Source organism: Crinia signifera, chromosome 6 (assembly GCF_055691185.1).
Source record: "Crinia signifera chromosome 6, ASM5569118v1, whole genome shotgun sequence".
Lineage (NCBI taxonomy): Eukaryota > Metazoa > Chordata > Amphibia > Anura > Myobatrachidae > Crinia > Crinia signifera.
The window spans coordinates 133,750,846-133,822,934 of NC_139222.1; the positions used below are offsets into that span (position 1 = coordinate 133,750,846).

Sequence of the window (72,089 nt, forward strand, 5' to 3'; positions counted from 1 at the left end):
TAGCAGTGTGTTGAAATACAATTTTGGCATGTGAACATCGGAGTTACTGCAAAGAGCTGAGGGGAGTAACATTTGCTCACTGCCACATTATTCGATATCTCAGACACAATTGGGAACATCCAGACAAATAAACCAGAGATATTGGGGGAAATTTACTTAGATTGGAGTTCCATTTCACATGGGATATTGCTATGGGCAACCAATCAGATACTATCTATCTTCGAGAAGGTGCAAAATAAATAAGAAGTAGATTCTGATTGGTTGCCCATAGCAACATCTCATGTGAAATAGAACTCCCATCTTAGTAAATTTCCCTCATTGTGTTTAGCATCTGAACAGCCACAGCTAACAAGAGGTTTAGCTAATTAGCAACAGACTTCTATATAGGAGGACAAATACATAATGGCCCATTATGAATATTAAAAAAAAATGTTTTCTTACTTTTGCACTTTCTTTCGGGTTAGAGATGGTCGCTGATGAAAAGGAGACTCTGCCAGGGGAGCCACAGAGGGAAACAGCTCTCCTGACAGAGGCCCTTATTCTGATTGATGCGGACTTTACCGCGTTCTTACGGATCGCGTCTTTACGGCGTCTGCGCATGCGTGGAGAACGCTACGCGCATGTGCCACGCCTTGACTCGGTACCAGTTCGGACAAAGCCCGTCCAAAACTGGTCACCGCAATCAGTCGGGAAATAGGGGCGTATTATGGGCGTCATGCGGAATGACACATGGGCGTAGTTTCAAAGTGGGCAAAACGGGGCGGAAACATGGGCGGACACGGGGGAGTACACTTATGTTGGGGGGCGTACATTCGGAAACCACTCCGAATGCACGCGAGCAAAAAGGGCTGAAATGTGCGGTGTCCACAAGTGTACTATTGCTTTGCGGACACCACTCGTTCATGCGGTAGGCGAACGTACGCCTAATGACTACAACCATTAACACCTGAACCCAATACAATCTACTCCTTTACTCATTACTCACTAATAGGACGCTTGTCAGTGCTTTAATTGAAACCATTGCACTTCAATTGCTGTAAGGGTTAATGTGTGCAATGCATGTGTTAGGCATGCTTGTAAGGATATATTGGCATCTAATTGATTCCAATTCCAAATAAGCAGTTTTTTATGAGGATAGGTAATTGAATAAGTGGGTCATGTGATGTCTTGCAGAAGATACTTCATAGTGGGTTGTTTGGCGTAAATCCTCCGCTTACGTGCGGTAGCACCGCTTGGCTCCCGTTCGGATGCGGTATTCCCGAGCATACTCTGTAATACTCTGTAATACCGTGCCGAATCGGAGTGTTTCTCCCGCACACGCATGGTTTGTATGTCGTCCGTAAACACGCCCTGTTCTTAAAGAGTGAGTCCGTCCGAATGCGGAGGACACGTGGGCGTTTCTACGGACGATGGCCGCATGCGGCAAAACACCGTGGCGTGCGGACCGCTCCGTAAGAATGCGGGAATATCCGCACAGATCAGAATAAGGGCCAGAGTCTCCTTTTCATCAGCGACCACAAGGGGGCTGAACATGGGAGCCTGCAGTCGGTGATTTATCACCGTATCACAAACAAATCGCTAGCAATACGGTCCCTCAGTGACCATATTGCCAGTGATATTGCTCCGTGTGTACACGAGACCAGAGTGAGAAATGTATACCAGTGCGGGATATCCTTTGCTATAGCCATGATTGAATAAAGTACTGGGAAATCTGATGCATGAACCAGAATATGGAAGGATTGCCCGAAGGCATAACCAGAATGTAGGAGTTGATGTTTGAAAAGTAAAGGGCCCCTTGAGATTTTGATTCAGATTTGATCCAATTCAGGTGGATTGGGTCAATTTATCTGACAAAATCTGATGTGTAGGACCCAATGCACAATCCCGTGCCATTGGATATAACCAAGAGATTGCAAGAGATTGATCCTCCTGCACATAGGATAAATCTCGAGTCAATCAGGTCCAACTTGTTGGACAATAAGTTGGACAAGTGTAGGGCCTTAAGTCTTTAGTTCGGTTGTAATTTACCTGGAGTGGAACCAGGAACAGCAGAAGCTGGAGACCAGAATGGATAACAACAATGATGAATGACGCCGGAAGACTGGACTGAAGAATATAATGCTGGAGCTGAAGAATACAATGCTAAAGATAGAACTCGATCCTGACAAATGTTGACCAAATCAAACTGGTTTTGCAGTGTAAATGATTGCCGCTTTAAAAAAACTGGAGATTTCTTACCAAATCTCTCACTTTCTGATTTTCTCATCAGAGACGGAACTAGCGAGTTGTGGGCACAGGAGCAAAAATATGCTTCAGACCCCCCCATACTTGAAATAGGAACAGTGTGCACCGAAGGCGGGCGCAAAAAATGGCGTGTATAGCTTTGTGGGAAACTTGCATGGACACATAATAGTGTCACAGTAGTGTCCGTTATTCACACCACATAGTAGTGCCACTTGTGCACATTGCACCAGGTAGAGCCCCTTATATCTCTTTCAGGTCCCATTTATAACCCGGGTTATTGCTGGGTTGAGGTGCTATGTGAATGCAACAAACTGAAGGTTTGGGGTTGGGGTTTGCGCATGCGCATTTCTGCGCATGTGCAAACCCCAGCACTGAATGGCATTGGCGAGTTACACACTAACCGGGCTTTGCGGGGAGGGAGGGCCGGGGTGGAAACAGGGGAACGGCCAGCGTTTTATGGGTGTTCCCATGAAATGGTGGGCATTCCCCTGGGAACGCAGGTGGGCCGATCCCTGCTTGGGGCGGATGGCTGATATAAAATGACGTCATAGCCTGCCCCGTATTCGACCATCTCTGGATGAAATAAGTCAGTTCAGACTGACTTTTATATCCGAAGGTAGGAGAAATTATTCTATGGTCGGCGACCATCAAATGATTTCTCTTGCTAGCGGCCACATACGAGGGGATGTGTTAGAGAACACATCCCTTCTCATGGTACCGAGGGGATTCGGTGGTGGGAGTCATTCGGCCGGGCTGCGTATGAGTGCTCGGTAAGCAGCGAAGCCCTTAGTACAAACCTCCACATTTCTTTATAACATAAACATTACATTTAATAATAATAATAATAATAATAATAATAATAATAATAATAATAATAAAAACACAACATTGAGGAGATTTTATTTAAATATACAGCTCCACTACAACCTATATAACATTTACACCTACCCTAGGAATAACAAATAACAACCCAACCTCACCAATACTACATACCCACACATATTATTCTGTAAATAATGCCCCAACATTACCTATATTGTCCACCCTGCATATTATATTGTAACGATCACACACTCTGTTTATTATAAAACACACACTGCCAGGTAGTTACCCTATTAGTAGCTCTGATGTGCTCTCAGCCATGAGGACTGGAGGAGGGACAGAGCCTCAAGGAAAAGCAAGGAGAAGGGGGTAAACAGCAGGAAAGCAGGGGGACTGGAGGATGGAGAAGACACCTGAGAAGATGGGGAAGGGCAGTGTACAGAAGGTTAAAGGATGGTGACTAGAGGACAGACAGTACAGAGACTGCGGAGGAGACTGGACCACAGGAGGATAAGGGGCTGGACAGGAATAGAAGGCAGCTCAATGGTGACCGGTCCTAGGGGAGTTACCAGCTTCCAGGAAGAGTAGACAATGGGCCAGATGTATCAAGCTTCGAAAGTGATAAAATAGAGAGTGATAAACAGTCAGCCAATCAGCTCCTACCTACCATGTCACAGGCTGGGTTTGAAAAATAAAAGGTAGGAGCTGATTGGCTGCTTGTATATCACTCTCCACTTTATCACTTTTTGAAGCTTGATACATCTGGCCCAATGATCCTTCCTAATGGAGAGTCATAACACTGGGCACAGTGAGTGATACACTCCCTCTACACCCCCCCCCCCCCGCCCCAGGCCACTGCTGAGCAATAACACCCCAGGCCACTGCGAAACAATCACACAACCATCACAGCCCGCACTGAATCTGCACTAGCGCCGGCGGTTGTGACGGCCGTTACTAGAGGGAGCCGTGCCGTGGACTGGATCCATAACAGAGATCAGATCTGTCAACCCCCCCATGCACAATATCCTTCCCATTCACGATTCCTAACATACCCCCTCCGCGCGCAGGCCCCCCGCACCCATGGCACCGAACGTTAAGTTAAAAACAAAAACATAAAGGGTGGCATGTGGTGCAGACGGCAGCAGGCCCCATGAACCGGCTTGGGCCCCGGTGCACTGCACCGTCTGAACCACCAGTAGTTCCGCCCCTGTCTCTCATCCTATTAAATTTCCCCCAAAATCTTCAAAGAAACAGTGCAAGTTATTGGAACGCTGGAAATGTATCTGAGTCAGAAACTATCAGCTTGAAAATTCAAACACAGAAAAGGTATTTTTCAAAAATCAAATATCAACAATCCAACTAATAAGTATGATGAGGAATTTGCTCAGTCAGCCATAAGATATCCAAAAAAACAAAATGAAAGTCTGAGTGGCGTAAAAAAAAAATCCAATATATTTATTTAAAAACCAAAAAGGCTTTTTATACTGCACAGACCACAGTCTTCCGGGTTTGTTTACCAAGATGGAAGTTTGATTGAAGATGGGATGTTGCCATAGGCAACCAGATTCTATATATTATCTTCTAGAAGGCGCTAAATAAATATGAAGTAGATTCTGATTGGTTGCTATGGGCAACATCCCATCCTCAATAGAACTCTAATCGTAAATAAACCCCTATGGTCACTGAAGCTTCAAGTCCTATGCCATGATCAGGGCCTGATTATGGGTTCCAACTGTCCCAAGCTAAAACAGAAGTGGCCGGACCCCTCCCCACCAATACATTAATTTAAAAAAATTCCCCTACATGCTCATTGCCAGGGGTTACTTGCTCATTGCCAGGGGTTCCATGCTTGTTGCCAGGGATTAAATGCTTGTTCACCAGATCAAGTGGCTACCACCGCATCTCCTGCTTGTTTATATTTAGTGAAACTCTGTACCCGTCAAGTTTTCTGACGCCAATTGGACAGTTTTTTGTTCCCAAACTATGCATGTGAATACACACCATACAATTTATTGGATGTGACCGGACATTATTATAAATTTATCCATTTCGCTGCCAGTGCAGAATATTAACAAATAAGTGTATCAGACTAACCTATCGTGGATTTATACCACACAAATTTATATTGTAGTCTATTGTTGAAAATTACAGAAATTTACACTTATATTTCACATTAGCGATCTATCGCTGGACTCTATTGAGCCCAATTAAGTGGTTCTAACCACTTTTCTATGTTTTGTGTAGTCTGTCTGTGTTTTTGTCCATTAACAGCCTTTTAGACTAAAAATATTAAAAAATTTTCTTTATAAGCGTGCCCCCAAACAAAGGAGAGTACTCTTTTCTTTTTTCTTGAATTTACCCACTTGCAGTATAAGATCACTGGCTGGTGAGCTGTATAAAACTCCACTCCTATTCCACAGCATTTAAATGCTGTCAATGGCAGCGCAGGACCCTCTCACCTAATAGTTCCAGGAGTATCCTCCCTGCACCCGGAAGGAAAAGTCCCATTGTTAGGTAGAAGGAGGTCACTGGATCTGAGCAGCACACCAGAAGGCTGCTCGGACAGCAGGTAAGGGGGGGGGGGGGGGGGGGGGGCGTGGGCGGTGCGGGGTGAAAATGGTTGACAGGGTCACTAATTGAATAACCATCAATTGTCTCATGTTGCATTGAAATTGTGTTTTTAGGGCAGAGTAAAGGGTCTGTGGTGTCCCAGTGTTTCTCAAGCATGAGAAATATTTGCTCCTGAGGAAGCCAGAGTGTAGCATCTGGGGAAATGCATTGAGCACCTATACAGACATCCAACTGAATTTAAATCCATCCATTGGCTGATTTTTCCTGAGAATCCACCTTGCTACAGAGAACAGGACATTGCATTTTGGACATCATCTATTGTTTCTTATTAACCGGAGGAAGTTTCTCAGGAGTCCTGAGCTCTTGAAATCATAGAGCAAACTGAGGGATCTGTGGGAGATACGTCTGTGAACGTTAGACGTTAACAATTACTCCTAGACCCCACCAGCCAGCATATCAGTGTGGAATGGTAATAGGAAATTCAACCTATATACAGTTGGGAAAGTGTAACCTCATCCAACTGTTTTAGGTAAATGAATTGCTATATATATATATATATATATGTTACACCATTAACTTGTCCTGACGAAGGGGGAGACCCCGAAACGTAGGCGACTATTGACTGAATAAAACAGTCCACTCTTCACTGTTAACTAGACCCTGAGTGCCCTTTCTTCGCATTGCTATCTACAAAGGGCTGAAAAGCCATTATCGCTGGCACCTGGGCACCATACCCTCTTTTGGCTACACTGAAGACCTGCTGTGCCGGTTCTCTCGTTTGGCTATATATATATATATATATATATATATATATATATATATAAAATTTATTATTATTGTGAATATAAATAACATGTATAGTTATTAATTACTTTTATTAAAATATACTTTTTAATTTTGAACCGTCTTGTATTATTTCAGCCAGCGCTGGCACATTCTTTTTCTCTTTAGCACAATATTTAGAGCAGTGACTTCCCCCGTCCCAGCTGCTGAAAATTGCGCAACACACAAACATCCTTTCATTTCTCAAGCATGATAATGGCCCATGGGATTGTGTCATGACCTCATTGTGGTGTGTCCAATACCCCTTATCAAGTGTACTAATATCATTCATGCATTCATTCAACATTTAGTTAGGTATGCATACGTGTGGTGGTGACAGCCCAGCTCTAATATTGCACACATGCCTCCTAATTTCTGTAAAATCCCTTGATCCTGTCCCTCTTCTTTCTCCTCCCCCTCTCTCCTTTTTTTTGTCACATTTACTACACTTTTTCATCCAACTTCTTTCCTTCTTTCCCTTTCTCTCTATTTACATGGCTGGTGATCACTTTCATCAGATATAAACAGGCAAAGACTATATGACGAATGCTTTCACACAAGATAAGTACAGTTACTGTTCTCCCATTGCCAATACTGTGGACCCTTGCTGGGGGGCACATGTCCAAGTCGAGACCTCTAGTCACTACACATGTGTGAACTGGTAAAGTTGCCAGCCAGTATCATCAGGGTGCAGAGTGCCAATAAGCTGCCAGTCACAATACTGTGTCAAGCGACATCTTCAGCTTTACCTGCAGCATTCATACGGGCTAACATAGGATTGCTTATTAAGCAAATGCTCTGCTCTATTAAGCCTATGTTTATATGGCTATATATGAGACAAGAGTGTATCGGATTCCTAGGAATCTGAACCACGCAGAACTTTGGGGATCTGTATTTAGCCAAGACCACAACTCAGACTATAAGGGCCAGATGTATCAAGCTTCAAAAAGTGATAACATGGAGAGTGATAAGCAACCAGCCAATCAGCTGCTAACTGCCATGTCACAAGCTGGGTTTGAAAAATGACAGGCAAGAGCCGATTAGCTGGTTGTTTATCACTCTCCATTTTATCACTTTTAGAAGCTTGATACATCTGGCCCATTATTACTTTTCTCCAACCCAGTTGGACGCAGGGTGCAAAACACAGGTCAGAGCCAGGGTTATCCCTTTCAACTTTCACATATGGGTGACGACCAGGATTATTCCCAGCTCATCATTCTTCACAACGGACCCAGGTCTTAAAGTGACCCATTTCTTCCTGCATTCAGTGGGCACCTGTATGTAATCTCAGCCTTACCGTCTCTGTCCAATCAATTTCTTGTAAGTGTTACCAGGGTCATCAATACAGGTCATCTGTCTTTGTTACAAGGAGTATGTGTTGATAAGGTATTAGAAGTAGGGACACTGTACATGGCTTGTTAGTACATACATACATGGAAGTTTGGAATAGGGGTTGTTTATCAGTGACTGCATATGCGAGCTCTACAGTAAGTCATGCTGAAATTTAATTGAAATTGTGTTTGTTGGCTGCTCAACAGTTCAAGAAAGACATTCAGTTTCTGGTATAACAACACTATAACATGCATCAGTATATACAGTTACGTGAACCACACATCTTGCTAGCAAAAGTTTATTGAACAGAATATGCAGAGTAAACAAAAAGCATTTGTGAAATGGATAAAAGCTGGTCTTTGAGGGCGAAAGGTTCTCAATATTCCAGCTACTTATGATGAGCTTTACTTCACATTTTCTGTACAACTTCACTAACTTGCGAACCAACGACTTTTCCATCCACCACATCTTCATAGATGGTCTTAACTCTTCTGACTTTGGTTGGGTCTAAGAACAATAACAATAAGTGTATACATTTAAAAATTGTTTTAGCAGTATTTTTGTTTTGGCAAGTACAGTGTAGAGTACCTTTCTTCTAGGCAATTGGATATTGTAGCACTTCACCATGCCTCCTAACTGTCCTGATTTTTGCGGGACCATCCCGTTTTTTACCATACAGAGCCGGCAGTGTCCTACAGTGTGGGGGGCAGTTGAGACTCCACCCTGCCTACCGCTGCTCTCAGTGAGGACTAGACGTGTTTAGTATGTTGGGAGGTATGCTTAACACACTAAAGTATCTTGCATGTATTCACTGTTATTTATCGTTTTCATTGTTTACAGTTATTTTTACATATTCTTTTTCACCCAGTACTTATATCAACATATTTCAGATAGTATATGGTGGCTGTCAGTAGAACATATAGTACATGTATTTATATTCAATAAATATAGCAATACACAAATGCAAATGTGATAAATAGAGATAAACGTCCAGCCAATCACCTGCTAACTGCCATGTTACAGGCTGTGTTTGAAAAAAGTCAGTAAGGAGCTGATTGGCTGGACGTTTATCTCTCTTTATCACCTTTGCATTTATCTCTTGTTAAGGTTTAATACATCTTCCCCACAATGACAATTTTCTAGTTGCAATGGGTCAGATGTATCAATCTCCCCTTAACGTTTGTAATCTAAGGTTTCCCACTTCTCCTGGCATAACACTCAGGAGCAGGGACAGTTTTCACCCTAATGTATTATCTTAAAGTTAGTGAGTAACCTACTATTTTCTGTAGGTTTTTTTGTTGTTTTTTTGCGTGTCCAAGATTACGCCTCTCTGCATTTGACAATGGACATGTGCCCTCTGGCAGCATCTCCCCCTGCCCGCAGCAGCTGCCCCTGTCCCCCTGGTAGGCTGCATTTTAATCTTTAATTAAAAAGGGAAAAAACTTAAAGTTAAAAATCACCCCACCAGCTATTGGAGCTGGCAGGGAATCCGTGCGGCAATGTGTGAAAGCCGACAGAGGGGGTCCCTGCGGTGATGTGTATTAATTCGGCGGGGTCCCTGCACTGCATTGGAAACAACTAATGCTATCCCCCGGGCGGCGGCGCGGGAAGCGCAGCTGGTTTTGAAACCACTTGCCGCAAGATGATTGGCTGAATCTCAAGCCAATCATCTTGCGGCAAGTGGTTTCAAAACCAGCTGCGCTTCCCGCGCCTCCGCCGCCCGGGGGATAGCATTAGTTATTTCCAATGCAGTGCAGGGACCCCGCCGAGTTAATACACATCACTGCAGGGACGTCTCTCGGCTATCAGCTTCCGGAGCTCCCTGTCCACCGCCGCTGCTGCATCTCCTCCCATGCCGCCAGCATGCCGACACCAGTAGACAGCATGTTGCTGCTGCTGGCTTCCCTGCACCTCTCCCCTTCCATTTGTTTAGTTTTCCCAGTTTTTTTTTGGTTGCTCCTCTCTCCCCCTTCGATCCGCCAGCATGCCGACAATTGTCTCTCCTGTCAGCATGCTGGCACCGGCAGCTGTCCCGAGGCTGGCGAAGAGAAATATCGGGCTTAACGTCGGGGAAGGCAATAATACATTGCCTGCGACGTTAAAGCGTATAAGTTCAATCAAGAGGACAGCGACTGAACGTTAAGTTCAGGGCTGCCTCAGGGGGATGTTAAAAGCCCCTTTCATACATTACTGCAAAACGTAAAAAAGTCCATGCTACTTAAGCACTTAATGCTGGTTAGTACATCTGCCCCAATAATCTAAAATAGTGCTATTTATACTGTTAGTAGACTTAATAATGTTTAAGTATTTCAAAATGTGGGGCAGATATATTAAGCCTGATAAAGTAATAATGGAGTAGATGTATTAAGCCTGGTAAAGTAATAATGGAGTAGATGTATTAAGTCTGGTAAAGTAATAATGGAGGAGACGTATTAAGCCTGATAAAGTAATAATGGAGTAGATGTATTAAGCCTGGTGAAGTAATAATGGACTAGATGTATTAAGCCTGATAAAGTAATAATGGAGTAGATATATTAAGCCTGGTAAAGTAATAATGGAGTAGATGTATTAAGCCTGATAAAGTAATAATGGAGTAGATGTATTAAGCGTGATAAAGTAATAATGGAGTAGATGTATTAAGCCTGGTGAAGTAATAATGGACTAGATGTATTAAGCCTGATAAAGTAATAATGGAGTAGATATATTAAGCATGGTAAAATAATAATGGAGTAGATGTATTAAGCCTGATAAAGTAATAATGGAGTAGATGTATTAAGCGTGATAAAGTAATAATGGAGGAGATGTATTAAGTCTTAGTGTTCATTCTAGCACTCGCCAACTTTGAAAACCCATGCAGTTTCTCTTCCCTGCCTGGGGTGTCACTGTCTGCTGTAGTGCTTCTAGCACAGTGTGGTCTGAATATCAGCACTGATATGCAAACCAGACCTGTGCTAGAAACACCACAGCAGACAGTGACACCCCAGGCAGGGAACAGGAACTGCATGGTTTTCAAAGATGGCGGGTGCTAGAAGGAACACTAAAGTCTGGTAAAGTAATAATGGAGGAGACGTATTAAGCCTGGTAAAGCAATAATGGAGTAGATGTATTAAGCCTGATAAAGTAATAATGGAGTAGATGTATTAAGCCTGATAAAGTAATAATGGAGGAGATGTATTAAGCCTGCTAAAGTAATAATGGAGGAGATGCATTAAGTCTGGTAAAGTAATAATGGAGGAGACGTATTAAGCCTGGTAAAGTAATAATGGAGTAGATGTATTAAGCCTGATAAAGTAATAATGGAGTAGATGTATTAAGCCTGATAAAGTAATAATGGAGTAGATGTATTAAGCCTGGTAAAGTAATAATGGAGTAGATGTATTAAGCCTGGTAAAGTAATAATGGAGTAGATGTATTAAGTCTGGTAAAGTAATAATGGAGGAGACGTATTAAGCCTGGTAAAGTAATAATGGAGTAGATGTATTAAGCCTGATAAAGTAATAATGGAGTAGATGTATTAAGCCTGATAAAGTAATAATGGAGTAGATGTATTAAGCCTGGTAAAGTAATAATGGAGTAGATGTATTAAGCCTGGTTAAGTAATAATGGAGGAGATGTATTAAGCCTGCTAAAGTAATAATGGAGGAGATGTATTAAGCCTGGTAAAGTGGAAGGTGATAATGCACCAGCCAATCAACTCCTAACTGTAATTTTTCAAACACAGCTGATTGACTGGTGCGTTACCACTTTCCATGTCATCACTACTTCACTTCACCAGACTTAATACTTCTGCCCCTGTTTATTCTAGGTGCTTCTTGTGGCATAATGTACCTTTAGACGAATCCACTGAAGAAGCTCCACGTGATGATGATGATGATGACCTTCAATACAGAGATAACATGTTAGCCCTTAAGTCACTGTGAGAATAACCCTTTATTCTGGGATGCTTGGTGTTTTTACCCTAATTCTCCGTCCAGCAACTGACGATATTTTTCAATCTCTTGCTCCAGTCGGGTTTTGATATCCAGCAGCTGCTTGTAATCATCATTCTGACGTTCCAGATCAAACCTCAGCTGGGTCAGTTGTTCCTCAACGCTACTGATAATGTTCTGTATTTGCGCAATCTGAGCACAGTATCGACCTTCTGTTTCTGCCAATGTTGATTCAAGGGATTTTTTCTATGGAAAATGAAGGCATTTATTTCTATGTCACCTCATCAATGACTTTGACAATGTTTGAGTTTTATACAGGAAATAGCAATATTGAAAGGAAGAAAAAGTTAGTACAGTAATATTGAAAAATGGAGGTGGTTGCCTATTTATCCCCACTGAATAAAACATTGCTTTTTGACCTCTCAACTGGTAATTAGATTAATTCCCTCTCCATAATATAGCACTGAATTTTACAAATGTACTTGGGTGTTGGAGCAGATATTAACCAGTTCAAATGGTTTGGGATTATTTTAGTAGGTAAACTAAAATGCCAGAATAACAAGATCAAATGTCAACATTGCTAATGGTATGTTTATGCAATAGTGTATTGTGATGGTAACGATAACTATAGCTCTCTAGCTAAATGTATTATGGGCCTGATTCTAATTCACTTGCAAAAGCTAATTCTATATCTAATGGACAAAACCACGTGTACTGCAGGTGGGGCAGATGTAACATGTGCAGAGAGAGTTAGATTTGGGTGTTATTTTATTTCTGTGCAGAGTAAATACTGGCTGCTTTATTTTTACACAGCAATATAGATACAGTATCAGTTTGAAGTACAAATCCCATACAAATCTATCTCTCTCTGCACATGTTACACTACCCCACCTGCAGTGCACATGGTTTTGTCCATTAGAGAGAGAGAGAATTTGCTTTTGAAAGTGAACCAGTATCAGGCCCTATATGTAGATGTGGCTGTCTATTTCTATTACTAACAGTAACTGACATTTCAGTTTGGACTATTACAGGAAAGAAGATTCTTATATGATTGTTAAAAGGGAAAACCACAGATGTTTGAATTAAATTTATATTTTGTATTTGTTTTTACAAAATTTGAATCTACCTGTATATTAAAATTCAGCTTCCGAATGTTTAGTAACACTGACACTATTCACTGATGTGTATATGATACTTTTTATATTGTATACAAATAGCATAATGCAATTTTAGCATTTACTGCTCATGTCCTCTGTTATGGTCGCGCTAGACTGAGGTATTTCTTATGATTGGTAGAGTTCTGGGGTAAGATGTCCCTGTAGAACAGGGGTGGGCAATAAGTGGCCCTCCAGCTGTTGATGAACTAACCATCCCAGCATGCCTTGCATTAGTTTCAGCATGGCCAAATAGCAAAACTAAGGCAAGGCATGCTGGGATGTGTAGTTCAGCAACAGCTGGAGGGCCTCTTATTGCCCACCCCTGCTGTAGAACCTCTAATTGTACTATTCTATTTCTATTCTGGGAGAGTGTTCCAAGGAGATACAGGAGATATTTTATGGGCGTGTTTGCTTGCTGCTATAGCTTCACCTACCCAGTTGTGGAAGTCTGCATTGGTACTAAGCAGCTATTAAAAAATTTAATTCACAAGCACTTTTTTAAACCAATGGGGTAAATGTACTAAGATGGAAGTTCTACTGATGATGGGATGTTGGCCATAGCAACAATCAGATGTTATGTATTGTCTTCTAGATGGTGCTAAATAAATAAGTAGAATCTGATGAGTTGAAATGAGCAACATCTCATCTTCAATAGAACTCTCATCTTAGCATATGTACCCCAATTTTGACACTCCCTGAAAATGGCAGGGTACCATACCTAAATTGTGATTGTTAGTTAAGTTGCAAGGGAATTGCGAAAAATGAATCGCTGATTTTTGTCACTGTTCGGCCTCTCAAATGAGCATTATGATCTGTACGCATGCGCAGTCGTTCGATAATTAACCGAATTGCAAATTAACGCAACAGCGATTAGGTCTAAATAACTCTCAATGTCCAACTGTAAATGATCTACATTGAGACTATGGGATAAATTTTATAGGATAAGTGATTCATAAAATGAAAGATTCGTTAAGAAATCTCCATTTTGTTTTAAAGCGGCAATCATTTACACTGCAAAACTGCAGTTTGATTTTGATGATGTCCTTTTCCAGCACCATATTCATACCATTGCCAGCTGGGACTGCAGCTCTATCTCCAAGGCTTGTAGTGATCTTTTCAGGTCAGTCATCTCTGTACTACTGGTCTGCACCTCAGTTACCGCAGCTGAAATCACCTTCTTCAGATCCTTGCTCTGAAACAGCAAAGTAACACATGGTAAATCAACTTTACATACAGTAGCAGAAAAAACTGCAACAAAATTACTCATTTCACTTTACGCTTCTAAACTACTGTAAATGATTGGTTATTTTATACTACATCACCCAGTTACTGTCATGTAGCACCTACAGATCATAATAACCTCTGTCCTAGTTTTGTGAAAATTAATCTTATAGGTGTTAGCCTGTTCATATTTTGGAATATTCCTAATCCACACTAATTGTGTGCAACTCTATAAAAATGTGTTATTTGTGTTGTGTGAATCTCCAGGGCAATAATGGTTCCTGGGCCATTATGATGACAACAGGATGTCTTTGTAGAGAAGCATCTAATCTCACTATTGGTCAGTCACTCCTAATAGCAAGTTATGTACTTTATCATTTACTTAGGAAGTCAGTGATAAGTCATTACCAAGCTGTCATGGACTGATTTACTGCACTTTCTTAGCTATGATGTAACAAATAACTAAAATAACACCCTACCCCCCCCCCCCCCCACACACACACACACACACACATATCTACCCACAGCCTATTACTAGCACTCCCCCGCACCCTAACACTGGCATATTTGTGTTTAGTATTCTGGCTGTCGGATTGTGGAGCCAGCAATGTGACAGGTGTCAGGATTCCGGCAATGGTGTTCTGACCGACAGGAATCCATCCGCCAGTATTATGGCGTGTACGAATGCTGTTAGTGGGCATCTCAATCCTTGCACATACACAGATGCACACAAGCGATTTGCATACAGATGACAGCTGCTGTGTACACTTCCGCATGCGACTCAGTATCAGGCATGTTATCTCTTTACCTGTTCATTGTACCGTTCCTCAGCCTCTTTTCTGTTCTTCTCAGCAATGGCCTCATACTGCTCTCTCATGTCATTCAGGAGTTTGGTTAGGTCTCTACCTGGAGCTGCATTCATTTCAACGGTTAATTGACCAGATTCTCCTCCTTTGAAAGTTGCCATCTCCTACATTGAAAAAATACCAAATAAGCCTCCTAGTAGTTACACGTATTTCCAAAACTATGTATGCATCTCACCTTTGTTTAAATTAAAATGTGTATCTTACCTCTGACAAACAGATGGCAATTATTTAATACCAAACTTATTGTATCAGTTCCAACTTGAATGATTTAAGACCAAACCATTCCTATAACATGTATTTTTTTTACAAATAGTATATTTATAATAATAATAATACAAAATTATATAAGAATATCTCATGCCAGTATTACACATGCTGCATTTGTTTCCATCATCCTTTTGAAATGTTTTTTTTTCAATCAGATTCATTTTAGTTTTGTTGCTTTATAAAAAATGTTTTACCAGATAGAAATACATTGTGATTGCTATCATATTGAAATATCTCCTGGTACTGATTGGCTGCTTTAGTCAACTTCTCTACTTTATCTCTCCCAAATGCTTGATGCTTCACCCAGGTTGATAAATCAGTGGGTTTCCTACCTGATATAAGATAATATTTAGATAAAAAAAAAATGATGATACACGTACTGATCTGCCTATGCCATGACCTGATCTTCCCAGACCATGCCTATGATCTAGCCATACACACTCATAATTTGGGATTTATATCCACATATCATTAGGTTCTGTCTACTGCCAAAATGTTGGAGGTCATTCTGATTGACCTGCAAAGCTGTGAAATTTGCAGCTTTGCAGGTCATCTAAAGGCTGCCCACATGAACGCCCGCCCGCCGCCTGCATGTAGATTTCACGTGCGCACACATGCAAATGGATGTTTTGCATAAACTCAATTCAAACCAGAATAAGTGCCTGGAACTGGGAATGTATGGGGTATTTACTACAGCATGTGCCCTTTTCTTATATCCACTGTTTGCTCACAGCAGTTTATCCTTGTACTTTCATACTGTATACAGGAGATCTTTGCAAGTGCTCTGAGAAAAATTCATATTGTAGGAGAAATCTCATACACCAACTGTATAAAGAACCAATAAGGTCCTGCATAGTGCTCTGTTATCCAGTCAGCCTCTACTAGTCCTTATGGTCAATGCATTAGATCCCTCCTCTTATTCAATTCTTCTACAGAACAATACTTGTGAAATTTCCTTCATAGGTTTAATCTAAGTACTAGGGACAGCAAAACAAAATACAAAAAGATATTAACAGGGGAAAAAAGGTTAAAGAATTCTTCATTTAAAAATCTACTGAACAATTAGTAGCACAACATCCTAACTTGTCAACCACAGAGTGGAGAATGTAAATTACATAGCAGCAAGGATCACAGTTAAAAAGAATTCCTGAGTAGATCTTTCAAGAATAGACAGGTCTCCTGCTCAGTTGCTAGAGGTAAAATATTGGGTATCATACTCTTTGATACTTGGATTTCAGTTCCTTCAACACAAATTTAAAAAAAAAAAAAGATCTGAAAGATAATCCCAGACTCTAAAATCTTATATAATTTACTTATTTTATGTTCTGAGGTATCTGGCCACACATAAAATAGCATTACATTAACCAAGGCATCCAATCTTCTGATGCAGATTCGCTGCTTACTGAGCTCTATAACTCTGCCCACTGGGCGAGCGAATGCCCGCCACATGCCGCTGCGTGAACATCCCTGCCATAATGCAAATGGATGTTTAGCATAAACATCCATTCGCAGGGAGCCTACAGACCAAAAATCATTCGATGGTCGACCGAATGAATTTTCCCCGATCACAAATATGTCAGTCTTGACTGCCTTCTATTTGCAGTGTGCGATTCCAAGAACGGGGCAGGCGATGACATCATATGACATCAGCCTCCTGCCCCCAGCATGCATCGGCCACCTGCGTTCACATGGGAGGGCCTAGCATTTTCCTGGGCGCACAATCTGTTTTTTTTTGGGCCCGCCCTGATGACTATGAATAGCTTAGCAACTATGCAAGTCACCAAAGCCATTCGCAAAGGGGGGCTGCACATGCGCATAATAGTGCATGCGCAGTCCACGAAACATCGGGACAGGGCCAAACTCGCACAAATGCAAGTCATCATAAATCAGGCTCTTAGCGCTTGTAAAGATGAAATAAATAGTATGGCAGCACTGTTTATTTCCAATAAATACAGATACTTTGAAGGTTGGATCTAGACTTGGTAATATGTTAGTCATGTTTCTTCCAATTATCAAAAAATTAAAAAAACTTAACCCTTTTTTCCAGTCTTCCTATTCCAGAAACACAAAAAAACCTAATAAAATCCTTGTCTTAACCCCTCTAAATCATACATTACATTTTAATAAATTTATTTTAAAATATACATTTTAAAATGAAAAATAGGCACCCGTGGCTACTACCAATAGGGAAGGTTGTGACAAGCAAAACAGAAGCTAAATTCCACAAATAGAATTCAAAACTGTACCTGTAAATGTCATTAGGTAATGGTATTACAAGACTATATTGTAGATGTATAGCACATTGATTGTATAGGAGGAGCAGTGGGGTCATAAGGTCCCCCCCGTCCCCCCCACAACCACATACTTCTTCTATTTCTAGCTGTGGGGGCATAACCATTCTCCTTTAAAATGATCACTGTGCTATGAATAACACATACAGTACTAATGACATTATCATGTAGTATATGACAGAGGAGTTATCTGACTCTTACCTCCTGGTGATTCTTCTTGAGATGAACCAGTTCTTCTGTCAGGCTCTCAATCTGCAATTCCAGGTCAGACCTAGCCAGAGTCAGCTCATCCAGGACTCTACGCAGACCGTTAATATCAGCTTCCACACTCTGACGGAGGGCCAACTCATTCTCATACCTGTAGAGATGTCAGCATTATCTCACCTCTCTCCATCTTGGATTCAAGAGCACCACAAACCACAATAACAACATACAGTATGCCCATTTTTTGTATCACTTACTTCAGTCTAAAATCATCAGCTGCCAACCTGGCATTGTCAACCTGCAGGATTACTTTGGCATTGTCAACAGTGGCAGCAAGGATCTAAAATAAGAAGCAAAACAATACTTTTTTCTATTTTTATTTTTTACATTTTATATCACATGCAGATATAAAAATGTGAGTGATACTTTAATTGTTTCTCTACATTAGCAATGTAAACATAAATATCTTATTATATTGGTTTTATATTTGTTACATTTTTGATCTATTGCATATTCTTCTTGACAAAAAATTATCTTTGATGCACACAAAGCCCTTTTTCCAAATCATAACTCACAATGGTGGTGTAACTCACAGAATGTTATTCTATACTGTTGATATTCAGACTAATGCAGATTAGACAATGAAAACAAATTTCTCATTAGCCGTCAGGGTTACTTTTATGAGGACTGTATGGACAGTGTAAGGCAGCAAGACCCTCCATAGTTCACATAAGTGCTTTATGCAGTACTCCTGGGAATGGCCCTTAATACCTTGCAGAGGCAAAGGATGAGAGGGCTATACACTTGTTTCCTATGGACCCTAAGGCCAAATGAAGAGCATTCACATCATAATGAATCCCATTGTGCTGTCTTTTAAGTGATGTATTTTTCAGATCATCTCACACTTTCATAGCATCACTTAGAAATCATAAATACTGTAACTGCAGCAACTATAGGATTTTTTTTTACATTTCTGTCTCACACAGTAACAAAACATGTAGTACTCAAATAATGAAAAATAAAATAGTTCTGTAATGAATATACAAAGTGAATGAGTGCATTCCCTGCAACGTATTGCATATATGTCTACTACTCCTAGACAAATGGGATTTATAATAAATGTCTTACCTTGTTTCTTAGATCCTCAATTATTGGGTAATATTTGCTATAGTCCGGTCCTCCTGCACCTGTAGTGGACCCTGAAGTTCTCTTATCATACCACTCTCTAATTTTGCGCTCAAGGTCAGTATTAGCCTCTTCTAAATCTTTGACCTTGTCCAGGTAAGTAGCCAATCGATCATTGAGGTTCTGCATGGTTTGTTTTTCATTGGTGGCAAGTATGCCTTCATAACCTCCTCCACCAAATCCACCACCTTGACCTCCACCAAATCCCCCGCCAGCACCTCCACCATACATGTCTCCACCAAATCCCCCTCCAGCACCTCCACTAAAACCTCCACCAGCTCCTCCACCATAACCTCCACCAGCTCCCCCACCAAAACCTCCAGCAGCTCCCCCACCAAATCCTCCTACATGCCCTCCACCAGCTCCCCCACCAAACCCTCCTCCATAACCTCCTCCTGCTCCACCACTAAAACCTCCTCCATACCCTCCACCACCTCTTGCTGCAAAACCATCACTAAATTCACCGCCTCCATAACCCTCATTAAAGCCATAACCGCCTCCAGATGTACTCCCAACACTTTGATAGGAAGATATTGATTTTCTAAAACTAGTCATGTTGAAGGAATAGAGGAGGAGCTTTCAGAGTGATCTGTGACTCTAGTATCGAACAGATGCCAGTGCCGTTAGATATCTTGTCCTTTTATATAAAATGATGATGGGTGTATCATCTAAGATTTGCAGTCTGGTGCCCAGTTCAATAATTTATTCAGTTTCAATATGTTCCTATCTGCACAAATATTTTAGCTCAAGGCTACATTTATTAAATCAAAAGAAGAGGATGGGTGGAGTGAAATTATATTGTCTTGAAGCTGCTGAAGCCTATCTAAACCTGCCTAAACACATTAATTATGTATTATACTTTAAAATTTGTGCTTGAAGCCACAAAAATGTTGCCAGATGATCAAATACCTACTTTTTGCTTTCTAGTTTGCAGTTCATCTTATTCGAACTTAAGGTTAAACGGAGTTGCTGTACCTGAAGGTAAATAGGGATTTGGGGAAGGATGACATGAAAATCAGGTAGTTTACAAACAATAGTATGTGATTTGTGTGGTACATTAAATCTGCATTAAGAGCTTGAGTTGCTGTAGAACATTAGTGAATACTATGCCATCAGCCCATAATGCATAACTTTACATGGATGCATGTGTGAATAGCTTATATTATATGACAAAAAAAAAATACTAAATTTAAATATATTAAGAAAAAGTGAATATAAAAGTGACATATGTATGTGCTGTAGACCTAGCCATGCTTTTAAAGTGTAATACAAAAGTACATAAGGTATACAGATACTCAAATGAAGAGGTATGTGGTCAGTCTGTGAACATTCTTAATGTTGACACCGGAATGTTAATTGTCAACTCTATGAACTTGCCAATATTTTAACCATGTCAACAGTTTGGATTATACTGAGTGTGGTTCTAAAGCCCAAGTCGACAATCTGACTGTCGGCATTCAGAATAGGTCGACATTCTAACTGGTTACCATGATGTACAGTTGTTATATGATTTATGTGATTACTTCCTGAAGGGTCCATCTACTAAGCCTTGGAGACAGATAAAGTGAATGGAGATAAATGAATCGGCTCTTAACTGGCATGTTAAAAACTGTGTTTAAAAGTTGACAGAAGCATGTTGGTTGGTACTTTATCTCACACTGGGGCAGATGTATTAAGCCTGATGAAAAGACCCCCAAATTCTTTATCAGGAGGCACTTTTGTTTCACTTTAATGTGTGAGTGCAAGTGAGTTTTGTGAGGAACTTTTACATAAATCAATGGTCTAACATTCAGCATCAATAATAAATGTAAATGTCTGCCCATGGAAATCCTGTTCTGTATTTTTGGATGCCATTCAAAAAGCAAAAAAGGATGACCTGTGAGTGGGTAAATTATTTGAGGAATTTTTAAGGGAAGGTATCCAAAAATATTTAGAGCTTCATAGTTTAATCAGTATTAACCAACATGGGTTTGTGAAAAATCTCTTGTGCCAAACAAATGTATTAGGCTTCTATGAGGAGGTCAGCAACAACCTAGATAATGGAAATACTGTAGACGTGGTCTTCGTGGATTTTGCAAAGGCTTTTAATACGGTGTCACATAAGAGGCTGATAAATAAAAAGGAGGATCTGGGACTAGGGGTAATAATTTGTAGATGGGTAAGGAACTGGTTGCGTACTAGAGAACAGAGAGTGGGTGTAAATGGTGCAGTATCAAGTATGATACCAGTACTAAGTGGAGCGCCACAGGGGTCAGTGCTAGGGCCCCTTTTATTTAACTTATTTATTAACAATATTTGGGTGGATATACTCAGCAAAGTTTCCATCTTTGCTGATGACACAAAACTGAGTAAAGTAATAGATCAAATGAGGATGTCTCCACAATTTTTTTTCAGAGTGATCTTAAGAAACTTAATGAGTGAGCAAAAAAAAGTGGAAAATGAGGTTCAATGTGGATAAATGTAAGGTTATGCATCTTGGGGGACATAACCAGTGGCTAGTTATAACCTAAGCGGGGAGGCACTGGGTAATTCAGAACGTGAAAAGGATCTAGGAGTCCAAATTGATAACAAACTGGGGTGTAGCGCTCAATGTCACATAGCAACAAATAAGGCCAACCAGATACTGGCATGTATAAGAAGGGGCATGGAGACTAGGGACTCAAATGTAATAATGCCACTGTACAAAGCACTGGTTAGACTGCATCTAGAATATGGATTACAATTCTGGGCCCCGCACTATAATAGGACATCATAGAACTGGAAAAAGTCCAAAGAAGAGCAATAAAGATAATAAAGGGGTTGGAGAATTTAAGCTATGAAGACAGATTGAACAAATTGGGATTGTTTACACTAGAGAAGAGACATTTAAAGGGGACATGATTAAGATATACAAATATATCAGGGGCCAATATAAGGAACTATCAGGTGCCCTTTTTTCTGTAAGGAAGGGCTCTAGGACACTTGAGCATGAGTTTAGACTAGAGGAAAGAAGATTTTGTTCCCTTAGAAGGATTTTTTTTTTTTTACGGTCAGGGAAGCAAAACTGTGGGAGAGGCGGTGTCGGCAGACACAATAAACACGTTTAATATAAGGTTGGACAAACATCTACTCATTAAAAACATCCAGGGGTACAAACAATAATTATAATCTGTCTTCAAGATATAAGAATACTGGGTACTTTTGTAGTTTCGCTCGCCCACGCTGCAGGCTTGGTGGCTCGCTACGCTCACCACGCTATTTAAAATCAACTCCATGCCATCGTGGATAGTGGGGTATGAACTATCCATGTTGGCATGGAGTTAAGTTACTTTTTTTGACATATTTTGTGGCGAGCGTAGAACCCGGAAGTAGCACGGCGCCATGCTGGTGCTTGTGAAACTACACAAGTACCGAATACTGTACACTACGTTTATTAAGGGCTGAAACTAATACAGTAGATGTTGATGGACGCATATGTAACTATATGTAGTAGTAGTAGTCTGTTTATTTATAAAGTGCCACAAAGTGTCCACAGCACCGTACATAGCAAGCATAAAAACAAATTACAATATATATATATATATATATATATATATATATATATATATATATGTTGAGTATCCCGTATCCAAAATGCTCGGGACCAGGAGAATTTTGGATAACGGATTATTCCGTATTTCGGAATATTTTAATATTTCAATTATATATTTTGAAGTATCTTGCATTTATGCTGTATAATTACATCAAACACATGAAATGCACATAAATATATTTCATTTGTTCAAAAAACAAGGTTTCAAAACATGAAACAAAATTTGTGTACTATCTCAGATATTGAATTTGAATGCCAAGCAATCATTTTCTTGTACATATATAGTGCCAGTTACATATCATGTCCTCAGTAGTGCCGTTACAAATGTCACCAGTGAGTTTTTAACAAAAACAATTTTTTTTTCACTTTCTGGAATGTATGGTTTTCGGAATAATTTGGATAACGGATATTCGGATACGGGATACTCAACCTGTATATATATACAGGCACATTGCAGAGACATCATTGTGTAGTTCATTCCACATGTTCATATTGGGGCCTATTAGAAATTAATATTTGCAGGATAATGGGGGACATTTACCAAAATGGATTCGTAGAAAAAAGGTGTATTCGTAGGGAGAAATACACCTTTTTTTTACGAATTAGTATTTTCGGGATTTACAATCCCAAAAATACAACAATTCGTATTCCTAAAGATGGAACATTCGTATTTGTATTTACAAATACGAATGTCTACACCATCGATAGGATACGACAGAAATCACCATTCAAAAGAATGGTGGTTTCTGATTTACTAAGCAGCCGTACTGATAATACGGCTGCTTAGTGGTGTAAAACAGGCATGCAAATACGACAGGAAAAATAGAACACAATTTTCCTGTTCTATTTGCTTTAAGCCTGCACGGATCAGTCAGATCCGTGCAGGCTTCAGTGTAAAAAAATAGAAAAATTAAATAAATTTTAAAAAAAAAACGGCGTGGGGTCCCCCCCACAGCCGAAACCAGCACCAGGCTGACGGAGCCTGGAGCCGGTAATTAAAAATCGGGGATCCCGACAAATAGGGGTTCCCTGATTTTTAACAACCAGCCCCAGGCTCCTGCTCTGGGGCTGGTTCCCAAAATACGGGGGACAAAATGACTAGGGGTCCCCCGTATTTTAAGAACCAGCCGCAGGCAAAACCAGCCAGCAGGGTAATGCCACAGCCGGGGGAGACTTTTTATGCAAGTCCCCCCGGCCAAAGCATTAACCCTACCGACCAGTCAGCCTGGCCAGGGGCCCTGGGGGAGTGGGGACCCCCCCAATAAAGGGGTCCCCCCCCTCCAGGACTTACCTGACCAGGCTGAAGCCTGGTGCTGTCCTCGATGCCTCTGGGCGGTGGGCATCGAGCTGATAGTGGTGTAAAAAATAGAACAAACTATTGTTTTTTACAATCCGTGACTGATCCGTGCAGACTGCCTACAAATAATTCGTATTAGCAGCCGTATATACGGCTGCTAATACGAATTCCTACGACATCGGAGGGTTACAAAGCAGTCGAATATGACTGCTTTGTAAATCCCCCTCCGGAACACGACTTTGCATACGACTCAAACAGTCATATGCAGTCGTAGGGGAATTACTAATACGAAAAACTCGGTTTTTCATATTAGTAAATTCCCCCCAATGTGTGATTTTGGGGGGTATCCTGCAAATATTAAGCATTCCGCTGCTAATGCAAACTACTTTTACACATTGCAAAGACAGGTTCCTATTAGAGCCCTTCTCCCTGGCTGTGATCAAAGATACATATGAAAGTATATAAGTATAAGTATTCTTATAGTTTACAAGGGTGAAATGTTATTTATTAGGTCAAACACCCAATAATTAAAAAATGGGTCAAAATGGGAGGTTCATTGTACAAATCTCTAAGGAGATTGCTGGCAGGTAGATTGACAGAACCCCATTGCATGGCTAATTAAACAGCTACTGCTAAGAAGCCACATATAGGGGGTGACTTAGGTTGGCTCGCTGGGAGCTGATTGGCTGGAGCACCTTTTATAATGGGTTTTAGCATTCACAACAAGTGTTATATCTCATTGATAAATGGGTCCCTAAATAAGGTACCCACCAGGAGGTACATGGTAGTGAACTAAAGCTGGGTACACACCTAAGATACATCTGTCCTATCCAGTGGCGGCTCCTTTGCTGTTGCCGTGCTTCCCGCACCGTCCTTCCGGTCCCTGCCTCTTGTCTTCTGCACAAGGTCAGTGCAACCGCAGCAACTTCATACATACTGCGCATGCACTGGCCCAAGCCTCCATGAGATGCCTTTGCAGCAGCCCCCGGAGGCTTAATCTGGATTCTGGGTCTGGCACATGTGAAGAACCCGTTTTGGGGGGTTGTCGCGCATTTGTGCACAGAGAGGCATCCCGGAGGGAGGGAACACCTCCCAATGGGACTGCCTTGAGTGACTGGAAGTCACTGCCAGTCACAATGAACCCAGAGCAGTCTCACAGACTGCATCTTGCTTCACTTTAGGCAGAGACAGTGGCGGATTTTACCTGGGGGGGGGGGCTACAACCCTGAAGCCCATAGGTAAAAACCGCCAATGGTCCTATCTATCTGTTTGCAGGGCCACTATAGGGATACTATTTACCCAGGCTTGCTGGAGGGGCCCAGCGGGGGCCCTGGTCTGACCCCACCCCTTCCCCCTCCCTCCCTCCCAGGCAGCAGCAGCACCAGAACACACCTCTACAGCATGTGCTGTGCTGACAGCTTGAGGGATCATGCTGAGCCTGCTGTTAGCACAGCATATGCTGTAGGTGTGCACTGCTGCTGGGGGGGCAATAACCCCATCCCCCCACCCCATCGACTTTAGAGTGTTTTTTCACCCCCCTCTAAATACTTTGGGAGCATGGCCTAATGGCAAAGGTGGCCATGCCTCCTGTGATTAGGCCACACTCGCAAAACTATACCGAGGCCCAGCATACCTCTCAGCTACCCTGTCTGCAGGCCCACCGATGAGAGGGGGGGGGGGTCTGGAGTCCCGGGCCCTGACAGAGAAGAGGGCCCAGACCTGGTCCTACAACTATAAATATTAAATAGTTCCTTACCAGCTAACTGCCTGCCTCTGATTTCTGTCCCCGTGGTGTGCTCATCGGCTCTGCTGCAGCCAGACTCTGCTCTGGTCTCGGAAAGCAGGGCTGCTGGTACATGTAGTTTTTTTAAGTGTCTGGCAGCCAGGCACTTAAAATAAAACTACATGTCCCAGCAGCCCTCGCTGTCTGGGACCAGAGCAGACCAGACTAATGGATGCCGGAAAGCAGTTCTCGGTAAGAGGAGATCATGGTGCACTGCCTGTGCGGATGAGGGGAGGAGGACCCAGCAAGTCGCAGGGATCCAAAGTAGGGATGGCCATCATTGCCATTGCCATTGATGGCAATTCTGCAACTGGCCATCGATAGTGCTAAACTATGCAATGAATGACCATCGATATTTTTACATATCGATGGTCATCCATTGTTTTTAATTGATTGGCCTGTGGGCCAATCAAAACATGGGGGGCGGAGCTTCGCGGGTGTCGGGGGATGGGGCTATGCTCCGTGTGCCGGCACTTTAAAAAAATAAATAACGCAAAACATAGTTTTGCTGTTCCATCGATGGAGGGAAACCATCTGGTTCTCCCCCATCTAAGGCAAAAAATATTCAACATCGGCAATGAACCATTGATGATTTCGAATCATCAATGGTCGATGGCCACCCCTAATACAAAGCAAACACTGCAGCAAGAATCTCCCTGTCAGCCCCCTCAACACAGTGAGTACTTCCAGCGGTGTAGCTAGGTTCCACGGTGCCCGGAGCAAGGGCATGTTTCGCGCCCCAGTGCAGGGACACAGACAGTAGAGTGCTGTGGGGACAGTGACGACGGGATTGCGGGGACACTGACAGTGATGATGGGGACCCAGAATCAGTAGGGAGAATAATGGTGGGGTGACGCAGGGATATCGGGGACACAGGGACACTGACAGTAACTATGGGGACACAGAGTCAGCGGGGACTCAGGGACAGAGGTGGTGGAGTGACGCAAGGACAGCGACTTCAGGATGATGCAGGGACAGTGACAGTGGGGTGACACAGGGACAACCTACCTGGTTCAAGTAAGGGGTTTAGCGGTTCTCCAGCTGTGGCAAGAAGCATACAGCTTCCCTCTGCCATCCATCAATTCTCATGTTTATTGTAGACACTGCTTGCAGTGCAGTCTGCACCCGGCGATAGTAGTAAAAGATGCAGCACCGGCAGCCCAGTCTGTGCTGTTCTGCAATACAATCGGAGGCTGCAACTAGTAGCTCCGCCTCCCTGAGCTTCTCCCACACAGCAGCCTTGTCTTCCGCATCGGTGCGGCCAGTCAGCTGCATGCCCTGCTGTACAACAGATTCATCTGTAAGGGTCCTGGAGAAGCTCAGGGAGGCGGAGCTACAAGCTGCAGCCTCTGATTGTATTGCAGAACAGTACAGACTGGGCTGCCGGTGCTCTATCTTTTATTACTATCAGCCACTTATATGTGACCGGCAGCGGCCCTGGAGAGTTACATATGTATTATGTAATGGCCCAGTCAGCCTCTGGACTCCCCAGCGTCCCCCTCCCCGTGACGTCATGGTGCCGGCGCGCCGCATCCCTGCCTCTGGCGTCCCGCTCGCCGGTGACTGATGCCGGGCACAGAGGGCGAGCAGGGCGGGGGAGCCAGTGGCAGAGCTCTGGCGCCAGGTGACATGTCTGCGCCCGGAGCTTGTGCTCCACCGGCTCCACCGTAGCTACGCCTCTGAGTACTTCTATTATATATTCTTGTTCAGGCTGATCTCTCTATTGCTCCCCCTTCCTCTCTCTCTCTCTCTCTCTCTCTCTCTCTCTCTCTCTCTCTCTCCCAATATCTCCGTTCCCTCACTCACCAATTTCCCCTATTCATTCTCTCTCACCCTCCCTCTTCCATTTCCACCTATTCCCTTCTCTCTCTCTTTCTCTCTCACACACACACACACACACACACACACACATATACATACATACATACATACATACATACATACATACATACATACATACACATATATATACACAGGGGGGCCCTGTCTTTTTTTACAGTCCTGGGCCCCATCATTTCTGATGGCAGCCCTGCCTGTCTGTGTGCATTTCTTAAGTTTTCTCATGTTTGACGTAAAGTGTGCCCTGATTAGACAATGTGGTGTGAATGGCAATGCATGCTTTCTGTCTTTTGTCGCATGCCCTATTATTTTTTAGCTGGTGCATTAAAAGTATAAAGTTCAATAAACATATTAATATTGGAATTGTAGTAAACAAGCCGACATAGACAGACCCAGGCACATGCAATATGTAAATATGCATTCCTTTTATATCAGAGGCCTTTAGTTTAATAAATACCCAAATCTATAACTGAATATCGTAGTCTCTCGATAATTATTAGATTAAGGCTTTAGTTTATTGTGGTATGGCTGAGCGGCTAATATTTACTGCATTTATTTTTATTTATCGCTTTGAAATGACTTGCTTGGGGTGTTGTTTTTCATTTTTCAGTGTGAGTTATCTATATCCTGAGGTATGGGAGTTTACATAATTCGCTGTGAACATGATCAGACAGCAGTAGAGAGAAAGCCAAATATCATAGTAAATTTAAATGAGATTTAATGAACTGCTAGAGATTTACAGAGTATGACTGGATTAAGAAGGGACTTTCTTTATATATATATATATATATATATATATATATATATATATATATATATATATATATATATATATATATATGTAACTTACTGCTGCTGACAAATGAATCCCTCTACCGCAGGAATTCCCAACCTCAGTACTCAAGGCGGGTGCCGGATGACATATGTGATAGAAGGTTTTGGATTAAATTGAGGCGCTCAGGGTGACATCTATTCAGTTGTGATTCCGACGGTCAGCATACCAACATCGTAATCTTGCCTGTTTTAATGCCTGACAGTCAGGATACTGACTGACAGGGGCTATTTTCCCTCATGGGGTCCACGACTCCCATAGAGGGAGAATAGGACCTGCGTGAGCCGCAGAGCCCGCTGTATTGTGAGCGCAGAGAGATCGCAAGGAGCTTCTTTGCGCTCATCCCATGTCAGAGTACCAGCAGCCAATGAAGGTATACTGACGGTTGGAATCCGAAATGTCGGGACGGCATACCACACCCCCTTAAGGCACACCAATAGTCCAGGATTTAATGATATCTGTTCTTGAGCAGAGGTGACACAATAAGTAGATCAGTTTATTTTGATTTATTCATCTGTGCTGAAGCCTGGATATCACATAAACCTGCACCTTTAAGATGGATAAAGACCTACAGATTTATCTGTCCAATCTGCCTGGTGGGAACAAAAATCTGGAAATATATGGAAGCATTTGACAGTCAACCAAACAGTGGAAAATGGACAAAAACTGTTTTAATGGATTTAACCAATTTGTCTGTCATATGCTTCAATATATTGCCAGATGTTTGCTCCTACCAGGTAGATTGGAAAGATAAATCTGTACATTTATACCCAGCTTTAGTTTGCCTTGAGTACTGAGGTTGGGAATGCCTGCTCTGCAGTTTCAGACTGGGTTATGAAGTTCCCACCAGAGAAAAAGGGGTCCACTAAGGAGGGGTGTGGCAAACCATATGAAAGGAGTGGACGGCCTTTATAGGAGTGTCAAAGTATGGATGGTTTGACCAATCATGCTGTACTGGATGCACCAATTCACAGCATTCACCAGTGCTAAAAGTGGGTATCTCTGTTCTCGCACATTTAGCTATATGGTTGTAAAGTAGAGATGTGCGGGTTCAATTTTAACTGGATTTACTCGGTTCTCAAAGTGGGATATTTTTGGCTATCGGCTGTCACATGTGCTGGATAGCCAATAAGATCAAACTTTGAGAACCGTGTAAATCCAGGTAAAACCAAACCAGCACATCTCTAATGTAAAGGGATAGAGTGTGTAACGGCATTAGCATACACTTGCAGATGAGCGACTGCCATAAGACCCTGCTATGATATCACCAGAGAGGAGATATGCAGAGGACACAGACTACATACTGTACATAATTTGATTGTAATGCAAACCACATGCTCTTCAAATGGTAGTATGCAGGGGACACAGACAATAGACATGTTCTGATGGTAATGCAAACAGCCGTCAGCACTGTGTACTCCATTTCTGATCTTAATTGCTATTGTTAGTCCACATCTTAAGGCATTCTCAATGCCGTGTGTGTGATTCTGGCAATGATGTAGCATGGCTGGGTCCATCCCTACTCATGGAGACTAGTTGTTTCTCCTGTGTAGTCATAGTAAAGTCAGCTCCTCTTACCTTTTTTGTCAACCAGAGTCTAAAGCAATTGGACATCGATGGTTGCCACATATGCAATGAGTGACCATTGATGGTTTCACCAACTAATGGTCAACCCTGTTCTTTGAGCCAGGCAGGGCCTGGGGGGGAGGGAGGGGGGGTCTGTCTGAGTGTTAGGGATGGAGCCATGCTCACTGTCCAGGCACCTTGTAAAAAAAAATTACTACACTGTGCCATCAATGAAAGGATTCCATCTGGTTCTCCGATGAAGGCAATGGTCAGTGGCCATCCCGAAAATGTGGTAACACTTAATAATCAACTTTCACCAGTGTATTAATGTAAGTGCAGCTGCTATCCAAACAGCTGTATTGAGGGTGACTTGTGAAGGGCTTGGCCCTGCCCACTTACATGAGTGGATGGAGATACAAGCCTGGAGGCCCACAAAGCAGAGTGGTGATATTTTACAGTCATTCACTGGTCAGCAGTAATTTGCACCAGTGTATTTAATAAGTGCAGCTGCTTTCCAGCTGGCTAAGTTGTGAATGTAGTGTAACAGGCTAGGTCCCACCAATCCACAGGAATGGGTTGAATCCACCATGGGAGCCAACCATGGATTTCTCTGGAGCACCAACTCGCTAGTCCGAACCTGGCGCACGTCTCAATGTTCATATTCAAATTATTAATGAAGAGATTATTGTCAAGTTAGACAAAATGTATGCAAAAGATGGGTATAAATTGCATCCAAAAAAATAATCATTTTACAATATATAACATGAAGTACAGTATTGCAGCTACAGTATTGCAATATACCTGCAGGTCTGCATACTGTTTCAAATACTTGTTTGAGGACAATGACAGAATTTTTTTGAGTAAATATATTATGTAAATAAATTCTGTGTTTTATAGGAGGGAAACACCCAGAATGAACAGACAACTAAACCACAAGACTAAACTGTAATTAACTTTTATAATGTTGCACTATTGATAGCACAACAAATTTTTCTTTATCATTTCTCATGCTTTTTTTCACGTTGTACAGCACCATATTCAGTGACTTATTGCTAAACATTTTTTCGACAGAATTCTCCTTCCTGTGTCTTCCTACCCTAATTCAGAGATTTGCGCAGATCCTTATGTTTTGCTTTTGTTTTACAATTTTGTCAATACTACCCTCACAGGTTTTGGATCTAAAAACAGATAAAATCAGATAATTTTGGTCTGTTTTTGTTTATACATTATTTTTGATCTCAATTCTATAAAGTTCCAGTCAAATTTGACCACCTTATAGCTCCCAATTTTGGGCCGAATTCAGCATGGATCACTAATTAGAGAAATCGGAAGTCGAGGTATTATCGATCGATTGAGCATGAATACTGCGCGAGTAGAAATTAGTGACAGAAAATGCATATGGATTTGTAATCTTAATACACGTGCAGTTTGATTGACAGAAAGCTGGTATTTGGGGTGGAAACCTACTGTTTTCTGGGTGTGTCAGAATAAATGCAGGTGTGTCCAGGCATTTGTGATGAGGCTCTGTGACATCAGCGAGGACCACTTTCTCAGTCGCAGATTAGTACAAGCCTACTCACATTTTCATAGACAACAAAATCCTTTCAATGGTTCAGGAATTGCAGTGGATGCCGAGAGCCATACAGAATTCTATTGCAATTTTGCAAAGGGTGCTTACTTTTTATTTTGCCTCAGTTTGAAATCTGTATCTGGTAAGGAATCATTAGCCTGGGCTCTAGTCTGAACTACTCAAAACTAGAAAATTCAGATAGGTTTGGTTTTCAGAAAACCTGTCCCGCACATCTCTAGTTTAATTCAGGGTTGCCGACTTTAGAAAGCTCCTCTCCGGGAGAAGTCCGGAGAGGAGACTTTCAGCAGGAGTTCGGGGGCGGGGCTTAAACGTGACATCAATAAGCCCTGCCCCATGAAGAAAAGTGCCTCAATTTGACGATCTCTGCGGAGGGGGCAGGGCTAAACGACGCGATGATGACACTTTGGCCCCGCCCCCTCTCCGGAGATCGTCAGAAAGGGAAATTTAAACGCCGCGGCCGGGATGGGGGAAGCGGCAATCAGGGGGGAGCGGGGGTCCCCCAGAATTCGGGAGGGTTTCCCACCTTTCCGTGGGGCCGGGAGGGTGACCTGATTTTCGGGACCCTGCTGGCCATTCCGGGAGGGTAGGCAACCCTGGTTTAATTATGTCCATACTGTATATATGTGCCAAACTATACAGTTGCTGCAGTTACATGCCTCTCAGGTGGAGCAGAGCACACCCACTGTAACCTGCTGCTGATTTCACCAGCTCCCTGAAATGCTTTTTCAAAATTAGTCAAATACAGACTTTATTATATGACAGACAACACAGAGATAAATATCTAAATGCTAAAATAACTTCAAAGCCTAAAATAGGAACTATAAAGTAACTTTGTCCCCTAAGGGGAAAGTACATATTCCAAAAGTTCTGCTGTGAGTTATGTCCTGTCCTGGATGTACTATTTCATATATAACTAGACACTGAGGCACCATCCCAGAGGGAGAGCTTCACAGCATTCTCACACTAAAGGTCCATACACACTGGGTGATTTTGCCCAGTGTGTATGGACAACGATGATGAGGAAAATCATTGGGCTGATCATCGCTCTTTGCATACACACTGACCGATGTTCGGAGGGGTGGACGACTTTCATAGCAGAACACTATGGAAAGCCACCAACCACATCACTCATCTGCTGTTAATATCAGCAGACGAGCAGCAGTTGCCGTCGATGATGTGTGAGTGCACATAAGTGCTCACCGCTCATCACTGCCCCATACACACTGGGCAGCTTTTGAGATGAAACCAGCTCAGACAAGGAAATTCAAAATCTCCCAGTGTGTATGAGTATAGGAGTGTCAGGGAAAACACAGGTGTGCCTAGGCAATTGAAGGGAAGTCATGTTACATCAGCTCTGGCCCCAATCAGCCGATTTATATTGCAGCCACAGAGTCATTTCTGAGCTAAGCACAAACTGCGCACAGTGTAAAAATCATTCGATGGTGAGCGTCTTGCGAAGTGATTTGCAGCTAATCACGATCCATGTTAAGCAATTTGCAGCCTTGCATAGGGCGGGATTTCACTCTGCAATTTAGCAGATCAAGGATCAGGTCTGAATAACCCCCTATGTCCTGTGATTTCCAGTCAATTTGAACCACTTCATATCTCTCAATATTGTTTTACATTTTTCACCAATATTGGCCAAAGGCTGCAGTGAGCTTGTGGCTAAAACTAAGTGACAGAGAAGCTGCACAAATAGACAGAACATTACACATTATGCTGCCCAGTAGTGTCCTTTAGTCAGAGTACACCCCACAGTAGTATCCGTATACATGTCTCACTACCTGAGGTGCTTCATTCAGCTAACTAGAGAATTCACAAGTCATTTGATCACTGGTCATCTGCGCGTATGCAGCTTTTGCTTTGTGCATGTGTACCTGCAAACAGCGAATAAATATCTGTGCGCATAGCAGGTTGCAGTATGATTGACAAGAAGCCAGCATATAGGGGCAGAAACATGGGTTTGTTTGTGAAAGCGCAGGCAACGTGTTTTTTGGTGACCACTTCCATCATTATCATACACTTTGCCAAACCCATGGTTTCTAAAACACTGAGAAAGAGCTGGCAGTGCAGGCAAAAGAGTCTCCGGGGAAAGCCCAGATAGTCATAGAAGGTTCGGCATGCCCACAGAATGCTGAAAATGGGGTTGGCTGTGAAACCACACCACTTCTAGTTCTGAAGGACCAGCCAGGTGCCACTGATCCCATTGATGCCCCTGGGTGTATGGCCACACTATGGGCCTGATTTAGACCTGATTGCAGCTGTGTGAAATTTGCGGAGCCGTGCAACCAGATAGCCGCTGCACAGACAGGATGTACCCCTGACCTGTGCACGTCTGTGAATGACTTGTGAATTGCAACCATTGACACTGTGTCCATATCTCAATCAGGGGTAGAATTATTAAGCTCGGTGAAGTGATAAAGTGTCTGGTTTTTATCACCGGCCAATCAGCTCCTACCTGTCATTTTTTAAACCAAGCCTGTAGCGTCACAGGTAAGAGCTGATTGGCCGGTGATAAAAAACAGACACTTTATCACTTCACCAAGCTTAATAAATCTGCCCCTCAGTCCCTAGAGTGCTAAAATATTAGGTGACCCTAAACATAGCATCTATAATCACAGACAGAGTCATTTGTTATCTTGGTAACACTATCATGCTGAACTAAGTATATGTCCCATCTCTTTTTGCACCACCAATGTCACATAAATATTTCAGCTAAGTAAAAATAGAAAGAAGTGAACAGAGTTAGAGATTAAATTATTTTCTATAACAAGGAACTTATTTAGGGTTGGACATACAGTACATCTAACTGTAGACATAAAATTATCTTTTAATGAAAGCGATCGCGTGCTGAGACAACATGGAATTTAGAGGACTGCAAGTAAAATAAGAGCAAACTGCAGTTGGGAACCCACCGCAGACACATTACTGGGTCTGTTATGAGTGCACTGCACACCATGCAACCATTGCATATACCCCACAAGGGGCATGTAGCCATTATGATGTGCCCTTCCCAAGAAGGTTGTATACCCAGATGTGCCTGCTAGCAGGTGCGTGCGAAGAACTCACAGACTTCTCTTGTTCAAGCTGCCCTCACAGGGGGAGCTGAGAAGGGACTCAACACTTTTTTTCTTTAATTCTTTATTGTAAACTGTACTTTATATTGTGGAGCACAGCGAGTGAGGTGACTTAGCAGCTATGTTGCTGGCCCCTGGCCCATCTATTATTCAACAAGTGTGTCTGTCAAGATTCCAATTATTTCACAACTCACACTCTATTACATCTAGTGAGTTGTATGTTTAACATTAAAAATATCTGAAGGGCAGGTTGTGTCATACTGGGGGCCTGATCCCAATTTGTAAGGAGGTGCACAGATGCAGGGAAGCTGCAAGGACGAATTTGTGCAATGCCATACAAATAAAGGGGCTAATTCAGATGTTTTGTTTTTGTGCCTTTTGCAGTTCGTAATTGCAACTAAGGGCGTTATTCTAGTTCACTCTTTCTGACAAAATCCTTCTTCGATGGACAAAACCATGTGCACTGCAGGTGGGGCAGATGTAACATGTGCAGAGAGAATTAGATTTGGGTGGGGTTTAACTTCAAAGTGACATCTATATTGCAGTGTAAAAATAAAGCAGCCAGTATTTACCCTGCACAGAAACAAAATAATTCACCCAAATCTAATTCTCTCTGCACATTTTACATCTGCCCCCCCGCAGTGCACATGGTTTTGTCCATCTAAGAAGGATTTTGTCAGAAAGAGTGAACTAGAATAAGGCCCTAAGTGCTAATATGAACATAAGCTAAAATGAACATAGGGATGTCCACTGCTGTTGCACCATTTCCATCCAATGGCCTACAAATGCAGAAACATTGGTACCATCATATGCGGATCCAGGGTTTCAAAATAAAATAATAGTTTTTTATAAAAATTTGTTCCTGGTTGGAGAGGAGCTGACAGTTGTCGGGCACTAAGAAGATCCCCAACATCATCTTCCACCTACTGTATATTCAGCACTGCGTGATTTGAACAGCAGTGGCAGCATGCAAGGTCAGTGGATAATGGGGGTGGCAGGGGGTGGAGGTACAGTCATTTTTGAGCTCAGCTGGAAAAATTGGGGGAGGAGGGATTTTGCATTGTCATCCTGTTAATGACCCACTGTCCGACTGTCACCCTGTATGCCCTTCTGCCTCTGTGTGTATGCACCACTGTCACCTTGCATATTATGTCCCTCTGTTACCGGTTGTATGCCACTCTGTTACTCTTGAATGTCCCTCAGACACCTTGGATATGACCCACTGAATGTCCATGACATGCCTGCAGTTATCTGTCACTCTCCATTACCGCCCCCAATCTAATCCCTCATTACAGCGGGTGTGGATCGTTTGGTCTCCAGCAACTAGGTCGACAAGCATTGGGTGGACACCACTAGGTCGACAGGTAGTAAGGTCGACATGGGTCTGGGTCAACAAGGGACAAGGTCCACATGGGTCTAGGTCGACATGGGTGTAGGTCGACAGGACATAAGGTTGACATAAGGTTGACACGGACGCAGTTTGAAGTGCATCGCATCCCCTTGTATCACTCGCTTTGCTCGCAATGCTTTGGGCACGGTGCCTCGCTACTCTCAGCACACTATTTTATTCTCCTGCCACACCCTAGTGGATGGTAGGGCATGAAATACCGCTTGTCGACACATGTCGGCTCAAAAACAGTGAAAAACCCCATGTCGACCTTTTGACTGTCAACCTTACCCATCAGGGTCGGCCTTAGGCATAGGCATACTAGGCAATTGCCTAGGGCGGCAGCCTACGCCTAGGGGCAGCAGCTTTGTTGGGCGTTCTGAAGACAGAAAAATACTTTACTCGGCGTACTCGACGCGGCCGCCCGCTGCCCTGGCACTTCAGCCACAGGCGCAGCTACTGTGTATGACCTCCTGCCCACCCACCTGACGCGCGGTGACACGGGCGGCTCAGTGCTCACACTGACACACTGTCTGTCACACCAGGCAGTCAGTGTCATGGTGCCATTGCCTCCTGCTCCAGCGTCAGGCCCAGCTGGCTAGCAGTACCTGCGCTGGCCTGGGCTCCTTCAGTATGAGTTTTCAAAAGCGAGCGTGGCCACGGGGGTCCGTGATTAGGCCATGCCCCTGACTTTGCCTGTGCTATGCCCGGGTGGACTTGTGCAATGTGCAGCAGCAAGCCCTACCTACTGACTGACTGTGACATGCTGGCTCTTGGCTGAAGGTAATGTAATGTGTGCACAGACTCGGAACCAGTGAGTAAGTGTGTGTGATATATATTGTGAGGGAGTTGGTTGTGTGTGTGAGAGTGTACTAAGTGAGGGAAACATCGGGCCCGATTCAGGATTGCTCGATAAGCAGCGTTGTTTTGCCGCTTAGCAAGTGGAGCGCAGCCTGGCAAACGCCCACCCCCTGTATAATGTGAATATGGGTCAGTACTATATGTACTGTATAATGCAAATCGGTCACTACATGCTGTGTAATGCAAATATGCATCACTACGTGCTGTGTAATACGCACATAGGTCACTATGCACTGTGTAATGCGAATATGGGTCACTATGTGCTGTGTAATGTAATTATGGGTCACTACAGGCTGTGTAATGTGAATATGAGTTACTACGCGTTGTGTAATGTGAATATGGGTCACTACGCACTGTGTAATGTAAACATAGGTCACTGTGTGCTGTGTAATGTGAATATTCGTAACTACGCACTGTGTAATGTGAATATGGGTCACTACGCACTGTGTAATGTAAATATGGGTCACTGTGTGCTGTGTAATGTGAATATCCGTAACTACATGCTGTGTAATGTGAATGTGGGTCGCTACGTGCTGTGTAATACAAATATGGGTCAATATGCACTGTGTTATGGGAATATGGGTGACTAGGCGCTGTGTAATGTAATTATGGATCACTACATGCTGTGTAATGTGAATATGGGTCACTACGCGCTGTATAACGTGAATAGGGGTTTCTACGCAATGTGTAATGTGAATATGGGTCACTACGTTCTGCATAATGTAATTATGGGTCACTACACGCTGTGTAATGTTAATATGGGTCACTATGCACTGTGTAATGTGAATATGGGTCACTACGCACTGTGTAATGTGAATATGGGTCACTACATGCTGTATACTGTAATTATGGGTCACTACACGCTGTATAATGTAATTTAGGGTCACTACATGCTGTGTAATGTGAATATGGGTCACTATGCACTGTGCAATGTGAATATGGGTCACTGCGTGATGTGTAATGTTAATATGGTTCACTACAAGATGTGTAAGGTGAATATGGGTGCTGTGTAATGCGAATATGGGTCATTATGCACTGTGTAATGTGTAATGTACTGATGATGAGGTGAGTAGAATGAAAGGGTGGCAGGGTGTACAGCGTGTGGCACACCTTGCACCCATTATGGATACACCAGTGATGGTGGGTGTTGCTGGCTGCTGTGGTGATCTGTGCTGCTGAGTTATGGATGCTTTGCTGTGAGAGGGTGCTGGATCAGAGATGAAATTAGCAGCAGTGCTAGGGGGCACCAGACAAATTTTTGCCTAGGGCATCAAATTAGATAGGGCCGGCTCTGTTGCCCATGTCGACCTAATGCTTGTGTTGACCTAATTACCTGTCGACCTACACCCATGACAACCTAGACCCATGTTGACCTAAACCCATGTTGACCTTGTTGCCTGTTGACCTAGTGGTGTCGACCGAATGCTTGTCAACATTGTTGCTCTAGACTTAATGACAGTATCCCATTTACAGCCACCATCATAATTCCAGTGCTGTGTGTGCACACTGCATTAATTGCCATTAGCTCTCCATGCACTCATACTGTACATTTAGGGGGAAATTTACTAAAGGAAATTTGTAAAAAATAGGTGTATTTGTATCCACAAATACACTTATTTTTGACATTTACTATCCCGAAAATATGGCAATTCATATTCGTATTGATGTGCTATCAATATGAATACGAAATGCCGTATTGTTGGGATAGTAAATGTAAAAAATAAGTGTATTTCTGGATACAAATACACCTATTTTTTTTTTACAAATTTCCTTTTGTAAATTTCCCCCACAATATATTCAGTCTAAATTTTGTTGATGTCTACATAAATGTAATTTATTATGTGTGTACAGTATATGGGAGTTTTATGGTCTCTCAATACAAATGAAAACAGAGTCAATTTAACTTGCTTCAGGAGTATATTGAATAAAGGTTGGAGATAGTATAGTGATCTCTTAGAACCTAAAAGAAAGCTCATAGCTAAGAACCCATAGCAATAGCATCAAAGAGTGAAACATTGTATCTTCCCATCTCTTCCCATCTTCATTCACCCATGTATTTTTTCTTCAATTTCTTCAGTTGTTGTGTCAACTATTTTTCCATCGACGTATGTTTCAATTTTCATTATTGTTTTTTTAGTTTTGATCGGCTCTATAATAAAGATGACAAAATAGGATTTACTTTTAGGCATATTACAGTATGTTATTTTTGTTTCTTTGTTTTAGTAACAGAGTTACTGTATAAAAGTCACTCTGCATTACAACTACTACAACCAGTAGACTGGCAAAGATACTGTTCTCAGTATCCAATGGGATAGGATTGGATATTTACTAAAGAGAGATATTCAGAAGTGGGGATGTTACTCATAACAACCAACAAGTTGACCTAGCACTTTTTAGAAGATCAAAGCTAAAATTTGATTGGCTGGTATGGGCAACATCTTCACTTCTACAAACCCACACTTTTAATAAACACACATAGACCCGGAATATCTGGGAGGTTCCCGGAAATTGGGTCCACCTCCCAGTTCCCTGGGAAGGTAGATAAGTCTCCCGCATCGCCCCCGCAGTCCCTTTCCATACTGTGCATGTGGCCAGCTTCTATGGGCTGCTTCGGCAACAGCCCATAGAAGGGAATCATGGTCCCGGCGCCTGTATACTACAAATGACAGAAACTGGGACCGGCGTGTGTGCAGTACCAATGTAGGTGCTGCCAATGTGCAATCGTGGAAATTTGCTCGGCAGTCCACAGCAAGGCATCCCGAAGAGAACACCTCCCAATGGGACTGCCTTGGTGACTGGCAGGTCAGACTTACAATAGGAAGCCACTGACAGTCACAGTCACAGTCTCACAGACTGTATCTGGCTTCACTACAGTGGCAGATTTTACATAGGGGGCTGCAGCCCATAGGTAAAAACTGCCACTGATTAGTACCCTATCCTAGGGAAGAGGTATTCAAAGGATGACAGTGCAAGCTGGTGCTTGACAATTGACAGCAGCTGGAAAGCCACAGGATGTTTTTGTCCTAGTCCTGTGAATCCCAATAATACTCTACTGATGTTTAAGCTTTTCTGAAATTATATAAATAACTTAGGTAATGTGGGGAGTGATCAGAACTGTACACAGAGGGCCTCTGGCACCACATTCTTCCACTATAATGTGCTGATGATAAATCCTTGTTTTTGGCTTCTAAATGATCACTACTTTAAAACTTCGGCCAGACTTGCTGGAGCTCACAGATGCCTGCAATTCAAAGTCTATTACATCTACCCTAACTCTCTGGCTTTACATGTCCGAACTGGAAAAGAACATAAAGCGCTTGTAGAGACATTCATAGATTTTAAAGATGTGTTCCTGAAAATTGTGTCTCAAAATGCTAAACAGAACTACAAAATACAATACTGCTTAAAAGTATCAAAATAATAAATGTATTATTGTAACTATATATATAAGGTTGTTGCAGTAATAAAAATTTACATATATTACATTTCAAATATAGGTTTAGGTCGACAGGACCTAATGACCTGTCGACCTAAACCCATGTCGACCTAGATCCATGTCGACCTTGACCCATGTCGACCTAGAACCATGTAAACCTATCCCCATGTCGACCCAATGCTTGTCGACCATAATGCTGTAGACCAAATGACCATATCCCCTGATGAAGTGCCGTCTGGAGGAGAAATACAGTATGTATAGATGGATTTATTCTGAATGTATTGAATAAGGAAGACGAAATTAGGTTTCAGGACCACATCCAAATGAATAAAGAGATATTGATAATAGTTATGAGACTTTTAGAGCATTGCATACTTTTTAATGGAGATGTTTTTTTACCTCCAGAAGCAGATGCAGGGTGACTTCCTGAAGTTGATGTACCACTATGAGCACCAGATCCAGAAACAACTGAACCAGTAGAGCTGTGGCCACCGGAACTCACACTTCCAGGACCAGTAGAGCTGTGACCACCAGAGCCCACACTTCCATGACCAGTAGAGCTGTGACCATCGGAACCCACACTTCCAGAACCAGTAGAGCTGTGACCACCAGAACCCACATTTCCAGAACCAGAGGCAGAAGCAGAATGAGCACTTCCAGAAGCTGGAGTAGCAGAAGCCTGGTGAGATTGATGAGCTGAGATGTGGCTTTGTGTTGCTGGATGATTAGTGGAGATGTGGCTTTGTGTTGCTGGATGATTAGTGGAGATGTGGCTTTGTGTTGCTGGATGATTAGTGGAGATGTGGCTTTGTGTTGCTGGATGATTAGTGGAGATGTGGCTTTGTGTTGCTGGATGATTAGTGGAGATGTGGCTTTGAGTTGCTGTATGCTGAGTTTGGGAAGCATGAGTAGAACTTTTATCATGCCCAGGCAGAGAATCTCTGTTAAAGATGAACAATAATCACATAAATCATTTTTTTTAGTATATATCACTCTTGTTACACACAATTTTGCTGTCTCTCTTTTGATTGCTATAATTTTTCTTCACACTAATATTAAACATTTACAATATTATATAATTGCTAAGCCATCCACTGTCATATGACATATTATGCAGTGAGCAAAGATGCTGTGAAATGCTCATCTAATGATACCAATTTACCACTAGGGGGAAAATAAAACCTCTCGTCACGATTTTTTACAGGGCAACTCTGTTTTTTTGGACTGTCCCATGTCCCACCCCGGGCCAGCGCACAGCATCTATTCAGGGAAACAGAAGGCTGGGGGCATGGCCAGCAGCGAAATAATGGCGTGGCTTCAAAACCTCAGACATTACCGCAAAGTCACACCCCCTTTCCTTAAGCCAATGCCCCCTGTCGGAAGTGCAGAACTTCATGCAAGAATGCCCATATTTTAAAGTGGCAATCATTTAAACGGCAAAATCAGGTTGACTTTGCCTTGTAAATGATTGCCTCTTTAAAAATATAGGCATTCTCGTCCAGTCCCTCCTGCAATACGAACCCTATTACATGTATCCCCCTTTCTCATTTTCTCTGACCTTTGTAGATGATGTAAATGACACAGGGGCAGCAGTGGGCTCCTTAGTCCTCTGCCTAATTGACTTTTGCATTGTTAAGAATCGCATTTGCTAAGCTGCTGGGAGTAGTGTATCATATACTGTACAATCCTTACTGAATGAGGGCCAATGTGTGACTGCACAGTATGACTGCACATGCATCCATTATGGACTTCGCATCCGACTTAAAATCAGTCCCTTTGTCTGATAATGGCAGTCATATCATACCTCTCAACTGTCACAACATTTTGTGATTATGCCACATTCCATCAGTGGTTAGCATGGAAGCAGACTGGGGGAAGCAGTCTGAGGGGACTCCTGTTACTCGCTGTTCTGCTTAGCAAGACAGTGAGACTGGGGGGATAGTAAGGAGCTCTCAGAGCACTAACCATGCCCCCAAAGTGACAGGAAACAGGGGAGTGACTCACGATTGTGGCATTGCCTCAAAGCAACCACCTTTCACAGATTCCACTCCCCTTTTAGGGAATGCACTGCAAGGTCATATGCAGGAGTTCAAGAACATGAAAGTTACAGATTAAGATTACGGGTGACATTCTATGGAGTGAGATAAATGCGCATGTTTTCATATCGCACCACATCGCACTTTTGAAAATCGCAAGATTGGCCCGTTTTTCGCATATTTAATGAGATGCGAAAAACGGGCCAAATAGTGCGAATAGGTGTGATTTGGTGCAATTTCTTTAGTCGTGAAAATGTGCGATTTTCAGGTCTGAAAATCGCACGTTTGCAGGAAATCGCAATTAAAAAAAAAAAAAACAACAACGCGGGGTCCCCCGCCAGAGCATAACCAGCCCCGGGCTCATTGAGCCGGTGCTGGTGACATAAAATCAGGGTCCCCGACAAATAGGGGTCCCCTTGATTTAATGAAACCAGCACCAGGCTCAAGGTCCGGCGCTGGTTCCCGAAATACGGGGGACAAAATGACTAGGGGTCCCCCGTATTTTAAGAACCAGCAACAGACCCAACCAGCCAGCAGGGTAATGCCACAGCCGGGGGACACTTATTATATAAGGTCCCACGGCCAAAGCATTATCCCCCTGGCTGGTCAGCATGCGACGACCCCGGCGACGACCTCGGCATCTTCTCCGGCAGACGCGCTGCTCCTGGCTGGTACCCGCTCACGGACTGGAGAGGCGCAGAGATTTTCATCTTCCGCGCCTTTCCTCCGGATGATTCTATTGGCCGCCTAGCGGCCAATCAGGAGCCGACTTTCTCGGCTCCTGATTGGCCGCTAGGCGGCCAATGGAATCATTCTGAGGAGAGGCGTGGAAGATGAAACATCTCTGCGCCTCTCCAGTCCGTGAGCGGGTACCAGCCGGGAGCAGCGCGTCTGCCGGAGAAGATGCCGGGGTCGTCGCCAGGGACCAGTGAGTAGGATTTCCTTCCTCAGGTACCCCTTTTGGATTTCTTCGGATCCTGGACCCCGGAGACATCAGCCCTGGAGCCCAGGACCCTGGACCAGCCCCGGAACCAGGACCAAGGCCCCGGAACCGGACTCTTCTGTCCAGGAGCCCCGGACCCAGGATCCAGGGACCGACCTACGGGCTCAAGGTAGGTAAGTATCAGTGTGTGTGTTATGTATGTATTAAACTTTTATTTTTCAGGGTGTCAGTGTGTTTTATTTAACTATTTTTTGTACTGTAGAACTACAAGTGCCAGCAGGCCCTTTAATGCCCCGCATGCTGGGACTTGTGGTTCTCCAAGTCCCAGCATGCGGGGTAGGCTTGCTGGGACTCATAGTTCTACAGTAGAAAACAATAGTTTTTAATGGGTTTTTTTTACACTTTGCATCAGCCCGATGCCCACCGCCCAGGGGTATCGGGGACAGCCCCGGACTTTGAGCATGGGCTGGTAAGTCCTGGAGGGGGGGGGGACCCCTTCATTGGGGGGGTCCCCACTTCCCCAGGACCCCTGCCCATGCTGACCAGCCAGGGGGATAATGCTTTGGCCGTGGGACCTTATATAATAAGTGTCCCCCGGCTGTGGCATTACCCTGCTGGCTGGTTGGGTCTGTTGCTGGTTCTTAAAATACGGGGGACCCCTAGTCATTTTGTCCCCAGTATTTCGGGAACCAGCACCGGACCTTGAGCCTGGTGCTGGTTTCATTAAATCAAGGGGACCCCTATTTGTCGGGGGGCCTGATTTTATGTCACCAGCACCGGCTCAATGAGCCCGGGGCTGGTTATGCTCTGGCGGGGGACCCCGCGCTGGTTTTTATTTTATTTTAACTGTTTAAACCTTTTTTTACACCAGAACCCTGCACAGATCGCAATGATCTGTGCAGGGTTCTGGCTAATTCGCCCATCAGAACCTGGTCTGATTTTTGGGCGAATTATAGACACAGTTTATACAAATCGCATACCATTAAATATGCGATTTGTATACTTTTTAATGTGAAAACATCTGGATGCGATGTGCTGCGAAAAGCAGCCATCGCATTTCCAGTGTGTCCAACTTGTTGGCCAAAATCACACTTTTTTCACATTTTCGCAGCTCATTAAACATGCGAAAATGGAAAAACATGCGATTTTGGCCGTTTTTGCGAAAAAAATCGCAAAAAAACAACAACCTGCAAATCATAGAATGTCACCCAAAAAGTCTATGTTGCAATGCAGGCTTTCTAATTCCGTACTATTTCACAAACACAGGGGGAGATTGATCAAAGCTATAAAGAGGCACAATATAAAGTACAAACCAATTAGCTCATAACTAACATTTAACTGATTATGATTGAAAAATGAAGGTCAGGAACGGATTGATAGTTCTTCTTATCTTCCTGCACTTTTTCAACCCCAAGTTTTGATAAATCTCCCCTATAATCATGCACATTACCCTCCTTCCAGAAGCTTCTGATATGTCTCAATCTCCTTTTCCAGTCGGTCTTTGATATCCAGAAGTGTTTCATATTCAGACTTCTCACATTCCACATCGCTTCTTATGTGCCCCAGCTGCTCCTCCAGGATGCTGATCGACTGCTGGATCTGTGATATTTGTGAGCAGAAGCCATTTTCTGTTTCTGTCAGTGTCTGCTCCAAAGATTTTTTCTAAATAAGAAATATGTAGGGACATGAATGTCATTCACCAATTTGCCTGTAAAAAATATGCAATTTTTTTGTTGAAAGTTGGACTAGGTTTTTTTTTTAGAGAGGTTGGCCGAATGTGAGCACCCAAAATTAGGAGGTATGGCATCGTGGCTAGGGGTGGAGGCATGCCCAGCCAGCTCCCTGTGAGCTACTGGACACGTTCAAGGGATGGGCACCAGACAGGTGTCCATCAATGCTTGCCATAAGTGGTGATATAAACCATTGAAGGTGACAAAAGCTACAGTATGTGGTAATTTCCCCTCGATGATATATACATGCACTGATTAATAGCTATGCAGCTCCATTATGAATCATGTGGTTATTTGTCGATAAACCCAACTGTGAGTTTAATCTTTCCCATTTCTCCACTCCCTCTCTACTTATGAATAGGCAGGTGCACAGCATCTATTCACCACTGCTCTGCTAAGTAGAGCAGCAGTTGAGAGAGGACCTCCCAACTACTCCCCTCCATACACACACACAAACACCCCTGAATGTGTGTGTGTGTGTGTGTGTGTGTGTGTGTGTGTGGGGGGGGGGGATATGAGAGGCATGTCTTATTTGGTGCACTTGCATTTTAAATTATTTTGTCAAGTAACCAAGTGTGTGTAGATAACATGCACTCTCCACCATCATGCAGAGCTACCAAAAGGTCAGTTTGCTGTTTTGATTCCTGTCTGAGGCCTGTCTTATTTATACAGAGACTGAATGATACAGTATATTACCCCAATTGTCTGGCAGTGTGTACACACAATATATATCTGGAAATGACCTAGTTCTCTGTATACACACGACCAAACTGTTCAACACAGGAACCAGTGAAAATGTCGGTACTTGTTTCCTAGCACGGCGCCCATCGGGTCCCATCGCATACCTTAACTTAAGGTATGCGATGGGACCCGACCGACCCGATTTCTGGCTTTTTTTGAGGTTTTCCGACAAATGTAAAATCGGGTCCATCGCATGCCATTATAATGGCATGCGATGCGACCGACGCAACAGACCCGATTATACATTGTAAGCATTGTATGTAATGTTAAATTCCTATGTAAAATCGGGTCCATTGTATGCCATTATAATGGCATACAATGCGACCAATGCGCTGCACCCGATTTTACATAGGAACCAATGTTAAATGGCCCCCCATACCCAATTTTTGATTGTATACCCACCCTGATGGGTAATTTGTATGTCAAATGCCCCCCATTGTTAACGCCACCGTCGGCGTGGAGTTGATTTTACATAGTGTGGCGAGCGCAGTGAGCCACCGTGCCCAAAGCGTGGCGAGCGCAGCGTGCCCTGCGAGGGGATGCGTAATACCTGTGAAGTAATGCGCGTCCCCTCGTGGGGCTCGCTGCGCTCGCCACGCTTCGGGCTCGGCGTTGACTATATAAAGTCAACTCCACGCCGACGTGGATAGTGGGGGTATGAAAAGGTCGGAGGACACGTACCGCCGCCCCTCGTGGGCTCACTGCGCTCGCCACGCTTCGGGTTCACGTTGAACGTGGTGTGGCATTAACAATGGGGGGGACATACAATGAAAAATGGGGTCTCAGGGACCATTTAACATTGGATCCAATGTAAAAAATCGAGTCGGTCGGGTCAATCGCATCGCATGCAATTTGGTTGCATGCGATGCGATGACCCGATTTTTGCAACCCGATTGCATACAATTAAAATCGGTGGCGCCGTGCTAGGAAACAAATACCAAAATGTCATCCAAACTCAGTTTTCTGGTCAGACATATAATTTGGCTCATTGGTAAGTGTGTATGCACAATATCACTATATTGCTCAGTTGGGCGGCCAATCTATCATTTTAGTCTGTACCCCACATTAGAGAGCGGACAGTGTTTGCAACTTCATCCTGAATTAATTTGAGACTGCTGTCAGGAACAAACCTATCTGTCAGAGAAGCTGAATGACATCAGGCTTAAAAAAATAAAAAATGTTTCGTTTTGTTGGCACCTGGCACTGTTGGTAACATCACCTCTTTTCATTTTTAGAAGCGTTAGTAAATGTACCCCCAGTCACCAGCCAGCTGCCATCATTCTTACCTTTGCAGACTGAGCTTGCAATTCCATTTCCAATGATTGTAGGCTACGCTTCAGCTCTGTAAGCTCAGATTTGTGTGACTTCTCTTGCTGCTGCCCTGTAGATATCGATTTCTTCACTTCTCCGCTCTAGGACCAAGAACCAAAAGCGTAGTTAGTAATTGTACCTGTAGGTTTCTTCAATTATCTTTAACGTATAGTAAGAATATTTACCTTTTGGTTGTACAAATCCTCAGCAGCTTTGCGATTTTTCTCTGCCATAGCTTCGTATTCTTTTCTCATGTCATTGAGTGTCTTAGTCAGGTCTTTGCCTGGAGCAGCATTCATTTCTACATTAACTTGGCCAACTGTGGGGCCATGGGAGGACTTTGTTTCCTATTAAACAAAAAACAAAGCCATGACTTTTAAAATGGAACAGTTTATATATTAAAATGTATGTTTCACTAAGGAAATGCTGCCTGAACAATAATCAAATAAAGGTTCTCCAGTGCAGCTTTTGTTATGCTAATTTACAAACCCTATGATACTATGTACATCTGACATATAATAGGATTAAATGTATTATTTTTAAATATTATTTATTTATTGGATTGCATGTATCCTTGTACACAATTAAGAAAGTAATATTTGGCTTTTGGGAGAGGCATCTAGTATAAGTTATTTGAAACTCTATTCCACGCCTTATTTAAAGCCAAGGGAGTAACTTCCAGAGGCAATGGAGTCGCCTGAATCCAGGCACCAGCACCTGTGCGGTTCAGAGCGTAATCCAGGTGTAACAGCTGGTCTTCTAGCGGAGCACTGTAGTGAACACTGTGCTGCTACACTGTTGGTACTTATAGTATCTTACTGTAGTGCAGTGGTTCTCAAACTTGGTCCACACAGTTCACGTTTTCCAGGTCACCCGGCAGGTGCACAGGGGCACTCATTACTGACTGACACATTTTAAAAGATCCACAGGTTGAGCAAATTATTTCACTTGATTCTGTGAGGAGACCTTCAAAACATGCACTGTGTGGGGTCCTGAAGACCAACTTTGAGAATCTGTGCTATAGTGGGATCTCAATGCAAATGAATCGAGGTATGCCACGATAATTCACATGGCTTCCACTTCCCAGATAAGTGAATGGGAGGCGGGTGCATAACATAGTGGGAGCATACAATGACATGCGCTACACTATGCTGCAATATTCTTGCTGTGAGGAGTGAGGACACATTGTGATTTTGAAACAGAAGCAGCATGTCCACATCCCCCCAGAATGAGACATACTGGTACACCTCTACTATAAGTCAATGGCAACACCTGCACCATGCCTGACCCCTTCCCAAATCCCAGCTGCTTGGCAAATGCTGCCATTGTAGCACAAATTGATGTACAGTAAGTGTAAAATGCACAGCAGCCTCCTATTTATTTCGGAAAAGTTGCATATAACCATGTTCAAGCTTATGAGATACTGTATCTACATATCTAGCTACATTGTTGAGGCTGATGCTACAGATAGTGACTTTTGAAATATAAATGATATATATAAATTGGAATATAAATAGAGTGCCAAATAGAACAATAGTGAATAGTGGAGATGCAGGTAAGGTCGAATAATGAAGAACTCATGTCCAGACAAGAAATATTCTTTCAAATTGCAACTTTGGTTCTAAGGTAGTGATTAGGTTCTTGCTTACCTCCTCATGATTCTTCTTGAGATCATTTAGCTCCTCAGTCAGGCTCTTAATCTGCATTTCAAAGTCTGATTTGCCCATGTTCAGTTCATCCAAGACCTTCTTAAGACCATTTATATCTGCCTCCGTGGTCTGAACCATGTGAAGTTCATTCTCATATCTGGTGTAATAAAAAATGTCACTCATTTTTAACATCAAACCATTGCAAAAAAAAATAAAAAATACAATTTAATTTTATACGAGGTCAGTTCATTAGCAGAATATTACAAAATATATTGGACTTCTAGTATCATAGCGATCATTTACTTCAAGCTTGAAGTCTCGTACTGTAAATAATTTACCCTTAAATTTTCTGCGTAATGTTGAAATCCTTTAACACAAGGGCCCTTTGCATTACATATACAAAATACAAAATCAAGACCATAAAATTTTAAATAATTTTATTATAATTGTAACAGTCAAAGAAAATATATAAATAACTTACAAAAAAAAAAAAAAAAATTAGAAGTCAGGAACAATGAGCCTAATTCAGCAAATATGGTTTAAAAATGGGCAAAGCCATGTGCACTGCAGGGGGGCAATTGTGACATGCAGAGAGAGTTAGATTTGGGTGAGTTATTTTGTTTCTGTGCAGGGTAAATACCAGCTGCTTATTTTTTATACTGAAATTTAGATTTTAGTTTTAACACATCCCATCCAAATCTAACGCTCTTTACATATGTTACATCTGTCTTACCTGCAGTGCACATGGTTTTGAGAACAAATTTGTTCTGTGATTAGGTCTGAAATAGGTCCAATGTGTCCGATATCAAAATGATAGCAATTATTTCTGTAATCTATTCTAGAATTTAAAGAATATGTACCACCAACTAGAATAAACATTTGATTCAATACATTCCTACTATAGTATTTTTAATTGAAAATTGAATTGAAAAATGTCAGGCAGGAGCTGATTGGCTGGCTGTTTATCATTCTCAATTTTACCACTTTTGAAGCTTAAAGAATCTGGCCCATAGAAGTAAACAGAAGTAAATCAGATTAGTTACATGACTTCCTGATTTCCTTAAAGTAAGAATTACTGTACTTTATATATAAAATATAATATAGTATGGCTCTGATCTCTTCTGTTCTGGGTATAGCAAGCTACTGTATGATGCTTTTACTCTATGGGCAGTATTCAATGAGAATTTTGACGATGTGCAGCGAATCCTGTTTAGGATTCGCTGCACATTCGCCACTGCCCGCCGCATTCTGGAGCCTCGCTGGCTCCGGTATTCAATGAGTCAGCACATGAATAAAAATAGCATGCCCCTCCTCAGAATAAAATTCCTGATTTTTTTACACCAAATGTAAAAAACAAAACACTTTATTTTTAAAGTTCACATTCCACTTCACCATAAAAAGATAGCGATTGCTACTCGGTGAATCATGGCGATAAAAACCTTGAAATGTATTCACCATCTGGTCATTGAATAGGGTGATTCACCGTTTTAGTCAAAAAATCGCCGTACAGCACAAAATCGCCATAAAACATGGCGAATCAGCCTCATTGAATACTGCCCTATGTTGTGGTTATGTTTGCCTGTGAAGGATATTGTACATTAAGATAGCATTTCATTTTATTTACTCACTTCATTCTGAAGTCATCTGCTGCTAGCCGAGCATTGTCAATTGACAAAACAACACTAGCGTTGTCCACTGTTGCCTTTTGTATCTAGTATAGGAGAGAGATAACCAACGATTTACTTAAGTGTAAGCACAAATTACAAAACAAAATATTCAAAATATTCAATGGAATAAAGAATCAAAACTTCTGTTATCTAAAACACATTTATCTGAAAGCCTAGATGGCATAGATGGTCAACAATTTCTGCTCTTTGTTGAATTAATGTAAACACAGACCAAAACATTGATTCTATGGCTAGCTCTGGTAACAAATTATAATAATGAGGAATCCCTTAGTACAAAATTGGGCCCAGAGTTAAGACTACAGTACATTAAGTATTCCAGAGCCAATAAACCATTAAATTAAGAGTTTATTGTATATCTTATGCTACTACTTGGATTTGTGCTTGCACATGAGCCACCTCTTGTACCGAGTAGACTTTGGCACTGTACATGGGCCTACTGCTCATTTGAGTTCTTCGTGAAGATGGTCTCATGATGATCACTCTACTGCGCATTTGTAGATTTTCACTGACTTCTACGATGATAAACAGGTATCGTCCGTAGCTGCATCCATTATATATACACCTGTGTGTAGTAGTTAACAAGTGGCTAGAGTAAGATAAGTAGTGTATGAGAGAGTAAAATTTATGTTGAGGTTTAGGGACACATTTAACAATGGGGCAGATGTATTAAGCCTTAACAAGAGATAAATGCAATGGTGATAAAGAGAAATAAACATCCAGCCAATCACCTGCTAACTGCCATGTTACACTCTGTGTTTGAAAAAAAGTCAGTAAGGACCTGATTGGCTGGATGTTTATCTCTCTTTATCACCCTTGCATTTATCTCTTATTAGGCTTAATACATCTGCCCCATTGAGTGATACATTTGTTAGCACCAGTAAAGGATTGTAGATGGTGCTCCTTACTGTAATTTTTTCAAAATGAAGCACCATTTAACAAGTAAATTGAGGGATAACAAGAATATCACTAAATGTTAAATCTGTCCCTTAGTTTTGGATGTTGTCTCCTGATCTGTCCCCCACTGTTTTCCCTCAAGTTTCCAACTGCCTCGCTGCCATCTCTACCTGGATGTCTGAGCGATTTCTGAAGCTGAATATGGACAAAACAGAACTTATTATCTTTCCCCCACCCAGAGCTATGCCCCCTACTAATATCTCTATCACTGTTAACAACACCATCATCTCCCCTGTTCCCCAACTCCGCTGCCTGGGTGTCACTCTTGACTCCTCCCTCTCCTTTGCACCCCACATCCAAGCCCTGGCCCATTCTTGCCGGTTCCAGTTACGCAACATTGCTCGCATCAGGCCCTTTCTCTCACAGAGTGCAACTAAGCTGATCATCCACTCATTAGTCATCTCACGGCTTGACTACTGTAATGCTCTTCTCACCGGCCTCGCTCAATCCCAACTAGCTCCTCTCCAATCTGTCCTCAATGCTGCAGCCAGGCTTATCTTCCTCTCCCGCCGCTCTAATTCTGCTACTCCCCTTCAACAAAATCTGCACTGGCTTCCATTCCCCTACAGAATCCTCTTCAAACACCTCACACTCACATACAGGGCCATCTCTAATTCCATTGCTCCATATATCTCTAACCTCATCTCCATTCATACACCCTCCCGCCCTCTACGGTCGGCTGACGACTGTCGTCTCTCCTCCACCCTGATCAATGCTTCCCATGCTAGAGTACAGGACTTTGCCCGTGCTGCACCCCTTCAGTGGAACGCACTCCCTCGCTCCATTAGACTCTCCCCGACCTTGCAAAGCTTCAAACGGGCACTGAAAACTCACCTATTCATCAAAGCGTACCCTTCCACTGCATAAACCAGCTGGTTCTCCGACCCCTTGCCTGTTTACATCCTGCTATCTAACCACCACCCCCTCGCTTGCACCTCTTGTAATCTGTCTGTCTCCCCTTCCTACTAGATTGTAAGCTCCTCCGAGTAGGGCCCTCTTCCCTCCTGTTGTCAAAGCCCTCTTCTCTTCACATTTCACTCACAGCTCTCCTATACTCCAACACTCAGTGACCATCTTTGTCCGCATACTCCTCTCCATCATTGGCCTCAAGCCTCTAGTTGTATGTTGATTGGGTCCTCACTACTTACATTTAAGCTGTAATGTGTATTGAACTGTGGCGCTCTTTATTTGTACTGTATTTTTGTTATTTATTCAATGTTATGCCAAGTTTTGTCTCCCTGTATTGTTCCTTTGTACGGCGCTGCGAAACACTTGTGGCGCCTTATAAATAAAATTATAATAATAATAATAATAATAATAATAATGTTGTGTAATAGGAGTATAAGCATTTATTTGATAATAGTTTTCAATAGATGAGTTGCCTCTTTAAAACATGGGATGTATTTAATGCTGCTGTCTAGCTATGACAGCGGGCAGGGTCAGTATTAGACTGACCCCCCTGCATACACTGTTTCCCCCTCGGTTCGTTTTTGGAGTGAGGGGGAAACGGCGTATGTGGCGGTTGAAACAGAAAGATTTGCGGCTATATGCAGCGGGCTCCCTGCCTTAGCCACGAGTCCTACTGTTTGGGGAATCCTCGCTGTCCTCTGACAATGAGGAATTCCCCGGTGCATTGAATAGGGTGAGCAGCTGGCGCGGGGGTTAAACAGTGAGGATCACTTGTTTTCTGCGATCCCCGCTAATTAACCCCCTCGCCGGCCGCATTGAATACACCCCAAGAATATATTTTCTATTCCAATGACAAAAGGGGATTGAGATGATATGTAGTGGAGAGTTCCAGAGTAAAACAATTGTGTTAAGAATGTGATTAAAAGCATTTAAACAGTATCAAACTCCAAACATGTTGCTTTAGCATCTGAGGGACCCACACATTGGGGTTACCCCATACACAGAGTATATAATCACTATGGGATGCACCTTGGCATAATGTAAATGGGAAGCACTGTATAGTAGAATGTGAACTACACTACAGTGTGTTTACAACATTTGCAGTGCACATTATACTTTTTCATAATATCACCACTATACAGCCAGGGCAAGTTAATTAGTAGGGCCCCTAGAAGTTTGTTCTCTTAGGGCCCTTGCAAACCTTAATCCAGCCTGTTTGAACTTGTAAAGCAAACACTTTTAAAAATGTCATAATAATATTATGAAATGTGCTAAATATATACTTGTTTCACTCATATAAAATATAATATCCATATAGAGGGTAACTACTCACCTCTATGAGTTGAAGTACCGCCAGTGACATCTAGAAGTCACTTCACAGACTAAATGACTCCTTTGTGTGAAAAAATATGTCATAGCAGAAACTGAACGTAAGCTGTGCAAGGACACTGGTCTGTTTGAAACTTGCTGGATATAGATAGAGGGAACTGTGAAGACATAGATTGGAGGTAGGAGCAGATAGATACTGGGGTGGAGAGTTTGTGTGCTAAAAATTGTCACAGCTCCAAGTGAAAGAAGAAACTGTCACAGCTCCAAGTGACAGTACATTGCAAAATATATCATTTGACGGACTTTTAACTGGTACTATAATAAAAGTATTTAATTTTTACCTTAGTTTGAAGATCTTCAATAGTTTTGAAATATTTGCTGTAGTCATTGGTGGTTGAGCTGCCGGAGCCAGGTTTATTCTTTTCATACCAGGCCTTGATTTTAGCCTCCAGGTCTGAGTTTGCCTTCTCCAAAGCATGGACCTTTTCCAAATATGAGGCTAGGCGGTCATTTAGGTTTTGCATAGTTTGTTTCTCGCTTCCAGAAAGTAATCCATCATTTCCCCCAAACCCACCACCTGAAGAATGGGCACCAAACCCTCCCCCAATGCTTCCAACATCGTGGCCTGCTCCAAAGCTACCACCACCATAACCTCCTCCTGAGCCACCACCAAAATGACCTCCAAAGTTACCATGAACACTGCCACCATGTGTTCCCACTGAGTTACTTCCATGACCATGACCATCGGCAAAACACAAATGACTATTGCCACTACCAAAACCAGCACCACCAGCATTGCTCCAATTATTGTGTGATCCACTATGACTTCTGTAGGATGCATTACTGTAATTTACAGAATGCGAAACATGCACATTGCTACCTACACCACTCCTGCCTACACTTCTACTAGATTTAGCCTGCATTTTGCTGGAGCACTGTGGTCCACCTTACAATGAATTGTATTGTCACCACAATGAACACAATATTATCGAGTTTTAGCGTTTTATATATAGAAGCTTTTTTTTGGGTGTGCCATACTGATATATTGGTTTTGGACAGCATAATATTATTACTAGCCCATTAGACCTACCTAAAGTTGTGCAAATTCCTGTTGGGTGACAGATGCAATCAGGAAACCCTCTAATTATGTAGTTAATGATATAAAAACACAGTTGGGCAATCTCTTAATTTTCCCATCCTGACATTTTCTTCTGTGACCTTGGTGATTTATTGGTTCAGCTGTATCAGTGTATTATTATCTGTGTATTATATATTATGCCACAAACACACATACTGTATGTACTTCGGAACTCATAACAGTAATGATTACCTCAATGTAAATCCTCCTACCTATGTCACTCTCTTACTACCCAGTTCATACTATAACTGTTGTGTCCAATCATAAAGCACAATGGAATATGATGCTCTATATAAGAAACTGCAAATAAATAAGTAATAAATGTTTATGTACGATTTTCATTATGATTGAAGTACATTTAAAGCTTAAGTGACAAAATATACTGTATGTTACAATAAACTTTTATTCTGTCCCAGAGGGCTGTTTTTCGTACACTTGTCTTCTCCTAGCCACAGATCTCTATGATCCTTACCACCACCATAACCATTCTGTATGATAAATAATCAATGAAAAATGCCCAGTTGCTCTTATTAATGGACCAGATATACTAAGCTTGAAAAGTGATAAAATTGAAAGTGATAAACAGCCAGCCAATCAGCTCCTACCTGCCATGTCAAAGACTGTTTAAAATATGTCAGACAGGAACTGATTGGTTGGTTGTTTATCACTCTCTATTTGATCACTTTTGAAGCTTAGTGCATCTGGCCCATGTACACTTACAATTCACATTAGTGTTTCAGGTCTGGACATAGGATTCTGGACAGAGGTGGTATACCCAAAGAATCATGCTCCAAACATGTCATTCATGGGTGCAAAGAATATATACACATATACAGGGTTAAAGTGAGGGGAATGGGGTGGAACTGAGGGATTCAGTACTGAATCCCGGCGGTCGGGATCCCGGCGGTCGGGATCCCGACGCCGGAATCCCGACAGCCGAAATGCCGACAAGGGGGGGACGTGGATCGCCCCCCCTTGCGGGCTTGCTGCGCTCGCCACGCAGCGGGCCCGGTGCCTCGCTACGCTCGGCACACTAATTTATTCTCCCTCCAGGGGTGTTGTGGACACCCACGGAGGGAGAATGTGTCGGGATTTCGGCGGTCGGGATTCCGGCGTCGGGATTCTGAACGCCGGGATCCCGACCGCCGGGATTTTAACTGCATCCCGAACTGAGTTCCACCACCTTTAATGGTGAGGTGGAATATTTTTACCTCCACATTGGCCTTGTACAGTAATTCTTACAGAATAGCATTCTAGTTCTCAGGGGGATGCCAAAAACCCTACCACTGGCCCTGTCTCTGCTTATTCTGGGTAGGGGAGAGGGGGTAATTAGGTGGCATAGGGAAATGAGTTCCTCCACCTCTGCATGACCACTTTAAGCCCTGCACTTTTACATTATATGAGAAAGACAGAAGCTAAATACAAAGTCTAATGTATCATGCTATAATCCTAAAAGCAAGGGATACAGATTGTGAGACATTAACAGCAAATGGCTTGTCAGGTAAAGACAAATGGGGTATCACAATACAGCACCAGTTAAAGCAGGATATTGTACTATCACAAAAACAAGTGATGCTAGATATGCCAGCAGCTGTAATCATGAGTAAGAGTGAAACCATGGTCCCTAATGAAAACATACAAGTATATGGTAGATAGAGGATCGATGAGGCAAGCTTCCATAAAAGATATTGCATTGAAAATGTTGTTATGATTTCAGTCAAAGATCGACAATGAATAGTGGGAGCCTTCAATGGATAAAAAGTTAAGAGCTTCAAATGTCATTGACATGTCGACATGCCAAGTGACTGCTAAATTACCAAAAGTGATACTCACTATGAATCCTAACTTGCTGCTACGGGATACACCCAAGAAGATCTTCTCACCTGTTGCAATGTACTTATAGCTAATTAGGTTCATACTGTACTGGCAGATAAGCCTTAATCAGAGATGGACACAAGCCCAATGGTTTGCATACATCTCTAATGATTGTAGTAAGATGCATATGTAGGACCTGTATGAGTATGTGCAGAACGAGCTTTGTGTCATCGCACATGCAGTGTCCCCTAACCACAGCATGATTGACATGTTGTGGCTGCTTAAGGGTGGAGAGCAAATATTGTTACATGCCCTTCTCTGATGTGTATGCATGTGCATGGAAAATACTGGGATGCCCCCATTGAGCATATATAAAAGCTGTAATGTTGTTTGCTGTATTTCTAGATGCAAACATCAGTCACACCATTGAAAGTGGCCCCAGTCCCACTCGAGGTGCAGTATCTCCATGAGAGTAGGACCTCCATGTGAGTGATTAAACATTTGAGTTTCAACCAATTCAGATTACAACGCTGCATAGACACCTTCCTGCCACCACCCAGAAACACAAAATATGTTTTACAATTGGTACTGCTGTAGAGATATCCTTTAAACCAGTGGTCAGGGAATGGGGTAAAAATTTAATTCCTGGGAGTAATGGATAGTCACACTGCCGAGACACAGCTGAGCAGGTATATGAATCTATATGCATGCACGGCTGTGTCTTGGCATTGCGACTGTCCATTACCCCCAGGAATTTGCTGGGGGTAAGCAACACTTGATGAGTTAAGCCACACTTGGTGAGTGCCTTTGCTTTTTCATTAAAGCACTTTGGATATATACATGGTTGTCTGGAAGTATTCCCTTAGTTGAGAAAAATTGGGGGTCAGTTACCAAGGTAACTGTAGGGGCGCCTGTATGAGTGGCTTCCGCTAGCGGCTGTCAAAAAAAAGGGGGTGTCAATCCCTATAGAAAATATGCAAGAAAAGGATGGTAGACTGCGCTCATTGATGACAGAGTGAGGAATTAAAAATAGTATTTTAATTATACAAATAGCATGCTATAGTAAACATATAAAATGCAAGGTACACAATATAAAGTACAAGGTACACAATATAAAAGAAGGGGAAGGGGGAATGGCAAGGATGTTTGAAAAAAGCTGCGTCCACTGTTAGAGTGATATCACCTTAATTTGAGTCCACAGTCCAATGGATAACCGTTGAAATGAGGAGCAGATGGATGTATCAAAGCCTGGCCGCAGCGGTACTCAAATGTGACTTTCTTCCAATTGCAGTAGGGGGTAGCGATCCTCCCAACTTGGATGAGAAATAATGGTTGAGTGTCCGCTGTAGGACCCTGGGTGGGTATTAGATAGGCGGCTTGCCTTCAAGAGGTGAATGCCTCACTCCAGGTCGGTAGGGCCGGTGGTGGTAAGCAGTGGAAATCTCCAAACGGTTCTCAGTGGAAATAGGTGGCAGTGGAGGGCAGCGTTTTGTAGTGGGCAGTTAGGAGCCTGGGCCCTTGCCATTCCCCCTTCCCCTTCTTTTATATTGTGTACCTTGTACTTTATATTGTGTACCTTGCATTTTATATGTTTACTATAGCATGCTATTTGTATAATTAAAATACTATTTTTAATTCCTCACTCTGTCATCAATGAGCGCAGTCTACCATCCTTTTCTTGCGGATTCCCTTAGTTGTGCACCCCAGCCATTTCAAGGCCTCCGGAAGTGAGTGCGGGACTACCCCTCTATATATATATATTCTACAGTATATGCATGCCCGGCTGTGTGTATTACAGTGCTGTTTTGTACAATGACCTGACACAGTGCAGTGCGTTAGGCCCTTTTGTATAACATGCTCCCCTGCAGGGCTGTCTTTTCATATGGGCTTTTTCCAGGGATACCAGAATTTTGAAAATAGACCATGGGGAACTGGAGATATCCAACTTCCAAGCAGCAGTCCACATCTGACATGTTAATTGCAATTCCCAGTCACATTTCTCAGGTTCTCTCTGACTTAGAGTTTTTCTGAGAGTATATTCCAAGATCTGGGACTCTCCCCTTTCTGCTGACACTAGCGGCGTGTCTCTATCATGCCTAGAACCCAGGGCCGGTACTGAGCCGCTGAGGTACCATAAAGAGGTACCCGAAAGCAGGGAGCGGGGAGCAGGTAAGTCTGTGTGATCCATCCTCCCTCTCCGCTCTCCTATCCCGCCCGTGGCATGGTCCCTGCTCCCCCCGCTCCCAGCTGGGGGGATTTCAGTGCGGCACCACCTATGCTCCGGGGGGAGCAGTATCTCCCGCCGCACCCCCTCCCCCCCCACGTGCCGCAGTATCGTCCGCACCCGTGCCCCCCCCAGCGGGCGGGCGGACGGGCTGCGCGGTTTTTTTTGCCTGGGGCGGGCGGGGGGCTTGCACTGGCCCTGCTAGAACCAGAGATATCAGCCTTCCAGCAGCCAGTCCCTGCTCCAGCTCCAAACGTCTGGTGTACAGTTTTGTATTTGTCAATGGATTGCTCTGGCTCCTGATCTCTGATCCCCAAGTTCCCAGCACCTCCTGAAAGTTGGGACTCTAGGTGTTTATACTATTGAAGGCTAAGAAATCTATTTCCAGATAATGGCGATATCTGCAGTCAAACATGCTGCACTTCCATCGGAAAATGACGAATATTAAGCCCACTCCATTAAGGGACCCTTCATTCGGCTCAGTGCCCCCTTCCACACGTTAGTGTTCACCCTCCCACCACCCAGTGGCGTAGCTTTGTTTGGGGCGCCCCCCCACCGTTAATGGGGGGCGCCCCCCCTCCCCCCCCCGGCTGCCCGGGGCCCCCATGCCCCCTCCCCCCATTGCCGCAGGCTTACCTGTCCGCCGCGCGTCCCGGCTCCCCTCCTGGCTTCAATTAATTCTATGCAGACGGACCACGATAAAATGGCCGCCCCCATACCGCAGACAGTTTCAGAGAACAGTTTGCTTTATGGGGCGGCCATTTTATCGTGGTCCGTCTCCATAGCATTGATTGAAGCCAGGAGGGGAGCCGGGACGCGCGGACACTGGACAGGTAAGCCTGCGGGGGATGGGGGGCAGGGGGATTACTATAGCACCGCAGCCCCCCCGGCTCCCCCATATGCACAGCGCCCCCCCACTGCCACCACCTGTGCAGTAAAGGAGTAATTAGCAGAAGTTACTGCTCCAGGTCCTACATGTAGATAGAGCACCCCCAGCCACCCGTGGGACATCAAAGCTGCTGCTTCTAGCACCCCCCACCCCTAGGAGGGGAGAATGGGTAAGGGCCCCAGTGCATTGCTTTGCTCAGGGGCCCACACTGCTGTTAAGACGGCCCTGCTCCCCTGTGTGATGCCCCGGGCCCAACTCCAAGTGTACCCACTTCTTCAGTACAGTTGACTGCACCATCTCCGCAGTGTGCAGTCTGTACTAGCGCTGCGGCTCTGAGTTTCTTTGCCTGGTTATAGGCTTCTCTCAAGGTATACCCATCTCTAGTCTCTAAAAACAAAGCAGAGAAATTGAATGGACGCTGAAGACTGTATCCACATTTTTCTGATATCAAAATGCCCCAATATTGATGATCTCGTATCAAAAACAAAGCAACACCCTTTCTCCAAGTTTCTGAAGTTGAAGCTTTCAAAGAAATTTTGAATAGATTCAATCAAATTTTGAATTCATATAGTTAATAATATATGAGTTCCTATTTTTCAAATCAATGGTAACCGCTTATCTAAATATATTTTGGGGTAAAAGGTAAAAAAGTTCACTGACTACTGATTTTTAGCAACTTATACACATGGGGTAAATTTACTAAAATGGGAGTTCTATTGAAGGGATGTTGCCCATCAGATTCTATCTATTATCTAAACATGCTAGCATCTGATGTGCGACCTCTAGCATGTATATACATTCACATTCCGTAAACTTAAAAACTAAACCTGAAATAAAGATTCAGAGACTTAGGTTTGGCAGGAATTGTTAGCTGATTTATTTAATACAATTTAAGATAGATTAATTAATTAATAATTAATTAATGGTGGCCCAGAAAGAATGGCTAATTAACTAAGCTCCACCCCACATTCTGCATACCTAATCAAACCTACCCTAACAAGTGGTATCCACTTGAACTACTGCATTGGCTACCCACCTGTCTGGGTGGGGTCGCTGCCCCCGAGCGGGTGATCCAACGAAGGCTTAAGCCAATGAGAGGCGAGCACACTGAAAACAAACCATATACCTTGCATCGTCACTTTAAGAAGAACTAATTCCATTAACCTGACATTTTTTCCCACCTATCAGCCAATGCAATAGCACCCACCCAGCTATAAGCCAACAAGGGAGGGAGGGCGGGAAAATGTTCAGGAAAGAGAGGAAGACTCCTCCCTTTCCTGTATTCATATCCCAGCTAACACTGCCATTCCCTGAATCCTTATTGGGCTAACAAGTCACATGCTTTCCAAGGTACACACAGCCATGGATGTTTAACCCACTCTATTGCAGGCATTACATTAATATTCTGAAGGTGCTAAATAAGAAGTACAGTAGGAGCAAGTTTCATCTTTTCTCCTTTGGCCATGGCTAGCCATATGATTAAGTAAAATAAATCCATGGCGGTTTGGAATAATGAGGACCGCTCTCTATTGGCTGACTAAACTCATAAATATATGAGATGAGGTGCATATAACCTAGGGCTGCATTGAAAAGCTGTCCCAACCGAAATGTGCATTGGCATTTCCCCTGATGTTGTCATAGGGAATTCAGAACTTATGTTAGAATTATGGTTTAACTATGATTTGCACTTAATCAAAGTTCTTGTTTAAGAGTGTGTTGTGAGCATCATTGGGGCTGTGTAGGGAAATCTAACTTTGCTGCACATGACACTGCAGAGCTGATTCAAATTCAGAAAACATGTCATGTGGACAATAATCCCAGAAAGGGTTCTTTAAATGGTGATAATCAGGTGATTTTTTTTTCTCACACTGGTCATGTGATGTGAATATACAGTATATATGTATGTGTACACAAATAACACTTACACACTATACTGATGCTATACTGTACATCTAAATGTATTACCTGTGTGCATAAGAAACGCTAAACATGGCAAATGTAGTAATCGAGCCTATGGATACAAGAAACCATAAATGTGTAATACTAATCTGAAACAAAGTAACTGCTTGTGAATGAATCATGTCTGGAAAAACATGCACTGACACAATGCAAGGAACTGTCAATTAAAACTAGAAAGTGCTCACGGTATATTGGGCTCTCACATTGCAGCAGCCTATCTTTATTAAGGGTATGGGTCATTGGGTCGACAGCATGATGGTCGACAAGCATTAGATCAACACCTGTGAAAAACCCTATTTTTGACTGTCGACCTTCCCCATGTTGACCTAATGCTTATGTCGACCTAATGACCCTGTCGACCTAACCCACGTTGACCTACAATAATTTTGGCATTCCTGCATGTCGACCATAATGCATGTCGACCTAATGGTGTCGACCTAATGCTTGTGGACCATCTGCTTGCAGACCTAGTGACCGTACCCCTTTATTAAGCCCTGACATCTATCTAGCAGCACATGAGAATAATACTAACTACATTATTATTGGATGTGGGTTTATGCAGTAGCATATGCGAATATTAAATCCATAATTAAAGCTTATGTGGTTATTATTAGACAGCCAACTTTTAAGTCACGCAGAAAATGAGAGCCCATAAGACACATTATGGGGTCGATCCTATTAGCTATTATTCTATTAGCCGCAATTATTTTACGAGTGTGAATCAACACAGCACCGGACGTACTTTATGGTGGACAGAATTCGCACAAACGTGCTCACTGCCCCATAGGGTAGCTAGCAATTGTGAATGCCATTGCCTGCATTTAAATGCCTTTGGAGCGGCACCTCGCACCCTTTGCAATTATTAAGATTGACTTCTAAATGTGAAAAGACATTTATAGAAAGACATAAAAAAAATAAAAAAAACACACTCGTAATTTATTAAAGGAATAGTACCCATTATATTATCATTCATTGAGTTTATATTATGAGATCTATCACACATGATACCATTAGTGCATCATTTCCCTATAGTGTCTTAATAGATTGAACCCCTCCTTACGGGCACACAATGGGGGTTATTCTGGTGGATTCGCAAGGCTGCTAAATTACAGCCTTGCAAATCCACCAATTTCCATCTTGCAAATGAATGGCTGGCGCCACCCATTCGCAAGGGCGACTCGCTCGCAGGGTCCTGCGAATGGATGATACACAGTAACAAGGGGGCAAGAGGGCAAGGGGAACCTCCCACATCTTTCGATGGTCACCGACTTTTATAAAATGTGGAAGGTGCACACATATGTAAGGTTGCTCTAAGCTATTAGCGGCCACTAAAAGGATATCCCCTTTAGTTGTTTTTAACTGTTTAGTGGTGATTTGGATCTGGGAATTTGAATTACACTTGTTTCTTATGCATCCAACTGGCACATGTACAGTATGTAATTACTTGAAATCCATCCACAATAAAGAATTTAATCATAAAGTTATATACATTTTGGGGAATTGGGATTAAACTAATTTTGAAATACCAACTACAGTAGTAATAATAGTCAGATCAATATACATTAAGTAATAGTTTCACCATATAGTATCTAATCTGTGCCTTATAATAATGATCACACTATGTAAACCAGAATTGCGTGTGGTTAATACTTACATTAATCATATAAAATTATTATTTATAAATATCTAAAATGATATACCAGCATATGAATAATTACATGTTTAAGGATAATCTGGCACCACTTTCTTCACATTAACAGTAATAAATGCTGCCAAATTATAGTTTGCTTCAGTATATTCAGCTACACCTTAGGATTACTACTAGTAGTGCCGTAATACAAGGAAAATCTGTCATATAAAACTAGGAGCTCTCGTTGATAAAGTCTTTATTTTCTTGATTAGGTTATTGAAACACAGTAAAATGTTGTGAATAAAAGCTCAGAATTGCGCCCCAGGGCACTTTCTTCCCTGCCACAAACAGGAATGGTGAAGAATGCAGCAGTTGTCATTTCAGCACAGCACATGCAAACCATTTGAATGATAGGACCAGAAAACCTAAATGAGTCATTCTATTATTATTGTCTTTATCTGTTAAATCAAAATGTTGTCTGTGAGCTGGTCCTGGTTCCAGAAATATGGGAGAAGCTATATGTGCACGGCCTTGGGAGTGACCAGTGTGGTGAAGATTGGGAGATTAACTAAAGTACCCCAAAGTACTAATTACTGGTACTTTATGCATGCGCAGGCATAGCCAGAATAAGGGTGGGTGGGGGGGATAATGTACCCCCTCCCCCCTGTCTGCGCACTGGGACATAACTGATTACTGTCCCAGTGTGTAAATAGTTTAGTCCAGGCAGAGAGCATTGGAAAAGGTCATGTTTGGAGATATGCACAACCTCTGTACCCCCCCCCCCCCTGAAGTACCTCTGACACCCCCCCCAAGCTTTAACCTGACCCTGTGTGCAGTTGACCTTAGTATTGTCGATCCTATGACCCATACCCAAATCCATAATCATCAGCATTGAGTGTTACATCTGCCCCCACTGCAGTGCACATGGTTTTGCCAATTTTGAGAACAAATTTGTTCTGCAATCAGACCTGAATAAGGGCCAAAGTCTCTGGAGGGCCCAGGGCAGGGGCGTAACTAGATATTCGTAGGCCCCATAGCAAAAGTTTGTAAGGGCCCCCTATTTAGCAACTGATGGTGATAGATGCATGTAAAACATATCACTGGTAAACATGGGCCCCATAGCAGCTGCACCCCTTGCACCTATGGTAGTAATATAAATATATATGGGATGCCGGCATATTATTATTATTATAATTTTATTTATAAGGCGCCGCAAGTGTTTCGCAGCGCCGTATAAAGGAACAATACAGTACACAAAACTTGGTATAACATTCTATAAATAACAAAAATAGAGTACAAATAAAGAGCGCCACAGTTCAATACACATTACAGATTAAAAATAAGTAGTGAGGACTCAATAAACATACTATGGGGGAGATTCTCTAAGAATCTCCGCCCCCCTTCGCCGTCCATCGCATTTATAATTATTGCATATGTTCTAACATATGCGATAATCATAGCAAAGGACAGCTCTTGCGTTAAGAGCTGTCCTTTGCGGTGAGAGTCGCCGGGTCCCAGCAGGTCCCGGCGGCTCCCCCCTCCCTCACACACCCGGCGCTGCTGCTGCTGCGCCGGGTTCTCCTCCTCCCTGCACCCGGAAGAGGATCAGTTCAGGGAGGAGGTCAGAGGTCCGGGCAGCGCTGTGCTGCCCGGAAACAGGTGAGGGGGGAGGGAGCGATGCGGGGCGGCGGTGGGATGCGGTAGAAGCCCATCGCGTTAACCCGGCGGGGGATGCTTACAGCATCCCAAAATGCGGTAAAAACCCTGATAACTGGGTTTTTACTGCATTTCTTGCTTAGAGAATCTCCCCCTATAAGAGGCTTGAGGCCAATGATGGAGATGAGTATGCAGACGAAGATGGTCACTGAGTGTTTGAGTATAGGAGAGCTGTGAGTGAAATATGAAGAGAAGTGGGCTTTGAGGGACGAGGGCCCTGCTCGGAGGAGCTAAAAATCTAGTTATATGTTGACAGACGTTTACACACTGAAAAATGTTAACACATGGACAGACAGATTTTGAAAAAAATACATGAAGCCAGATGCACTACACTTCAAAAGTGATAAAATGGAGAGTGATAAACAGCCAGCCAATCAGTTCCTACCTGCCCTGTCACAGACTGTTTGAAAAATGCTAGGCAGGAGCTGATTGGTTGGTCGTTTATCACTCTCCATTTTTGTAACTTTTGAAGCTTAGTGTATCTGGCCCACTGAAACACTGACGCTGACACACTAATGCTATGACACTGACACTGGAATGCTGATACGCAGACAGATGTTAACACAATGATGCATTGACCCGAAGGGCGGGATGTACTAAGGGAAAAAATGCAGTAAACTCCCTGTATTCTGGGGTTTTACTGCATTTTCAAATGTACTAAGACCCGGCCACCCCAATTTCGCAACCCAGGGTATCAGTACCTTTGGATGGCGATACTCTATAGAAGCCTATGGGCTTCTTATCGCTGGTCACCTCAACCTGCCACCTCCGCCGACCCCCACTTCAGATGCCAACCCCCCTCCCCCTGGCGTACCTTCCTCCAGGAAGCCTGGACCCTTGCAACGCAGCCGGAGGTCAGCTTGCTTCTGCTTCCCAGCATGGGGGGAGCACACCACCTCACAGGTATTGAGGGGCCTTAGTCACTGCATTGGAATGTTGATCACATATGTTAGTACATATGGGATCAACATCAGTGTGATGGGCGGCGGGTCATTGACACACTGATACGGACAGTCGGAAACGAACATACAGACAGATGTTGACACATAAACAGACACATACCTTATTTACTTAACCTTAATTTACAATAAACTCATTTATGTACCCCCTAAATGTTTTTACCCCAGGAGGGTGTAGTAATGTGCCCCAGTGCTGGGACAGGTCTCCTGCTCCCAGTACTGGAGCAGCAGTGTCAGGGGCAGAGGGAGCTGTGTCCCAAGCGGGACCCAGCTCCAGGCAGAGCTGGGATCAAATGTCCGATCCCAGCACTGACAGTGTGGCGGTGGGGATCGGTGTGGCGGCTGTTTGAAATTTGGCGCCTTTTTGCCGCCAATGGAAGAGGCCATTGGGGAGCAAATCAAAGCTCCAGAATCAGCATCCAATGGAAATGGCCGTGGTGAGCCAATCAGCACTTACTGCACCGTACTCGGCTTTGCCCCTGGCATCTGACGGAGGAAGCTGAAGAAGACCAGACCCCGTCGTCAGAGTGCAGGAGAGCTCCAGAAGAAGAAAGAAGATGCTGCGGACAGAAAAAGACAGCGACGATGGACAGAAGAGCTCCGTCGGCCGCTGAAGAGGCAAAGAAGCGGCGACTTCACTGGCCTGGATGGGCGAGTAGCAGAAGAGAAGAAGACGGTGGGTCATGGAGAGGCCATCAGGGGTGGGATGCAAAGAGCTAATTAAGCTACCCCTGCGGCCTCTCCCAATTTCAGGTGGGTGACTAGTGGCCACCTACCCCTAAACTGGACCACCTAATGTTCAAGCATTAGTCCCGTGGGCAGAATCAGGCCCCTCTGGCCTGTGGGCACTTTAGTCGGGCCCTCTCGGCCCGTGGCCATTCAATTGTTTGTCTAATTGTTAGGCCTGTGGTTCAGTTAGCTGGGCATTCGGCCCATGGCCCTGTATCTGGTCTGTAGGCCCGTTGTGCCTGAACTGGATGCTAGGCCCGTGGGCTCCATAGCCTGGCATTAGGCCTCAGACCCCAATAGGTCAGGCTTTAAGCCCAGGGGCTAGATTTTCATGCACTAAGCCTGTGGGCACTGACAGACACTAGACCTGAGCTGCAGTTAGGTTTTGATATATTGTATTGTAAGTGACCTTGGCTTTAGACCAGGCGCTAAAGGGGCACAGGGCGACGCCCCCTCCGCAAATGACCCGGGAGTCCAGGACTCGCTTGCTTTTTCAGCCCAGCCTCTGAGCCTGCGGCTGCCTTGCGCGGCCCGGTGCCTGCCTGCCTGCAGTGCTGCTCACTCTGCTGCCACGGTCCGCAAACCAATGACGTCATGGGCGGTCTTCTTCTCCATGTCCAAAGCTGCTGCTGCTCGGGCCCGCTCAGTCGGTTGTGATGACGAGCCGACCGGTCAGCGCTGCGCAGAATATCAGGAGGACACTCCTCCCCTGCCCCTGCAACACTCTCTCCTCCCTGGCTGCAGCAGTGTCATCATCACTCCATCCCAAGCGCTGGCTGCAGCCTGGGAAGGAGGCTGACTGACTGCTTCTGACTGCCGCCCTGCTGTGCCTCCTCTGTCCCATCAAGATGTCTGTCACATCAAGGTGGATTTTAGTTTTTAAGTAAATATTGGATCATGGGGAATAACCATAATCATGGGTTTTGGGGGATTTGTGTGTGTGTGGGGGGTGCGAAACCTGCCATGGCTCCGGGCACCATGGCACCTAGCTACACTGCTTGATAGAGTACTCCAGCATTCTTCAGCAGAGTTTGCTATTGTCTCTTAAAGGGCCATTACCATCTTCGATTCCCTAGTCGACACAGGCGTCAACTCTAAACCTCACTCGTCATTCTCCTGAGTGTTCCCCAGAGGCTGACTCCAAGGCTCCTGATTATCTGCTACAGTGAAACTTATCCTGCTGCTGCTGTTGTTGTTACTACTACCACCTTGCCTGGCTAATTCCACCTGCTGTAGCTGCTGTTATATTATCTACAGCGTCCAGCTTACAGTCAGCTTCCCGAGTGCAGCACAGGATTATCGGTTGCCAGACCGACACAGTCACCAACTCCCTAGGTTGACGCTGCCGTCACAGACTCCCTAGGTCAACACTGCTGTCACCAACTCCCAGGTCGACGCTGCCATCACCAACTCCCAGGTCGACGCTGCCATCACCGACTCCCAGGTCTACACTGCCATCACCGACTCCCAGGTCCCCGCTGCCATCACGACTCCCAGGTCGACGCTGCCATCACGACTCCCAGGTCGATTCTGCAACCATCACGGGCTCCCAGGCTGAAGAATACAGTATTGGTTCCCTGGCCGACAATGCCTTCCATTGGCTCCCAGGCCAACGTACCCTTCTGGCTTCCAGGCCAGACCGACTCTCCTGTGGCTCCCAGACCAATGTACCCTTCTGGCTTCCAGGCCAGACAGACTCTCCTATGGCTCCCAGGACAACATACCCTCCTGGCTCCTAGGCCAGACAGATTCCCCATTGGCTCCCAGGCCAACATACCCTCCTGGGCCAGACGAACTCTCCATCGGCTCCCAGGCCATCAACTGCTCATGTCGGCTCCCAGGCCATCAACTGCCCGTGTCGGCTCCCAGGCCATCAACTGCCCGTGTCGGCTCCCAGCCCTTCGGCTTCCAGGCCGTCTACAGTCTGTGTTGACTCCCAGGTCATCACTCTCTCACCCCCTCTCGCTCTCACCCCCTCTCACTTGCTCTCTCTCTGACACCTCTATCTCTCTGTCTGACTCCCCTCTCTCTCTCTTTACTTGACACCCCTCTCTCTCTGACACTATCTCGCTTTCCCCTCTCATTTCCTCACCTTCCTGACGCCCAGGGCCAGGGACAGGGGGGGTCAAGGGGGACATTTGTGATGGGCCCCGGCGATCTGAAGGGCTCAAAATCGTACCACCTGGCGATTGCATATGATTACAGTAATATCACAGTCACAATTTCTATGCAGTGTAATTCCGATGTTTTCATCAATAAAACAAAGACTTCATTTGGATAATTTTTTCTTTATTAAAAAGAGCCCGGCGCGTTTCGTCTAAATGATTTAATCAGGGGCAACGCAATTCATAAAATAATTGAAACAGAAGGATTTATCCTTACATCGAACAATGAGTGTAAAATCAATAAACGGTAGTAGAAAACATTATTCCAGGTAAAACCAGTCAATGGCCCACAGGCACTGAATAATACTGATACCGTGTTAACAGGATACGGTGTGCCCACTATGGGATGTTTATTCAAAAGACAGGAATTTTCCAGCAGTGAGAAGCAAGTCCTACACAATCTGGACAAGCAATCAGCTCCACTGCAGGTACAAAGTCTTTTAACCTGCAGTGGAGCTGATTGCTACTTTTTCTACTACCGTTTATTGATTTTACACTCATTGTTCGATGTAAGGATAAATCCTTCTGTTTCAATTATTTTATGAATTGCGTTGCCCCTGATGAAGTCGTTTAGACGAAACGCGTTGGGCTCTTTTTAATAAATAAAAATTATCCGAATGAAGTCTTCGTTTTATTGAGGAAAACATCGGAATTACACTGCATAGAAATTGTGACTGTGATATTACTGTAATCATATGCAATCGCCAGGTGGTACGATTTGAGCGCACTCCGAACAACCCCCGCCTTTGTCCATATATATATATATATATATATATATATCTTGTTGCATGCATGGGTGCCTGACGGCTCCCCGACAGTCGGGATTCCGACAGTCATTCCTCCGACGTCGGAATCCCGACTGCTCCCTCGTGGGGGTCCATGACCCCCATAGAGGGAAAATAAAATAGGTGGCGAGCACAGCTCGCCACCGTGCCCGCAGTGTGGCGAGCGCAGCGAGCCCGCAAGGGGCTTCATTGCGCTCCCCACGCTGTGCAGTCGGGATTCCGACGTCTGACTAATGACTGTCGGAATCCCGACTGTCGGGCTACTATACCACACCCGCATGCATTGCCCCACAGAATTAGCCACCTTGTCATATCAACTACTGTGACTCATGTTTGCACTTTTCATGCTTGCCTTTTACCCCATACATCGCCATGTGTTATGTTCACTAGCTACACCACCGAAGACTCCAGTGAATCATGACAACAGAGTAGCATGTAGTTGATGGTTAAACACTTAAAGGGGAATTTTGCTTTGTTGTTACAATGTTGTCAAGGAAGTGTCGGGGAAGTAAGGAGGTGGCCATTGATGCACCGCTGTGTGCTTATTGTTTATTTTTGGTGAAACTCTGTGTGGAGTTTGATGTACTCTTCATCCTTGGACTGTCATGTCATTCCCTAGCTAACACATAGCAGACCACTACCGCAATTAGTCTCACTTACATACCTGCGTCACTCATACCACTACACACCTGCGTCACTCATACCACTACACACCTGCGTCACCCATATCACTACATACCTGCGTCATCCATATGTTTGTGACTTTATTTGCATGTACTGTTACACAGAGTAATCAGAAGATTATAACTGAAAATATGCAGAAGATTATGGTGCGGCTGAGAGACGGTTTATATTGTATGCAAGTGCCAATAGATGATGGTAGACACGCCTTATTGGTGGTGATACAGTGTGAGACAAGCCCAATAGGCGGTGCTAGACACAACCTTTTGATGGTGCACCCCCTAATACAATGTGCTGTGCAGGCCTATGGCTGCAGGCTTAGCGCCCTGACTGCTAGCGAGCCCAGCCGCCACACACAAACAGATGACGGGAATCCCTGACATCATCATACTCTTTTCTAGTATTCCAGTGTCTTGGCAATACATTTATTGGTACATGCAGAAGAGGGTTACAGGGCCCCAAGATTTCTGCTGCCGGCCCTGCTGACGCCCCCCCCCCCCCCCCTACTGACATTCTTTCTATCTATCTATGGGGGGCACCAACTTTTTTCTTGCCTCCAGGCTTCATGGATGAACTTACGCCACTTGATCTCTACATGGGAGCCCAGTGGACTACAGTGGAAACTGGTGTGAATATGTTTTATGTATAAATTACAGTTAGATACAGCAGCTATATTTTTGTGTGTGCCCATCTGAATGTGGGGGCACCACTGAAATAAAGGAACAGGGCCAAGTATACCCTGAATACGGTTGAGTAATAATTATCCAAATATCTGTTATCCTAATTATTCTGAAAACCATGCATTCCAGAAAACATTTTTTTGTTTTGTTTGTTAAAAGCACTACTGGGAACATCTGTAACAGCACTACTGGGAACATCTGTAACAGCACTACTGGGAACATCTGTAACAGCACTACTGGGAACATCTGTAACAGCACTACTGGGAACATCTGTAACATCACTACTGGGAACATCTGTAACAGCACTACTGGGGACATCTGTAACAGCACTACTGGGAACATCTGTAACAGCACTACTGGGAACATCTGTAACAGCACTACTGGGAACATCTGTAACAGCACTACTGGGGACATCTGTAACAGCACTACTGGGAACATCTGTAACAGCACTACTGGGAACATCTGTAACAGCACTACTGGGAACATCTGTAACAGCACTACTGGGGACATCTGTAACAGCACTACTGGGAACATCTGTAACATCACTACTGGGGACATCTGTAACAGCACTACTGGGAACATCTGTAACAGCACTACTGGGGACAAGATATGTAACTGGCACTAAATATGGGCAAGAACATGATTGCTTGGCATTCAAATTCAGTATCTGAGATTGTACACAAACTTTGTTTCATGTTTTGAAACCTTGTTTTATGCGCAAATAAAATATATGTGTGTGTATTTCATGTGATTGATGTTGTTATACAACATAAATGCAAGATACCTCAAGATACATCATTGAAATACTGTATATTAATATTCTGAAATACAGAATAATCCGTTATCCAAAATTCTTCTGGATCTGAGCATTTTGGATAAGGGATACTCAACCTGTATCTTCATGTTTCCAGGCCTGGGGCTCTGCCAACTGTGTGAGGAGGAGGGTTCTACAGGCTGACTGCTCTGCAGCCACACGCTGTTTGTGCAGGGAGGGTGGGTGCACCGGGCTGCCCGTTGTGTGGGGGAGGGGGGAAGGGGCGTCCTCCATGTGGGGAGGGGGTGCCACTGGCTTCCTGCTAGATGGGAATGTGGTGCCACAGGTCACCTGACAATGCGAACGGGGGGTGCAGGGAGGGAGCTGCTACCGGAAAGCCACCATATGGGGAGGCAGGCTCTGCAGGCTACAGGCCTGCATCACATTCCCCTGTCCTTCTCCCAGCACAGCTGCGGCTGTGTATGTCGAGACCCTGCCTCCTACCTCCCTGCAGTCACTCATGG

At 43.5% G+C, this 72,089-nt stretch overlaps 2 protein-coding genes across 3 annotated transcripts; both read right to left on the reverse strand.

Moving 5' to 3' along the window:
- Nucleotides 1-11,744: 11,744 nt before the first annotated feature.
- On the reverse strand, nt 11,745-19,466 carry LOC146008210 (keratin, type I cytoskeletal 12-like). 2 transcript variants are annotated; one of them, XM_083147281.1, is made up of 7 exons: nt 19,361-19,466; nt 18,855-19,327; nt 17,984-18,066; nt 17,724-17,880; nt 14,907-15,068; nt 13,944-14,069; nt 11,745-11,966 (listed from the first exon to the last, which is right to left on the reverse strand). In XM_083147281.1, the coding sequence occupies exons 1-7, from the start codon at nt 19,464-19,466 to the stop codon at nt 11,745-11,747; spliced, it is 1,329 nt and encodes a 442-aa protein (XP_083003407.1). The 2 variants fall into 2 exon arrangements, with proteins under 2 accessions (XP_083003407.1, XP_083003406.1); XM_083147280.1 differs by having other exon boundaries at nt 18,855-19,466.
- Nucleotides 19,467-44,576: 25,110 nt separating this feature from the next.
- Nucleotides 44,577-53,980, reverse strand: LOC146009641 (keratin-3, type I cytoskeletal 51 kDa-like). The gene is made up of 6 exons (XM_083150093.1): nt 53,783-53,980; nt 50,190-50,272; nt 48,562-48,718; nt 47,098-47,259; nt 46,888-47,013; nt 44,577-44,792 (listed from the first exon to the last, which is right to left on the reverse strand). Exons 1-6 carry the CDS (start codon nt 53,963-53,965, stop codon nt 44,577-44,579), a joined length of 927 nt encoding a protein of 308 aa, XP_083006219.1. The 5' UTR covers nt 53,966-53,980.
- Between the last annotated feature and the right edge of the window lie 18,109 nt (nt 53,981-72,089).

Bases quoted from the DNA above. Each gene is read 5' to 3' on its own strand.
- LOC146008210 (XM_083147280.1), bottom strand. From the start codon at position 19,466: ATGACTAGTTTTAGAAAATCAATATCTTCCTATCAAAGTGTTGGGAGT. The intron at 17,881-17,983 runs GTAAGTGATACA...ACATCTCTACAG, and splicing joins GCTGATGATTTTAGACTGAA to GTATGAGAATGAGTTGGCCC. The intron at 15,069-17,723 runs GTAAGAGTCAGA...TTTTCAATGTAG, and splicing joins TCAAGAAGAATCACCAGGAG to GAGATGGCAACTTTCAAAGG.
- LOC146009641 (XM_083150093.1), bottom strand. From the start codon at position 53,965: ATGCAAAACCTAAATGACCGCCTAGCCTCATATTTGGAAAAGGTCCAT. The intron at 48,719-50,189 runs GTGAGTAAATAA...TTATTACACCAG, and splicing joins GCAGATGACTTCAGAATGAA to ATATGAGAATGAACTTCACA. The intron at 47,014-47,097 runs GTAAATATTCTT...TCTTGGTCCTAG, and splicing joins AGGATTTGTACAACCAAAAG to AGCGGAGAAGTGAAGAAATC.